At 46.3% G+C, this 71,751-nt stretch overlaps 3 protein-coding genes across 3 annotated transcripts; 1 reads left to right on the plus strand and 2 right to left on the minus strand.

The window, feature by feature from the left end:
• Positions 1–332: 332 nt before the first annotated feature.
• On the plus strand, positions 333–30,553 carry HLF (HLF transcription factor, PAR bZIP family member; the record flags this gene model as incomplete). The annotated part of the gene is given in 6 exon segments (XM_079544368.1): positions 333–366; positions 369–520; positions 522–645; positions 1,594–1,929; positions 26,406–26,626; positions 30,338–30,553. Coding segments are annotated over 6 exon segments (1,083 nt in total).
• A 10,996-nt stretch (positions 30,554–41,549) lies between these two features.
• On the minus strand, positions 41,550–51,786 carry MMD (monocyte to macrophage differentiation associated; the record flags this gene model as incomplete). Its single annotated transcript, XM_079544174.1, has 7 exons — positions 41,550–41,747; positions 42,069–42,138; positions 42,847–42,948; positions 43,345–43,419; positions 44,168–44,328; positions 49,016–49,097; positions 51,758–51,786. The coding sequence occupies 7 exons, from the start codon at positions 51,784–51,786 to the stop codon at positions 41,550–41,552; spliced, it is 717 nt and encodes a 238-aa protein (XP_079400300.1).
• A 13,723-nt stretch (positions 51,787–65,509) lies between these two features.
• SMIM36 (small integral membrane protein 36) lies at positions 65,510–65,839 on the minus strand (the record flags this gene model as incomplete). The annotated part of the gene is made up of 1 exon (XM_079544182.1): positions 65,510–65,839. One exon carries the CDS (start codon positions 65,837–65,839, stop codon positions 65,510–65,512), a length of 330 nt encoding a protein of 109 aa, XP_079400308.1.
• Between the last annotated feature and the right edge of the window lie 5,912 nt (positions 65,840–71,751).

The raw sequence follows: 71,751 nt of genomic DNA on the forward strand, positions 1-71,751 counted from the left end.
CCCGGCCCGGCCGGAGGGACCCGCATCATCTCGGGCACGGCCGAGGGCTCCCGCGGGACCACGCGATCACGCGCAGCGCGCTGCCTCCCGGCTACCATGGAAACGGCGCCGGGCCCGGGGCAGCGCGAAGAGCGCGACGCATGGGCAGCACCCGCCGCCCCGCCCTGCCCCGCCGCACCGCGGGCAACGGCCGCCGCGCGTGCCGCTGAGGGGGCGCGGCTGTGGCGACACCGCCCCGGGGCGGGGCCGAGGGTCGGGGCCGCCCGCCTCAACCCCCCCCGCCAATGGCGGGGCTGCGCCGTTCGTGACGTCAGCAGCGGCAGCGCCTGCACATGGGCGCGCGGCCGGGGCGCGCGGCGCACAGCGGGAGCGGCGGTGCCGGAGGAGCTGCGCGGCGGAGGCGCTTCTCCCGCTCCCTCTGCCCGGCGGCCTGCAGCCGTCCCTCGGCCCGGCCCCGCAACTCCCGTTTCGCCGCGGCACCGCCGGAGGAAGGCTGAAGGAGCCGCTGCCGCGCAGCTCGCCCCGAGGGAAAGCCCACCATGTCGCGGCCGCTCCCGCTGAACCCCACCTTCCTACCTCCCACCTACGGGGTGCTGAAATCCCTGCTGGAAAACCCGCTCAAGCTGCCGCTCGCTCACGAAGACGGTGAGGCCCCCTGGGCCGCCGCGGTCCCGCGCTCCCCCCGCCGCCCCTCCGCGCCCCTCGCAGCGCGCCCCGAAATGGCGGCTCGGCGCCGCTGCCGTCCCCGCGCGGTTCGGTACCGGGACGGCTTCGGTGCGGCGCCGGACGCTGCCGCCCCGACCCAGCGCTCGTCCGCCGCCGCGGAGAGCTGCGAGTCCCGGTTCGGCTGCGAGCCTCTCAGCACCGCGGGAGCAGAGAGCCGTGAGGAGCCGGAGGTCCCGCAGAGCCGCGGGCCGTGCGGTGCGGGCACGGCGCTGCTGGCCGCGTCCCTTCGGGGTCTCCCAAATGTCTGAGGGAAATGGGGTGTTTCCCTACAGCTCTTCGTTGTAGGGACGGGTAGGAAACATCGCTTGAAGTTTTTGTTTTTGTTTTTGCTTTGATTCTACCCTTGAACGTCAACACAAGGCCAGTTAGACTTTGCTGCTCTGAGTTAGAAACTTTAAAGCATAAGTAGTGTTATTTCTTCAAATGATACATTTTGTAATTTGCTGCTGAGTATGAGGCCACCTTAAAGCAAACAAAACAGTTATTAAATTCAAGAACTGCAAGAGTGGGACCTTAATTTTTTAAATGTGACCTTATAACAACCCCTTCAGGTTTAGGTCAAGACCGTTCCTTTCCAGCAGGATACAGCAGTATCTCCCAGCTTGCTGTTACTCACATGCTGGCTTCAAATCCAAGCATGCATTGGGATCCTTAACTAAAAGGAGCAGAAAAAAACAAGCGTGGCTACATCCAGTAAAGATGCTCGGTTGTCACGACCCTTCCATGCTGCGCTTAACAGAGTGAATCAAGGGAACTGATTTTATAAAGCTAATACTCATTTCCCCTGCAACTTCGGCTTTAAGAAATAAGGAGTGGTAATATTTTAATTACTCAGCTCTTACATCATTGTTATCTGTTTTGTTTAAGCATTCGGTAAAGAAAAAGACAAAGAGAAGAAGTTAGAGGATGACAGCACCAGTACCACAGTCCCTCAGTCTGCTTTCTTGGGCCCGACATTATGGGACAAGACGCTGCCATATGATGGAGACACTTTCCAGTTGGAATACATGGACCTGGAAGAGTTCCTCTCAGAAAATGGCATTCCACCCAGCCCAAACCAGCACGAGCATAGCCCACACCAGCCAGGTCTGCAGCAAGCTACCTCAGCATCCCCTTCTGTCATGGACCTCAGCAGCAGGGCTTCTACTTCAGTCCACCCAGGCATGGTGTCGCAGAACTGCATGCAGAGCCCGGTCAGACCAGGTAAATCAGCCCTCAGAGCTTCCTCTGGATTATGGCGTGAGCCTCCCTCCCCGCTGTACATCACTGCTTTGCACTGTATGCTTGACAGGCAGTTTAGAGAGGGCTGATGTGATTCGTGGCATTTGTATTCAGAAAAGGAAAGTACCTCTAGGTATTGTTAAGCTGCTCCGTAGGGATTTTTGCTTAACTTATGTCAGGAAGCTGCAAGAATTCCAAGAGAACTTTCCTGTTGTCTTTTCTTCTTTGGTAGCCTGCTAATAGCAGATGAAAAACACATGAACAAAATAGTAACATGTGTATGCCATGATGTGAAATGAACAGGGAGAAGGACCATTATTTTTCTTACCTGTATTTGAGTTGTAGCCTTGGTAATTATTTTTTAAGATAATCCTTGGACCATGCTTCCTGTTCTAAGCTTTGGCTGCGATATTATTCCTTATTGAGCATAGCAAAATTTGCCATAGCTGGTGCAACAAACTAAATCTTGTAATTGCATTGTAACCTTTCTTAAAGTAGCATAGGCTGAGTGCAGCTCTGTCCAGAGTTAATGTGTTACACCTATGGTTACTTTTAGTTGGAGGCAAAAAAGAAATTGACAGGGAGCCGATTTCTGATCCTAACAGGTTTCAAACCTGCTTGGTGTCAGTGAAACTCTTCTATCTGTTTATTAATGCTTCAAACAGTCCCTTTAGAGACACCAGTGCACATCTAGAGTAACTGCTCTGGCTTGATACCAGCAAGGCTGAGATCATGGCCTGCAGAATAGTGTCAACTTTAAAGTTCGGAAAACATGGAGCTTTGCTTTTTTTTTTTTTTTTTTTTTTTTTTCCCCCTGAAAAAGAAGCCCAAGGCTGGCTTATTGTGCCCTTCTGCTCTCACAAGGCTTGCTGGAGCAAAGCGTGCTCTTGGGAGCAGGAAACCGCTCCTCTCCACTCCACTTGATCGCTTGCCACGCTCAGCGTGCGAAGTCATTGTCAGAGTCATCTGATAAGGAGGCAAAATAAATAAATAGAAGGACAACAGTTGTAAAACAGGATGAAGTAGAAAAGTCTTAAAAGTCTACAATGTACCTTTTTCATTAAAAAGAAGTAAAGCACCCCCAGAGCAGCCCAAACCTGTCAGCAGAGCCTTTGGCCCTAAGTCGTGTGCGTGTTGAGTCATGGATTTTGTTTGCTCACTGTTTGTGGATCTTACTTCATTTCTGTCTTTCAGTTTCAAGGCATTTCTTAGTTAACCAGTAACTTGTGAGCGCTTCCAATGTTAAAATATATCTGGAGTTGGCAGGAGTGGAATATAAAACAAAATCTTCTCCCAAGCGAGTCTTTAAAAATAGTGCGGGTATGCTACCCCATTTTCTGTCACTTGTGCATTAAAAGCAGACAGTCTGTCCTTGTTCTTCTCAGGGGAGCCCAGTTATGGGCCAGGCTTTTAATGATCACCTGTCAGAATTTATTTGTGATCAGCTGCCTGCACGGCTTATTTTCATCTCATTGATTTTCGGATTTTTCCCTGAGCTGTTTGCAGCTTGGGGTTACTAACTTCTCTCACTAGAAACTGTGTGCTCGTTTATTGTTGTAAAAGAAGTCAGGTCTCTTGGGGCAGGAGAAAGCTTCTGAACTTGAAGGTATTTTTTTCCCCATGCCATGTTGTCTTAAGAGTAATACAGGTTTTTTTATTAAAGTTTTTTTTTTTTTTTAAGGGTAAGCTCATTCATTTTCTTAACAATAACATTTTTTCCCCAATTGCGGATAGGTACTGTGACAACCGTAGTGGTGTTAGTTGTCCAGTTGTTGGAATATTTTTGTGTTGTCATGGAGAAAGTCCAATCAATAATCTGTTTTAAGGTAAGATAGTATTTATTAAAAAAAAAAAAATCAGTAAAATAAAAGTGTCCATTTAAGGTTGTCATGAAAGTGCCGGGGTAAATTTGCTGCTTTGAAATATGAAAGTTTGTCTGAATGTAAATGTCAAAATCATTGCACTGGAACTTCTTGGTTAAAGAAAGTCCTATAGGACTTTTAAAAACTATTTTTATAAACTTACATGAATCGAGGTTTCTTTTTCAATTGATGTCAACTACTGTTTCCCTGTGCATAGCTGTTTTAATTTGTACTACTGGAAAGAAAGCACCAACAGAGTCTAAAATAGTTTCAATAAAATTAATTTCTCATGGTATTACTTGCTATCACCTAAAAAATTCAGTTTTCTTCATTTCTTAAGCAATTTTGTACTTTGGGTTTTGTTTTAATTAATATTATAATGTAAACCTGTGTGAGCTGGGGCTGAAGGAGGATCAAATTCTGTGCTTCTCACATCCCTGCTTTACACGACACCGGGGCAGTTAGCATCAGCATATCGCATGCGGCTGGCTACAAATCTTACTGTGCACACAGTGTGTATGTGGAGGCTGTGTTTGGGAGTCTGGAACACCAGATGTGGTTTATGTGTCTCTATGGTGTATCTCAGACATAGAGATCTGCAGAAAACTGGCTTAAGGTTTAATTTTGTGTGTGTGTTGAAATACACGGCTTATCTGAGTGGCATCATTGGCTTCTGCTGATATGCATTGTATAGTATCTCTGGAAGAGATCTGGGAATTTGCCCTGGCTTTCAGTGAGAAGTGTGCTTGGGCCCACCAGAGCTGGGCTGACTATGTCTGTAAACGTGACATTACAGAATCCTCAGGGAGAGAGGAAAACAAGCAAAGAAACTAAAATGGAACAACAAATTCCTTATAAATAGAACAGACGTTTTTATTTCCAACTTCTTGGGTTGTCTGATTGTTAGAGAAATGTACTGTCTCACCAGTTTTTTATGAATTATAGTAAAGGTTAAAGTAAACACCTACGTTGCCATCAAATCTTGTTTTGGGAATCTCCGTGTAGGAAAAACTGGTTTGCTTTTGAATAGGAGGGATGCAGGATAGTGTTTTTTGTAGGATTGGAGTAAAATGCATCTCTTGTTCACAGTATCTTTTATTAATAAGCAGTATTGTGATTTATTTTAGTATTACAAACCATCATCCTTTGAAACATATGTTTTTTTCTGTACTGAGTGCTGATTAGTTGGTAGAAAACTAAGCTCCTTAGAAAAAGAGTGCTTGATAAAGATAGCTTTATTAAGTGTCCCTCCACTTAACTGTGCAGTCCCTTAAGGAAGCTGGGAGTGCTCAGCTGTTTGTACATAAAAGGAGGATCAGATTTTGCAGTTAATTGGTCAGTGGTTGCTTTTATCTGCCTGTTCTCTCCGTGTTGCCTTTACTTGGCTGAACTGGGGAGCAATGTAAAGGGTTTGGCTTTGGAAACATTGGGTAAGTTGGAGGGCTGCTCTATTTAGAAAATACTTTGAGATTTAGATGTCAAGTTTGCTTGCCACCAAAGCTTTGGATATGGGGCTGTGCCACAGAAGGTACAAGCACACTGACATCCCATGCATTATTACAGCCCAGCTCCCTGTGGCAGACAGGGCCTTGGAAAGCGTACAAAGCCCTCCCTGTCATTGCATTTCCATGAGGGTGGTTTTTGCTCTGTGATGCTTGGATTGCTGGATGCCCTGGTCCTACTTGAGCAGGATACCCTGAAGATAAAGGGGGAAAAAAAAAAATAGAAAATCAAGCTTTGTAATCTGTTGCAGATATATAATGTCATCTGTGAATTGTTGCTTTCAGTAACAAAATAAGTGGAGAGTCAGGAGAGCACTGATCAGAAAGCTGAAAACCGTTTCTATTTGAATTGTGCTCTCCCAACTCCCCTCCTGTAAGATTTTAATTCAATGCCATATTGTATGTGCTCCGTGGGGAGATGTCATCTAGAGCACGTTATCCATTACTTTTCGCTCGTTGCATAGATACAGAGTTGTAATGATTGACAGTGGGCAGGACTGGGTGGGTTTGGGTGTTCTCTTCACTCCCCTTTGAGCTGGGCGTACCCTCTGGCTGGGGATGGCTGCCTCTGCTGCATCCAGCCTCCAGCTGCATGCTGGGAATGCCCTGGTGAGGGGGCAGCCCACAGAAGGGTGTGTGTGCAGCACTCCCTGCATTGTAGTCCTCCTTCCCATGTGTTTCTTAACGTGACCTCCCCTTCTAGCCGGCCTCTGCAGCGCCGAGGGCAGTGCTTCCAGCAGACGGCTTGGATGAGGAATCCTCTCCGAACCTTTAATCTTTGTTTACAAGCAGGTGTTACATGAGTCAAAACCTGAGCCCCCCTTTTTCAGAAGCAAAGGATTCCACCTCCGGCACCGAGAAGTGCTGGGAATTTCCTGACCCTTGCCATCCCACGTGATAACATGGGAATGACCGGCCAGGCAGGCTGGTACCAGAGCTGCTCTTCACATTGCCTCTCACGTGAGGCTCTGAATGGCTGCTGCCTGCGTGACCATGTGCTCAGGCACGTGGCAGTCCCCTGTGCAGCCTGTTCAGCACAGCTTTTGTTGGAGCAGCAGGCATGCGTGCGTGGCTGTGTGCTCCTGCCGCTACCGAAACCGCAGCCGGGCGGAAAAGCGCGGCTCTGTGGACTGCAGCAGCAAGGAGGGTGCAGCGTGCAGGCAAGCCTCACAAACTGCTTTCTGGATCAAAGGAAGATGCAAAATATATTCGGGCAAATATTAAAAATAGCCTGTCATATGATAACAGGGGAAAAAGTGCTGAACGAACAAGCCTTGTTAATGCTAGAAGCAAGAACACTGAGTCTCTGTCAGAAGATCTAATTTTAATATTTGCTGCCAAAATTTGATTATTGGTTAAATAATTGCTCAGCTACATGAAAGAACTTGAAGTTTCTTAGGAGTTCAAACAGTAAACAGCAAGAAAGACCTTGGGTTTTTTACTGCTTTTTTAGAAAATACCTGGCCTGCCTCTAAGTTTCTTGTATGGATCAGCACTTTCTGCACCAACAGAGCCACTTATGTGAGCCAGGGCTAACTCAGATTAGGAACAGGATACACTGAGGGGCCAGTGGGTGCTTTTTCCCCTGAGGAAGGTATTCGAAGGCTGCCTGGGAGTCAAACTTATTGCAATACTGTTGTCTTTCTTATAGGCCTGCTTCCCATCCCAGAAAGGTTGCCTAGTGCAGAGAGTTGGTTTTGAAGAAGAGAGCACACCCTGTAGTCCTTCACAGAACAGTATCTTGTAGTTAAAAGAGACAAGGCGCCATCAGGAGCTGTATATGAAGAAGACATTGATATTATCTGATTAGATGAAACTACTGGGGTACTTAACTTGCTGCAATCTCTCCGTGCTTATGTGAGAGATTGGCAATGGTGGGAGCTAACTGTGACCAGATTCTGCCAATTGATCTCAGTGATGAGTGCTTTACTCCTCATACAGTTAGTGATTTGTTGACTGCCGTCCCTCATCAGCTCCTAGGTGGAGCAGCAGAATGTCACCATCCATTCAACTGTCGTTTATCTTTGTGCATTTTTTTCCTCTGGGAGGAGGGGGGTAGCTGGTTTCAGTGTACCCGTGGAGTTTTCTCAGACTGAAAGGACATATTTGTCATCAGTAAAGAGTACTTTAGAGTGTTAGGAAATCAGAAGCTTGGCATCTTGCTTTACATGCTAACGTAATTGTTAGTTTTCTATCTTGAAGGCTCACTTTCATAAAATATTGCAATACTTTGTCTGAATTCCACAAAAGATGTTGAGAGTCAGGAAAGTGTATTTCAACTAAGTTTTATATTAAGGAAGAGGCTGTGGTTTGATCTATTCCATGTGAAGTAGATGGGGAGGGGGGGAGGAACAAATATTTACTTAAACCTCAAATACAATAGTAATTAGTGGAGCAAGTTATACATGAAGATTAAATATGGAAAACAAACGTTGAGATGCACATCAGTGTCAAAATAAATACATGATGAACAGATTCTGCAGCTTTTATGGCTTTTTTTTTTCCCCCATGAGCTAACAGTGTTGAAGAAACTAGCAAATAGCATTAAAGAAGCTTTCTGTCGGAAAGTTGAACTTGGTCCTGGGAGCTTCAGACGTAATGTGGGTGCTGCAGTGTTTCATTGTGGTTTTTTTCTGCTTGGGCTGGAGCCGGGCAGCTTTGTGCAGCTGAGGTGCCATCCATCATGTTTGATAGGAATACTAGTTACTGTTCAACTTCTCACATTTTCTGACACGCATGAAGGTGTTGTATGGCTACACTTCTACGTTCTGTTCTCTGGTTGAATTGAATCTTGCCAGGGCTGAAATTGGCCTAGGCTTTCACTTGCTTAGCTTCTGTGATGTGGCATCCTTTGGTTTAAAGGTTCTCTGTTTGATTTTGAGAGAAGCAGCTTTTGCTCTTTATCTTATTGCTAGCATTCTCTTGTTCATATTATTTGCTGTTTAATTAAAACAGACATTGAGAATTCTGACACTCTGCTCATATGCTTATGTTCTGGTGCGTGGACCCAGGCAGGAGGAAGGAAAAAAATCCAGATTGCATGAGGATCCTAGAAACTCAGGTAGTCATTAAGTGAAGGACAAATCTGGGTTATCACTGCACAGGTACCTATAGATCAGTGCATTAGCAGGCAGGTACTACAAGCAGATGCCAGAGAGACCTACAGCTGTAGCTCATCTGCAGTGAAGTGTTAGCTATTCAGGTGTATAAGCAGAGAGGCAAAAGGGCACTTTTTGGCAGAGATTGGTGAAGGATGAAGAATGGTTTAGAAAAGTTCTTCCAATTAGCCTTAGGGAACTCAGCTTGCTATAAATTCTTTGTCCTGGAACGTGGCAGTGGACAATAGGTCAAAGATTAAGTAATTCATTACAGAGCTGGTTGGTACTCCTGAATGTAATAAACGAATGAACAGGGCTTTCCATCCATAGCAAGATCCATTACTTTGGGTGGCAATGATTGGACCTTAGTTTTGTTTTTGAACTGCTTGCGAGGTTCCCCACTCTCTTAGTCCTTGTATGCAGACATGTTAGAGGTGACCTGCTAAGTGCAGTAATTGTGATGAAGGAGAACAAATTAAAAGTGGTCTAACTGTAACTGCTTATAACTTGAGATTCTAAGGAGACAAGGAAAGAAACTGTAGATTGCATTTTAGAAAACTGAAAGAATAATAATGTGAAACTTCTAAAAGCAGAATACTTCTGCAGAGTTCTGTTTTCTGGGGCATCCAGTGCTTAAACACAAGTTAATGAAACAGTAGTACTAAACCTTCTTGTGGAAGCCTGCTTTACACAAGGCTGCAGAATATGGAGCAGACTCTGCGTGAGAGGGACTGCGCTGAAATGAAGGAGGTGATTTCAAACAGTTCAGGCACTTTCACAAAGTCACCGTTGCAAGATTTGGAAGCTAGTCTTACTTCAGCAAGGAGTCTGTTTCAAAAACAGCTGGGTGCTTAGCTTCTAAAGCTTAGTAAGTGGAAACCAGGCACTTGAGAGTAAATCCTGTTCCTCATTAAAACGGAGAGGGTTAAACTGACTTAATTTGAAGGACCCTGCAGCAATCAGACATACCACTGTTCCCTTTTGTGCTGCATAGTGGAGATACAGATGTTACTGACGTCTGCGATCCCTGCAGCTGTGGCCTCATTACAGTGTGGGACAGTCGGTCATTTTATGTATGTAAATCTTGCAGCTCTGTTGCTTACAGCCATAGATGGATGGGGTTTCTTATTTTTGCCTATTCTGCTGTGAAAGTGAATCTTATCCATTCATCCTAGGTGTGCGTGGCCTCTTGCATGTTCCTGGTCATAGTTCTTGAGTAATTGTCTGTTTTTAACCAAATGTGGCAAGAGAGTGGGAATTTGCAAAGAATAATTACATTGCTAAAATTTCTTGAAAGTAGATGGCTGGATAGGATAGGAATATGTTAGTGAGCAGGGGAGCTGTGGGGATGTAAATGTGCATTTTCTGTATCAGAGAATTTACATAAGACCTTTAAAGAGCTTGATGTGCTTGAAATTCTTCTGTGAAAGCTGACACCTTTATGGATACCATGAGGTGTTGATTCACTTTGAGAAACCAATCTGCAAGAAGCTGGGTTTTATTTACTGGGAAGGGGTGCAGTTGTCCCAAATGTCTTTCCACCATTATTCTTCCTTTAAAATCCTCATCTCCTTGAGTCTTGCCGTTACATGACTCTAAGGTTTCATTTAACAATAGAAATTAGAAAACCAGCCATTGGGTTTGTGGACAGAACCCTGAGAGCGCTAAAGCAGGTAATGGAATGATTTTGATCCTCTCTAAGGTTGAACAACTTTACCTAAAACCTGAACCTTTGTGCAACCTTGCTATATCCTATGCACCCCAGCTCCGCTGCCCAGCTTGAAGCTCCCTTGCGGTCAGCCAAGTTTAAATTTGAGGCCTGTTATCTCGTTGCAGTTATTGCAGTATCACACGTGGGCAGATGTCCAAGTGACCCTGTCTGTGTGTCTTGCCATTCATTCTTTGCAGCGTGTTTCTGCACAAAGTTCCCTTCTATGGCTTGTGCTTATCAGTGTAACTTTCCAGCAGGGTTGGAGGCAGAGGTGGGTTAGGAGTGAGTGAGAAACATGGGATGGTGAGAGTGGGCTAAAGATGTTCAGGGATCAAAGAGAAAAGTAGGTCGTGGCAGGGTATGTGTGCTCAAGGAGGAAAGGGGGAGCGGGAGCGAGGGGAAGGCTTGTTTTCCTATTGGCTTTTCAAAGTTGTGCAATGTAAGAATTGGATTAACCTGATATGACTTTGTTTTTCTGCCAGATTAGATATGTTGAGTTTCTTGGCATTGTGAATTGTACAGTACATTGTGTGCTGTAAATATGGGTGTGTCGGGATAAAGCTGTAATGACACAACATGCTTGCAGTATAATACAGCACTGCTGGGTGGACTCTCCTGCTCCCTTAGCACCCCGTTCCCTCTACCCTGAGTGCACACACTTGCTGGGGCATTCAGACATCTGTTAGAACAGAGTTCAGCTCTCTGCTTCCAGCCCAGCATCGGGATGGTTCAGTCCCTTTTTGGCATGGTAGCGCTTATCTAAGTCCTGAAACTCCATTTTGTCTGGCACTGGCATCACAAAGTGGTACATGCTGTATGAAGTGACTTTCAAAATAATTCTTTTTTAAAGCTGCATGAAAAAGACGCTAAATCGTTTCATCTTGCTTTCTCCAGATTAAGTTGAAGCTTAAAATATAAAGAAATGGTAACATATCTCAGTAGTGTAAGTCAAAGACGTTGCCTTGAGCTTAGCTTTGGATGAGTAAAAATTCAGATACAGATCTGAAATAACTGCAAGCACTGAGCTTCCTGCTCAGTTGTTTTCATTGTTTTGGATGCATTAAGTAAAATTTTCACAGCTGTGTGTATTTGCTCAATTATTTTCTTGTCTTCCTTACTTTGTGAGACAATTTAATTTGCTGTATCCATTTTCTGTGCTGAGCTATCCCCACGGAGGAGCCCCATTCCCTTTGTTTACCACAGGTTGAGGGGTGGGTGGGGTGATGGATGGCTTCCAGCTCAGGCAGTGAGCAGATAGCTAAGGATGGGTGATCAGAGTTGGAGCCCAGTCAGCTGGTGAGCATCGCTTTGGAGACTGGGAAGGACTGGACTTTGGGGGGTGAAGCTGAGGATACCTTAGGGTACCTTCGTTTCATTCCTACTCCCCCATTTCCAGCCTTCCTCAGGGCTGCAGGTCACAGAGGCTGGTGGGTGGCTCCCACTGCATAAGGGCCTGCCCTTTGTGTCAGCAGGAGTGCAGTGAAAAAGGAGAGATTAATTCCCCCCTGTAGTCCAGTCTGTTTTCTTTGGAGAGAAGAGCATAAATATAAAATATGGATTGAAGTCAGAACCCGAAGTTTTTGCCATGTCACTTAACTGCACTGTTAAAATGCCTTACTCTAATTCACATAGGGGAAAAAATGGCGTGTGCTGATGTAGGTTTTCCTGAGGTGGTATTAGGCTGTTCCTTATGGTGGTTGAGTCATTTGTTAATAGTAGTACAAATTGAGTAAACGGGAACCGAAGATAGACCTGAACACCTGCCTGACTTAGCTGTATCCCTAACTGGGGGAATTAGCAATGAGTGCAACATGTTTCAAGTTACCCCACATACCCACCTTTTAAGAAGGTTGAACCACAGGCCTGCAGTTAGTTACAGGTGTTGGACAGCTGTGGTTTGGGTGTCTGTGAAACACCTTAGCTTAGCTGGTGCTTCAACAGTGAGAAAATCAGAGGCCAGCGTTCGGAGACATGACATCCATCCATCCAAAATCACATGGCTGCTGCAGGGCAGCTGATCTCCGTGCGACTGGACTTAGTGCCAGATTTAGGCAACGCTTTTCTTATCTGCTTCAACATGGTTGAAGTCACCGTTGAACGTCCTGGTAGTCTTTAGAAGCGAAGCTGTTTTGAACATGTGAAAAGAAATCATTAGCCAAATAGAGGGAAGGAGCTGGAGGTATAATTGTCAGCTTGTGTGCATCTCTGATTTCAGCAGCTGCTGCACGTGTTTAGGTTATCAATTTATTTCTGTTAGAAAGTAAACAAATCTCACTTTTCTTATGTACCCTCACGAGTGCTTCATCTAAGCTGCTGTTATCTGCAGCAGGGATGAACTTCTGAGGTCTTGTGCATGGAGGCTTTTCTTTCTGCTTCCACATGCTACGTGCTCTCAAGAGTCACGTGCACCCCTGATGCTGGCCAGGGATGCTGTTGATCTCTTCCAGAGTCAGTTATTTGAAAACATTATTATCACTACTATCAAAATACACTAGCTTATCACTGGGAGAACTCTTAGCCCGTTATACCCTGTATGGTTTGGGGTTTGATTTCCTTGGCCAAATTTTATCTCTATTTCATGAATGTTCCTTTATGGTCAGTGCTATTCCCTGGTAGCTGTTTAAGTACTGTCAGCAAAATCTGAGCCTTTGGGTTATGTCCTACCATCACACGCACAGCTTTCCTTTACTGAGAGGCCTAAGTACCTCTGACTCTCCTGAATATGGGATTTGAAGTTGTTCAAGACTTCACTCTTGAGAGCTCTCACGAGAAGCTCTCATAATCCTTTACCATGAAGAATTTACTGTTTTCTTCACAGTCAGCTCCTTTCAGGGGCTACATGCCCAAGAAGCTGGTGATATTTATCTCCCATGCAGCCTGTGTGCATGCACAGTGCTCAGCATCTCTGCAGGATGTGCTGTGCCCCAGGAGCCCAGTTAACGCCTGCATCAAGGACAGCTCTGCAGACACGTGTTGAAGCAAATCCTTGAGTGATTCTTCTGCTGCCCTTCAGTTTATAGCCCATGGCTTGTTGTTTCCCACTTTCTCACGTTTTCCCAAAGCTGCTGGTGTGTACTGTACAGTCTGAAGATCACATTTACCCAACACAAGGAAATCAGCTTGGCCTGACTGGCTTCTTCATCACGTGGCTGAGAATGTGTTCACTCTGTTCTGCCAGACTATGGCTAGCTGAGCAAAATACAGTGAAGCTCTGGGCTCCTGGCCAAGCTTTTATTTCACTTTGGAGCTTACAGCCACATATTTGCTGTTTGGCAGGACATCCACTGGGGTATATTTGGATAGTAATCTAGCATTGTTTTGCTGCCTTTTTCTTTTTTCTATTTTTTTAATGCACAAGTAGTATAATCCCAGCGCTCACTTTGGCTGCTCTGTGCACCATTTCTCAGTGTGCACCGTTATGTACGTGCACTCAAACTTGTAGTCGTGACCTTTGGTAAATACAAGTCAAAGCAATTAACTTTCTTTTATTGAAAAATTCTGGATGTCCTCCTCTTTGCCCCCCGTGTGCCGATAACAGAGCTGTGTTGTTACTCTTTCCAAGATCAAAAGCTTCACTAGGGTTTGATTGAAGTCCAGCTATGGAAGGAAGCAGCTTTGCTGGAGCTCTGAAAATAGCTAATTGTTAAAATAATAAAGTCTGTCCTTGTGTGTCTTTGTAATCTTTAAAACTATGTTTTGGGGGAAGAGGGTGGTTTTAAAGTGAAAAGATTAGCAAAGATCTTGGAAATAGAAGTGTGCTTTCAGAAGAACGAGTATCCTGCTCTGGATGTCGTACTTCAGTTCTGTTCTCTACCCCAAGCTTGCCTTTCTCTGATTCTGTTTGCATGCAGCCTGGCTCTGGAAGGAAAATAAAGCTGGATTTGATTTTTTTAACAGTATGGAAGGCTCCGAGTTTGGGGGATATAAAGGTTTTGTGATGCAAACTCATTTGTTTCTCTGAAACAAAAATGGGCTTTTCAAAATACAGCACGTTTAGGGAAGTTGGCTCTGGGTTTGAAACCCCAGTATTTCTGATGGCACCGTTGAATGAAAAAATGGTACAAAAACATAAGGCTTAGGAAAGGGGTGCAAACAGCATCACCAGCAGCAACGTTGGAGGAGCAATCCCAGCTTTACAAAGGGACATCTCTTGAAGGTGTGGGTTTTTAGTTGGTTTGTTTCGTGTAGGCAGAACTCGGACTGTGAGTCTGGTTTTGCAGTTACTGTGAGCAGATGCACACAAGCAAAAACTTACGTGCGTTTCCCCAGATCTGCGCGTTGTTCTATGAAACATCTATTTACAGATGTCTTCTCACAGGGCCTCCTGCATCCTGAGAGAGAAGAGCTGGCAGGAAGGACCCCGGACATGAGGCTCAGCTGCTGTTGGCCTGCAGCACTCCAGGCAGGGGAGATTGCTTCGTGGGGTCAGAACCCAGCTCGTGTAAATAGCCATTTATCAGTGTCAGTGTTCAGTTAATTGAAACATCAGGATGAATAAACAGGAGTCAAGATGACAGTACGGAGGGTGCTAAGTGAATCTTTTCCAGTATTTTGCGCTGATTGCTATGGATGCTGCTTGGGTGATAGCATATTCAAGACTTAATGGAGTTCTGAACTTAAAGCAAGATATTACTAGGGTTTCTCTATTTCTTTTTTAACGCTATGTGCATAGCTACACATCTTATATAGGACAGTTTAAATCCCTGTGTGAAAATCAACCCTCTTGTACTTTCTCTTTAGACAGCTGGACTCAAAAACACTAATTACTTGAGTAGAATCTTTGCATTATACATAAATGTGTTGAGTATTAAGCTCAGAGGATTGTACAGATCCAGTGAAGCTCTTTAGTTTGTCATATGAACCTTTAGGACTGGAATTTTCTTAGCTCCTGGAACTGTTATTTGTTAGAATCTTGGTTTTTCGCTCTCTCCATTTTATTTAGTCTTTATTCATTTTCCTGAACGTTTTTGAAATCATCTGTTAATTCTGTCCGTAAGATAGTTTTATGTCCATAGAATATCTTGCTTAACATAGTTCAGTTCTGTGCTCTTACTGGGCTTGACTGGGTCCTCAGGGTGCAAACTGCTTCATTGCCTTCTGAAAATCTTAGTTGTGAAAAAGCAGCCTCAGCCAGGGGTGCCTTGTCGGTCAGCTTAAAGCTGTTTATACAGCAGCAGCTTTAGCCCGCTCAGAAGCAGCCTTGCCTGATCTCTAGGAGCTGCTGAAACTCATCAAGCAGGTTCCTGCTCACCAATCAGGCAGTTAAGCAGAAAGAGGAAAGGTATTTCTCCTGCGTGTTGTTTTTTTTTTTTTCCTCTTTGCAGAGTTTAACCCATTCTTCTCCAGACTTCAGATGCTGTGGACATTCGTAACACTGAAATAATAGCAAGGAGAGCCAGAAGAGGGTTAAGAAAGGGGTCTCTGATCCTGCAAGGACTGAGCTGTGTCAGCGTATGTCCCTCATGCAGAGACATGCAGTTTCCTGTACAAATCCAGAGTGCTGCCATTCTTAGCTGGAGTCCCACCTAGCACTCATCAGCTGGCTTTTTGTCTTGTATTTTAATGAAATCTTCACTTTTACTCCCAGTCCCAAACTCAATAATGAGTGTTCATCACTGCCAGGACAAATCTGGGGGTTCCCAAACTCTCCTACTGTGTCTTGATTGGAAGACTTAAATTGCTTGCTTACATAATAAATGGTAGAGATAACACAACATACAAAGAAGCTCTTTCTAGAGAGATTTTAAATATGTGCTCAGGTGATATCAGACAGCGTGGTTGTCCACATCTGACCTTCTCTTAAACTGCTCGTTAAGATGGAATGTGCACCTGACAGTTTTAATGGCTGTCAGTGCTGTGTGTGTCTGTGATGAGTTCAGAGAGATTGTCAAGTAACAGTGCAGTTGTCAAACAAATAATTTTACTTGTGATTGCTGGAAATAGTAAATGGGTGGGTGGAATATGGTGAAGAAATATACTTAATTGTAGTAGGGAATGGGAGGATTAAGTGACTTTCATGACTGCTATAACAAAGAATAATTTGGTGAAGATTCCTCCTCCTTCCTTCCTATTGCCCGTCTGACGAATTGGCTTCACAAGCAGCAACATCTCTGGGGGTTCTCTGGCTGATTGAGCCCTTCTTCCAGGAAATGAAATTTCTCTGGTTCACATTGTTTTCAAAAAGCTTGTTAGTAATACATGTTGGAGAATAATACATCTCTGCCAAATCTGTTTGAAGTTGCCCAGCAGTTGAAAAAGCTGGGAGGAGGCCCCACAGGCATGCACAGCCCAATCACACAGAACTCATCTCTGTTAGGAAATTGAGCTGAAGAATAGTTGTCAAGTACCAGGGTGCTGAAATGCAGCTTGTGGAGTGACTGACAGACCTGCAGACCGTCTGATGTCTTAACAGTGTGCGTAGCCTTAGCCAGGGTCGCAGGGCACTGCTCCTGCCCACTGCATTGAGTACCCAGAGACCTCATCCAGGCAGTGAAATGGAGGCAGGTGAGGCTGGACAAAGTTCTGGTGTTACTGAGCTGGGTGCCACCTCGTGCCCAGTGTGTTCTGCATTGGGTAAAAATAGGGCCTCTGCTTCCATAGGCGCTTCTGCCAGGCCACAGGTTAAGCAGTTGATGTATGCAGGGTGAACCACATACTGTGTGCAGTGGCTGGGAAGTGCTGGGTGTGAGTGGTGTGGAATGTACATACGTAAATGGACCTGGGCATGAGGAGGCAAGGTGTTTCCACCTGTGAGTGGATTAGTTACTTCTGGTGTAGTGCACAAGGATGCAGTTTGCTTCTGCAGGAAGAATGTGTTAAAGGAGGCCCGAAGCACCTTAATTGTGAGACCTGCTCTTGAATTATTTCCAAACCTCTGGAGCACCATAGATCTCATCAGTGCTGGTTTCTTTTTCCCTTCTGGGTAAAGAACAAATAAAAACTTTACAGGCTTTCTGCGTTTTAGAAGTATTATTTATATGGTGCAACTCTGTTTTCTGTTGTTTTTTATATCCAAAATAGAGAAGGCTTTAGAATAGAAGAAGAACTGCATATCTGAATTTAAGATAAAATAAGATGATCTCCCTGACAGAGTCAGTAGAAATGATGTGATATGACAGTTGCTGTAGCAACACCACCTACTTCATGAAAATCAGAGTTAACAGGAGTGTAAAAGGTAAAGCCCACATAATTTTCCAAGCCTGTGAATCGCTGCTGCCCTCAGCTTGCGGTGCCTTCCAACTCTCCAGTGTTTCTCTTTTCACTTGGGCACAGATGTACCTTCTGCATGGCCGACCCCAGATTCAGCAGTGCTGTGTGGTGGAGCCCGCAGCAGCTTTGCATGTGCATGACCCACTGTGAACAGAGGAGCAGAACATGTGGGATCGAGACCCCTCCAAAAATCCTCTGGGAAGGTTTAGACAACAAAGTACTATAAGGCCTATGCTGTACTGCGGCTATTCCAGGTACAGAATACAACCACCATGTTAAAAGGGTGCCGGATCATCCAGCTGTGGGAGTCAGCTAACAGGAAAGCAGTGTTACACTTACTGCAAACTGTAAGAATTGTCAGGACTGAAGGTGCCACAGATGAGTGTGTTGTCCCTTCCCTCCCTCTCATATAATCCTGAAATAACAATGTTGCACAGCAGTGACACCATGCCTGTGGGAGCAGAACTCATCTTCTTTTGATCAGTGTGGCACAGAGCTGCTCATTTGGCTGTTGCCAAGTGCCCAGCGCAGCACACAGAGGGCTTTGTTTGCTAGCAGGCAGAGAATTGTACAAAATTTACTGTATTTGAAGGGGGTAGAAGTATCTCTGTTAAAGAAATGCTTCGGTGCCAAGACATTGTTTGAAAGTTGGTCGGTACGTCTGGATTGGCAACTAATTCTGTAATTTGCAGCTATGGCTGCTGCAAGAAAAATACTGTATTAAAAATAAGTTTACTGTAATTAAGGTTACCATTGGCTTACAATTCTCTTAATGAAAATTTTCAGAAAACAGAATCCAGTTTGCTTACGTGTATTTCAAAAATGTCGACACATTTGTAAAGCTCCCATGAAATGTGGACTGTTAAGTGATTTGCCAATTCTTGTTGTCTTCAAGTTTACATTCAAACAATTTGATATTTTTATGAATGCCTGGCTGTGTGTGATTGCAAAAAGTAAAACCCTAATTACTTGTGAGTTGGATCAAAATTGAATTGGGTATTTGATGTGCTACAGAAATGTGCAGCAGCTACAAAGAAATACAGCCTCACCAGTAACGTCTGTATGCAACAGTCTGTTCTGGAATTTTCCCTAAGCCTCGGTTGCATTCTCTTCCTCCTCTGACCCATTTTCAGACTACGTGATGACTGATGCATTCGTATACTTTATAATGGAAGTCAGATCTCTGTCATCCTGTTCTGGTACCCAAGAAGAAGACATTCACACCACCTTTGCTTTCTTTGTCTGTGCCTAGTGAGAATGACATTAGTATGTAAAAGCAAACGAGGCTCCTGTGCAAACCAAATACAGGCTTTTGCTGTTTTGAAATTTTGCTGTTCTTTTTTTCCAGCTTCGTTACAGGGTCCTAAAATTAAGTTGGAGAGAAAAGAAAATGCATTAAGTCTTACTTAAAAGGTTAGGGAAAAACAACTTGTCCTCATTCTGACATCTCTGCTTCTTAAATTGTGATTATAAAGATAACTCTCTGTAAAGCTTTAATTTAGTTTTGCCACCTAAAGAGCGTGCTTTGTTTTAGTGAACGAGAAATGTAAATAAAACCAAAAGCCAATGAACAGCTAGAGCAAATTTGTATTGTGTACAGAACAGGTCAAAAGAGAAGGTGAGATTTGCAAGCCGCTGTAACTCTGCCCGGTGACCCCTTTTTTGGAAGGGATACATTCAGCCAGGGGCTGATAGCATCTGTTGTCTGTCTCTCAGGCCTGGCATTGCCTGCCAATGGGAGGAAATGTACCTGGTTCACGTGGCTTCTCCATGCCACTGCAAATCTCACTCAGCTGTGTTTTGATAACACGCCCAAGCAAGATCAGCTTGGGTACTAGAACTGGGTAACAGATACATGACTCATGAGTGGCATATGCTGCTGGGATTACATGGTGGCTTTGCAAGACCTGTTTACTGACTGGGAGCGTGCTGTCCTGGATGTTCATTAGCCAAATAGATAGAGCAATATGAGAAGAACTTGCTCTGGATATTTGCAGAAGACGTTGGCAGTGACATGGATGCACAACTTGTCATTCTGAAAGTGGTATTCTACTTAAGGGGAATTTATGGATGCCATATGAGGCTGATGCCTAAAGCAGGGACTCAGTTAAAGTCTACTGTTGGTGGACTGGTTGATTAAAGCTGGGTCTAAGGAAGGAAAAATGGACCGCTGTCTCCTTCAGAACAGGTTGACAGTTCTGATGCTTTTCTGGAAGGTTCTCTATCAGAAACAAATTGTAGTTTCTCAGGAACATTGCTGTATGTGAATAATGTGCCAAAGGATGTCGTGAAGCTCCAACATACCAGAGGACAGCAGCATCTTGAAGTGAAATGTGCTTCTAAGCCAAAATGAAATACCTGTATGAGCGTGCTTTCATGCACCTTCTCTTCCAGCTCTGCCCCCTCTAAATGTCATCTTGGCCTGTCTGTGTAGGAAAAGCAGAGCCCTACAAAAAATCAGAAAGTCATTTTAGAGGCTTTTCAGGGATTTGAAAAGGGGAATCCCTGTGCATTGTCCCAGGATCAAGGTAAATCCCTTATTCTCTGTGTGTAGCAGCTGTGCAAGGGAGTTGTTGAGAATGGAAACAGTGGTTTTTGGCATCCTGCAGTCTGGCTGTAGGGGCAGGTTTAGGAAGGAATAAAAATCTGATTTCCTGGGAGCTGTCAGCAATGGGGCCTCACGGAACAAAGTGCTGTCTTCACACAGGTTAAAGAGTATCAGTCTTAGAGAGTAGCAGAGTTGTAAGTCCAGTGGGCATCGTGGAAAATTTCACGTGGTGATGCCTCAGTTACTTATTTATCCCTTTTGAAGGTCACTGGAGGCATATAGTGCATTGTGTGCACACTGTGCTAACCGCGTGCAGGACTTGCAAATTCAAGCCCTCAAAAGCCTGCAGACACTGAAACAAAGGCCACATGTGCAGCTCCAGATAGTGCAGCCCCATCCTTTCTCTGCTCTGAGATACAGGCTTTAATTACATTATATCCTCTTCTTTTTATCCTTTCCCTTTTGAATGCAGAGGTCAGACCAGCTCTGTGTTGAATCAGAGCTGTATCAGGAAGGAAGCGGTTGTCTGTAGGATCTTGGATCTTGACCTCATTTGCTGCAGATGTGAGAGGACACGAGGAACTAAGAAGGAGAAGTCTGGCTGCAAAGAGAACGATTATGTCTGGAGAAACTGGGTTTTCTTACTTTCCTTGCCATACGGTTCAGTAGAACTCTGAACAAGTTCAGTGGCATGAACAGAGAGAACACTGAAAAGACAACATGGATTTTCTCATGTGCCCCCCATCTGGCATGCAGGCTGGCATTGAGCAGCACTGCAGTTTGCAGCACTCCTGCACTGGCACTGAGCACGAGGCAGAGCTGCACGGAGCTGGGGCTGTGGGCTGTGAGCACAGAGCTCTCCTGCTCCCTTCCTCTCTTCCAGGACAGAGCACTAGGCAGCGAAAAGTTGGCCAGAAATTTGTAGCAGGTTCAAAACAAAGTATTTTTGCTGAAACTTCTTCAGGAAGCAGTGGAACCATTCTGGCAGAAACAGAAATTGGCACATTCAAATCCAAACAGAATGGCTGAAATCTGGCAAAGGCCTGAGAAACTGAAGACAGCATCCTCTATTGGGAAGTGTCAGGCAGTCTTAGTAAGACTACCAGTCCTGCCTGTAATAATACTGCAGAGGCCCAGAGCGGGAGGCACGCAGTGCTGAGAGGGGAAATGACAATTCCTTCATAATTAAATGCTCAAGATTCATAAACAGTGCTGGTATCTTTGAAAAGTACATGTTTTAAAAACTTCTTAACTCTTAGTGTGGGTTAGGAGCAGTGCATGTGTTGTTGCATTGGATTATGATGATTTTTGTTCTGGAGGAAAGGTTTGCAGTTGTTCCACGTTCTGCAGAATTTAGGCTGTGGAGGAGAAGAAATAGAAGAATATCTGTGCTGGGTTGGAGCAGTGGTCGAAATACATTTGTCTGTTGCTTTAGAAGAAAATAAAGCTCCTATGAGAATTGCTTACATAAATGCACCCAAGGGTGACCTGCATCCTTCACCCCAGGCAGAGTGGCTGGGGTTGAGGCAGCATGGCTGGTTCTTCTCTACCTGTTAGTGCAGATGATGGTCTTAGTAGCCATGCAGATGTTTCAGGGGCAGAAAGTCACTGAAATCAGATAGGAAAATAAAATGTAGCTTGTGATGTTTTAACTGAGGAACTCTGTGACCTGTGGATAAATGTTAGCCTCCAGAATACTATTCTTACTTTGCTATCTGGTTGGTTCTTTTGTCTGTCTTGCTTCCTGAGCTCTGCCTTGTGCTGTGCATTGAGTGACTTTGCCTAGAGGCAGAAAGAGTTAATGCAGAAATAGACAGCAGATCAGTCTGGGACAGTCTGTGATTTGGAGTGAGAGAAGTATCCCAAAAAGCTGGCCTGCCTCCAGCAGGATAAAAGGGTTGGAAATGGTACCAGCAGAGCAGTGGGGTTCTCCGGAGCAGCTCTGGGTGAGGATTAGGTGTCAATGCACTTCCACACTACATCATAACACTGACATACCCAAGGTGCCTTTAGTTTATATAAAGAAAAGTGATTTGCAAACACCTGTTTTTCTCTTTGGGCTGTTCATAAATTGAATGAGAAACTCCTCTTTTTTCTCCTTCCACGATTGCATGTGTAAAAAATAAGGGAAAATATTTTTCTTAGAACATCTTCCCTTTCTTTCCTCTTCTCAGCTGCTGTTTTCCAGCCAGCTGCAGAACTGATGAGAAGTGTGGAAGGGCTGTGAGAAGGGAGATTTTTCTGAAAATCAGGCACATTTCTATGGGGCTTGAATGATTCAAAATTGAGTTCTACATAATTCATCAGGGATCTCCTGCAATACGAGTAATAAGTCTGTCAAGTAGTGGTACAGTTGAAGAGGTTATTTCCATCTTAGCTCTCCTAGACACAGCTGGAGGCAGGATGTTTAAAGAGGGGGAAATTACGAGTCAGGATTAAATGACCAAACTCCCCACAACACCTCCATGTTTTGGTTTTATAGGTGTACAAAAGCACTGTTGTGTATGAAGGTATATAAAATAGCTACTGTACTTTTGAATTGTGTATTTTAATTATTGCAAGCAATTAAAAGCTGCTCTTTTCTTACCGGCTGCTCAGTGACCTAAATGACATGAGTGAATGGCTTCGGTCCATTTCTCTTTGAACAAGGAGCTGCACTGAAAATATTACCATTACGTTCAGCTTCCTCGCTGGCAGTCTCTGCTGGGAGGAGAAGGACTGAAAGGGTTAGAACAGCCAACTTTCTTTCAAGTCCTTCCTTCTGGAAAATTTTCTGCTATTGCTAATAGGAGCCAGAGCAACACCAAGAGCATTAGCGAAGGCAAACTGCTGGGGCAGCCGTAGCTGCTGGGGTTGCCAAAACCTGCTGACTTCTCTGCCGGGATCCACCTGGAGCTGTGTCTGTCCTGGCAGACAGTGCTGCTGGAGTGCGGCTCTGCGAGCGGGAAAGCTTCCAGACAAAAGGCCAGTGTTGACATAGTTGTGGTCTCTCCAGGCCACGGTTGAGACACATCACTGGGGTGGTATGAGGGGAAGTTTCCATTAACCATTGTTCCCAGCTTGCTTCCACCACCGCTGTGGAGTTCTGCAGCTGGATTTCCAAAAGAGCTCAGTGCTCAAGAGCTCTCGTTTCAGCAGCTTAAATGGAGGGACTAAGATCTTTCCAAAACACTTGGCAATCATCAGCCCCCATTGATAACAAAGCTAAGCACACTGAATAGCCCAGCCACTTCACTGTTGTGAAAATGTGGCTGCTTTTGTGAGTACGGAGTGTTTAAATAATACAGAGGCTGGCAGTGAAGGCATCTGGCTGCTGATGCTGAGCAGCAGAGGCTTTACCTTCACCTGGCCTTGCGGCTGGCACTGGAAGCTTCCTCCTTGGCTGATTCCTTGCGCATCGCGGCCCTCTGACCGGCCCTCTCTCGGGATGTTGTGACAGCTGTGAAGCTTGCTGATGTGAGGATTAGTCGGCTGCTAGGCACATGACGTTCAGATTGCTGTTCTTATTTGACCTACCTCTGATTGCGAGGAATTTAGTGCATAAAAATAACACCCTGAACAAATTTGGCAGAAGGATGCACAGCTAAAGTGCCATGAATACAGGGGGAGAGGAGGTTGAAAAGCAGTGTAACATGAGGCCACATACAGTACTTCTGCACTAACAGCAGTGCCAAGTCCAGCACAGCCCACGCTGTCGTCTTAGGTTACGACGAGTTCCAGCACCACGTAGATGCAGTGGCCATTAGCCAGTAAACTAACGAAGACAGGTTCCTGGCTTGCATTATTGGCAAAACTTGATAGAATAAATACAAAGATACAGAGTGCCAGGAGTTGCCTAACGTAAAACATTGGACAAGGAAATACTGGTTTTTCTGCCTCATCCACCCTCGTTAACTCTGTTGTGCTCAGTGGAGTTCCTGATCATCTGCAGAGCACACCAGAGCAGAGAGCAAACACAGACTGACAGAGGTGTGCAGGTGGTTGGGAGCCTGCGAATCTCTTCCAGCATAATAGTCTTCAGACTCCTAGGTAATAATGCTTAGCTGTGCACATAGTTTTTTCAGGTTCTGCATTAGTGAAAGCAGTCACCTTTACTGAGCCTCGCCTTGAAGGTCCTTGAGGACCTTTAGTACGGGGAGCTTGGACTGGGCAAAGCAAAGTTCGAGCAGGTGGGTAAGAAGGCAGGATTGTGGTTACTGCACATTCCTCTCCCGGATTACTTAGAAGTGCAGTGCTCTTTGTTTTAGTGGTTTGTTGTTTTTTTCACTGGGCAAGACACAATACCTCAATATCCCATGTTGAAAAAGAGCTTTTACGCCCTTTCCTTCTTTAGAGAGATCTTGTAAAATTTCACTTACAAACCTCATGTAATTGTGTCATATGGCATATTGTAGATAAATGATGTCAGCTGATAGTCTGTACCTAGAACTTTAGCAATACTGCAATACCTGTGCTTCTGTTGAGGGCAATTAGAAAGCTGGGGCAAATTTCACAGTCTGCGTGACTTTTAGAAATACCCTGCATGCTCACTGAAAATGTTATGAGGTATTCAGAAATAGTGGCTTGCTTCATTTTTGTCTGCATTACTGAAGTTGCAGGCTTTGTACCTGTGTGTTTCTCCGTATTGGTCTGCATTAAGGAATATCTGGTTGCTCTGATACAAGTATGCTAACATCAAAGGAAGCTTTCCTGCATTTAATCCTTTAAATAAGCCTGCTTCTGCCGGCCCATGTATCTGGAATGAGATTAGCTATCCATTTAAAGCAAGGTACAAAAATGTCTTGGTTTACTGAGCCTTCTGGGCTGGCTTTAAAACAGTTAATAGTTTGGATTTCCCCACCACCCCCTTTGAAGACAGTTAGCTTAAACACCTATTAACCAATGTTGTCCCCAGGTCTGACCAAAAAGCCTTTCTGCCAAAGCTGCCCACAAGCGGAGTCCCACTGCCCGCGTCCTGCTACCTGTGACCCTGGGGTTGGTCTGCACCTGCACAGCAGGCCGAGGAGGGCTGATCACCATCCCATGGCTGCCCGGCCCTGAGCACACGGAGCTGCTGGGCTCCGTGAGGAAGGCTGCCAGGAAGCCCGGCGCTCAGCACCGAGGCCTTGGCAGCAGCAGCCATGTTGTGCAGCACGGGAGGAAGCGCGGCGTTGGCGCAGCGCGAGCAGATGAATTCTTTCCTCTTGCTCTCTCATACAGATATATATATATTAATCAAATAACTTTGATCCTCCTTTTTTCTTCTCCCAGGCCCTTACTAACCTTTCCTGGAAGCTGATTTTATCAGTGCTATTTTAAAATGGGAGTTACAAAAGACAGGCTCCCTGTCAGTAAGCCCTGGTTTGCACAATGCAATCCCCCGGTGAATTTTCTGCGCAGTTCCAATATTGTTGCTGCAATCTGTTAGATTAAAATAAAACTGTATTGTTAACAGTGACCTTGATTTGGAATTAGAAATGACACTTCATGTTTACCATTTTACGCTGTCAATATTACAGATGCAGGCACGAATAGGGAAATATTATACAGTCACAGGATGTTTGTGTGGATATTATGAAAGCCACCATCTCTCTAAAGTCAAAGTGAATTCAACTAATAGCCAAAATTATAAAGGAATATCTACTTCAATCACAAGTTCTTCTGAAGTCAGTGAGGCTGGTACTTCTGAGGCATGTGAAAACTCCTGAAAATTCTGCCCATGGGGAAAGGCAGCTGACCTTAGGATCCTATTTTTGGAACCTTTGGTTGAGATTTTAAATTGGAGTTGTAGTGGGAATGCTGCCTGTACTGGGCTTGTCACACTGGAGTCTTGAAGGCTATACTGAAGGTTAAAAAAAGAGAAGTAGATGTGATAATAGTTCTTTTCTTGCAGTAGACTCCTTTTATATAGTTCTTATAAAAGAGCAATAAACAGTGTACATAAGAGTTCTTCCGTTTTTGCAGAGCATCACTGTAGCCTGCTATGTTGCTGGTTTCCTTCACCGTCTTTAAAACGTTTCCAGTAAGATTTCTGAGAGAACAGTTAGCACCTCCTTAGCAGAGAGCTGTGGCACAGCTTGACAGTACACTTTGATGAGATTTTTTTCCTATCGCAACTAATACACCTTCAGATTCTAGAAATCTTTGTGTGAGAATAAGAGGAAAGATTGCAGTGCAATGGATAAATCAGACCTAAATGACAGCACTTACGATTTGTTCCCGAGGCTGTGATCGTAAGGCACAGGTTGGAGCGGTAAGCCCTCTGCCTGCACTTGAGAGCAGCTCTGCTGGGTTCGTTGATCCTAAATGGGCACATAAGATTAGCAACTAGAATTAGGAATCAGTTTTGAAAAGAACGGCATGAGCATGTCGGGACCTGAATGTGCACCCTGCAGATGGGCAATCCAATATTTGAGCAGAGTTGCTACCAAACTTACAGTGAAAGCTTAAAGAATTATTGGTATTTACAGAGCCTTTAAAATCCATGCTCAGTGATATTATTTACATAGTTTCTTTTAACATAGCTGAATTCTTCCTTTATTTTTGTAGGTCAAATCTTGCCAACGAACCGAAACACACCAAGTCCTATTGATCCAGAGACCATCCAAGTTCCCGTTGGCTACGAACCTGACCCCGCAGATCTTGCTCTTTCCAGTATTCCTGGCCAGGAGATGTTTGACCCTCGTAAGCGCAAATTCTCTGAAGAAGAGCTGAAACCACAGCCAATGATTAAGAAAGCTCGCAAAGTCTTCATTCCAGATGATCTGAAGGTAAATTGGAACTGGTGACCAGTTTGTTCCTACACAGACCCTAAGACAGTAGTTCTCTCAGATACGCATTAGGAGCATGAATCTGTTTGCTCATGTAGTGTAAATCTGCCAAACAAAAAATGACATTTTTTATAGAATAAAACTGTCAGTGGTTCTGAGGAAGATTGAGGGGAGGATGTCCCTTGTGTGTTAATCAACAGTTGAAATTCGTATCAATATTAATTTCCTTTGTATGCCAGAAACTTCCTGCGTGACCTTGGACAGGCTTAATTTGTCCCATATTTCCCACTTACAAAACAGCCTGATCATGTTTCCTTTTCCTCCACCCTGTCTGGCTCATTGGCATAGTCTGCAAAGTCTTCAAGGAAGAATCCCTCACTCACAGAGCGTGTCTGTGGAGACAGAATAAAATATGTTTTGTCTTGTTGGGAAGTTTCTTTAGCTCTGTGTTTTAACAACAAATGGGAACACCACACTAAATTCTATTAATTTAAGTGAAAGAATATAAAACTGTTTAAGGAAAGTCAAAGAAAATAATTCTGCCAGTAAGTGCATTTTAGTACAATATTTAAAACATAATACAATAACAGCACAGTATTTAAAAAGAGGAAGCACACTTGTTTATGTCTCTCACCATTTCTGAGATGTGAAGAGCAAAAACTCCTCAGAAGAGAGCTGAACAAATTGACCAGCTGATTCAGTTTATCAAATAACTGTGAAAATTGTCATTATTTTCAAAGTTCCGTTCCCAGCATGTGATTGCCGAAAGGACCTTTTTATCAGAAGTAGTCAATGCAGAGTTTCATCCTGCTGTTGCTCCCTGAGATACTGATTGAAAGCCTGTTGGAAGAGGGAATCTTTGGCGGTGTGTGCAAAGAGGCTGTGGTGCCACGTGTGTAAACCACAGTGATAGATTTAGGGAAAGAAGCTGATGCTGTTTGCTATTTTTATCCCTAAGGATAACGTTGTGCAAGCTAAAAGCAAAGAAAGCACAGTCCTGGTGGTGTTCAGGTGGTAATGTTGCTATCACTTTGTAATGTCCTCTGTTTTCATTCAGAAAGGTTTCTCTGTACCATGCCATTATTTTTTCAGGCAAATTTTACTATTTTTGATGCTCTGTTGGCATTGCAGTGTACTGTGAGGTCTACCTAAGTAGAGAAGTTCAGTACAGAAATGGCTACATGGATGTAAGGAGAGGGAAATTTGTGTTGTACATCATTTTGTGGTATCTCCCAGGTATCCTTGCTAGCCAAAGTTAGCTTTTGCCAAAAATGCCTCATAACAGAGGCAGAAAATGTCACTGCCTTGCACACAGCAGTGGAGCACGTAAGTTTTCAGTCTAAGGCTAGAAATACAGGGTCTCATTTCCCTGAGATAACCACACCAGATGCCCTTGACTCATTTCAGAATGCTTGACCCAAGTGCTGCTTCTGCCTGGCATGTGGAATGGCTGTTGAGTTCTCGGGGAGGGTAAGCAGATTAGACCAGTCAATCGTCTCTGGTTGCATGTGATTTTGAAATGCCAGCCTTACCTCTTTTGGGCCTGGATTAAGGGATTTGCCGCAGCAATTTGTTAAAATAAAGATGGATGAAGCCTAGGTGGCACACTAATAAATTGCTTAAAGCTGATTTTTTTTTTGAGTGGAATGAGATGGGAAATTATAAACAAGATTTGGGTCATAGCTTTTTGCTGCATGCTTGTTTTTAAGAGGATTTGGGGGGGGGGTCCTGTCTCAATGTAGGTAAAAAGCAATTTAGAGATACACTGGCTCCAAATCATCATTACTGGACACCTGGCTCAGCTAAAATAGTGCAAAGCAGTTGTAGAGTGCTTCTAGCTGTCATTTTGCTCTTGCTTTGCCTTGTGCAAGCAGCGGCATAAGATGCAGAGCAGCTGCATTAGTCTTGGCAGGTTTCCTGCAGAGAGACAGAGGAGTGGGTGGTGTTTCCCTGCTTGGTAGGGACAGATGGCTCTTAGATCTCACCCAGGAGATGGGGCTGTGCTTCCATGCTTGGTAGAACAGGAGAGCTGCACTCAGATCGTAAGAAAATGTAAGCGTATAAAAATGGAAGGATGGTGCTGGGAAGGGAAGTTGGAGCTGTATGGCTCAACCAGGCAGTCTGAAGGCTGAATAGCTGTGTCACTTTTTCTTCAGGGGTCTGAATTTCACTTTTCTTAAGAGATTCTGCCCACTTTGCGTTTAGTGAATTGTTCGTGAGCTTAATTAACTTTCATACCAACAATGATGCTACTTAGAAGAGTGGAGAAATCAGATGAAATTAAGTATAAAGTTAGAGCTGAAGGAAATCTCCTAGAGCCGAGTCTTTTGGGGCAGTGCTTTGGGAACGTGCTGACTTGTGAAACTTTGGAGGTGAGCGAACCTATTTCTGGCAAATGCTTTATTCTTCACTGTTAGAGTCCATTGCATGAATCTCTTTGTGGATGGTACCAAAGCAGCCATCCTTGTTTTGCCATTCCTGAGTTGGCTGTGAAGCTGTGCCAAGAAAACTTCTTCTAGTGACTTCCTGTTCTGGTGTGCAAACACGAACCCTTTGGGGTGCTGTAGTGAAAGCTCTGAACAGAGCGAAGAGCCAAGCAGCAGAGGATGTGATGGCTCCAAAAGAGAGCCCCAGGTGTGGGGTGACAAAGAGGAGCAGGGCCATGCAGGAATTAATCCGTACTGCTTGAGCAACCACTTGGGAGTCATGGCACACATAGGTGGATGTGCTAAGTAGGTCAGCATAGCTGTGAGATGGGTCGGACCAGAGTATCGCGTTGGTTTTCCTTGGAGGAATTCATTCTCAGGAGGATGAGAGGCTTTGTGAATGTTGTTGTGAAAACATTTTGGCAGAAATACCGGCAGAGCTCTGTGCTCACAGGGCTGTGCCTGCAGGTCTGTAACTTCTGTCCCTGCCTTGTCAGGGCTCAGTGGGACATTGAATCAGAGTATCACAGAATCACGGAATCACAGAATGGCCCAGGTTGGAAGGGACTTGAAGGATCATGAATCTCCAACCCCCTGCCACATGCAGGGCCACCAACCTCCCCATTTAATACCAACCCAGGCTGCCCAGGGCCCCATTCAACCCAGCCTTGAGCTCCTCTAGGGATGCACACGGCATCCACAGCCTCTCTGGGCAGCTGTTCCAGCACCTCACCACTCTCATAGTGAAGAACTTCCCCCTGACATCCAACCTCAATCTTCCCTCCCTCAACTTCAAACCGTTTCCCCTCATCCTGCTGTTATCTCCCCTTTCCAAGAGCTGACTCCCCTCCTGTTTGTAGGCTCCCTTTAGGTACTGCAGGCTGCAATGAGGTCACCCTGCAGCCTTCTTTTCTCCAGGTTGAACAAGCCCAGCTCCCTTGCCCTGTCTTCGTAGGGAGGTGCTCCAGCCCCCTGATCATCTTTGTGGCTCCTCTGGACCCTCTCCAACAGCTCCGTCTGTGTTGTACTGGGGGCTCCAGACCTGGACACAGCACTGCAGACGGGTCTCACAAGAGCAGAGCAGAGGGGGACGATCACCTCCCTGTCCCTGCTGGCCACCCCTCTGCTGATGGAGCCCAGGATCCCATTTCCTTTCCGAGCTTCGAGAGCAGAGTAGGCAAACTCACAACAAAGCCGGTGGGGCTGCACAGGGAGCACATCACACTGACCGCTCCCTGCGGGACGTCTAACGGCTCGTTTGTGTCTCCCTGTGTTCACTGAGCAGGACGACAAGTACTGGGCGAGGCGCAGAAAGAACAACATGGCTGCCAAGCGGTCGCGGGACGCGCGCCGGCTGAAGGAGAACCAGATCGCCATCCGGGCCTCCTTCCTGGAGAAGGAGAACTCGGCGCTCCGGCAGGAGGTGGCCGACCTGAGGAAAGAGCTGGGCAAGTGCAAGAACGTGCTGGCCAAGTACGAGGCGCGGCACGGCCCCCTGTAAGGGCGCGGGGAGGGGAGGGGAGTGGGGTATTTTTTCTTTTTTCTTTTTTTTTTTTTGTTTTGTTTTTGTTTCGGTTGCGGGTTGGCATTTGAATAGATGGACAATGTGTTTCCTGTTTGATAGCACCACGCCCAAACCAACCTTTCTGTCTTCAGCACTTTACCAGAAGCAGAAACAAAACTGACTTCACGTTATTTTCTTTTCGTTTGCGTGTGCGGCGCATCTGTGTGCGCGTGTGTTCACACCTCCGGGTGTGTGCATGTGTGCATGTGTGCGTGTGCGTGTGTGTGTGTGTGTGTGTGTGTGCACGCATCTCAGCACTTCCCATTTTTACAAAGCCCTCTTCGAAGGGTGCCACATTTTTACCTGGACTGTTGAGAACCGCCATAGTAAGCTTTTTATTACGTTGTTTTTTTTTCTCAGTGCTGCTTCGGATTAGGGTTTGTATGTTCTTGTAACCGGTTCCATCCTCCTGACTCACTTGGAAAGATCCCAGTATAAATTATATTAAAAAAAAAAAAAAAAAAAAAAAAAGGAAAAAAAAAAGAAAAAAGAAAAAAAAAGTAGGGCTCAGTTTTTCGAGAGTAACAAGCTGTCGTTTAAGTACGTCTAATCAGAAAAGTTAACATGCTAATAAAGTGCACAAATAATAATTTAGTACTACACTGCAGAAATATTAATTTATAGATTGCTTTTGTTGTATTTTAAGTTCTGGTGATAATTGTCTTCAGATTTAAAGTGCTGTTAGACTGAGTTAGCTCTACTCATTATAGACCCCATAATGGCTTCTCTGTAGCTATTAAGGTTCCTTTTATTTCCACGGACCCCAGGTAGGTAGGAGTACTATTGATAGACCACAGAGTGTGTACTTTGCACTGTCTGTACCTGAAGCAATAATCCTATTGTACGCTAGCGCATGCTGCCTGGATGTTCCTAGTGGACGTAGGATGGTTTCCCTTCCCAACAGGAGTTTTAATGTCTGTAACAAAAAAGAAAAAAGAGACGTTCATGTGAGCATGCTAATTGTATCCCTGCTATAGGGAGCGCATGTATAAGAAGCAGGATAATTACCTGAAATGACAAAGTTAATAGCATCAAATCAGATCCGGCATTGGAATCAGAGGGGCTTTTCTGTTTTCAGTTAGTTATGCATTTCTTCGAGCTCCATTTTGTGATTAAAAATTAAATAACCTGAATTCAGTTGTTTTTTTCCCATGTTGTGTAATATATTTTCTGTGGATTATATCTTGCTGTTATAAAAATCACTTTGATTCAGTTAGAAGAAGTCACTGGTTTGCAAAGCCCATTTCTCCTAGTGGTTGTTGTTTTGAGTGTGACATGAACTGATGGTTCTGAATTCTGTTGTTTTAAACTCTCTCTTTGCTTTTGAACACTTATGTTCGAATCTAAAGTGGACTTCTGAGAAATGAATGTAAGAGACACTGGTGTATCTCAGAGGGGGATGGTGTTGTCATATACTGTGGTTAATCCAATCAATCTAAGTGTTTACTATAGACCAAAAGAACAGATATTATAAAATGTATAAAGTTTATACAGAATAATTATAGTATGTTTGTTTTGTACAGTATTTTTCAAGTACAAATACTGACAGTGTATTTTGAAAGACATATATTATATATAACAAAGAGAAAAAGCTATTCCATGTTTAAAATATATAGCAAAGATATATATTCTCCATTATTGTACAGAAAGGAAATGCTTAGGAGGTTGTTGGTTGGTTTCAGTTTTTGTTTTGTGAACCTCTCGTGTTTTAAGCCTACCACTGGCACACTGGCATGTTCTGTGCTTTAAATTAAGTTGTTCTGGAAGTAGTGTGGCTTTCCAGGCTGTTCGGTATTACTGAAGAAGAGAGACTTGCTTATTTTCCATTGGAAACACGTGACAGATCTGTTTCATAGGGACAAAGCACAATATGGATTTTAGGCAACTATTGATTGGACAGTGCAATTTCTAAAGGCAAAAAACAGCATGCAAACCCCAGACTCACTCACTTCTAATCTGCTGCTGCTGCTCGAATCTGTTTCCAGGTGACCTTTTTTCTGATGAATAGCTCAGTTCATGTGTACGGTTGTACGTAGTGCACATGGTCATTCACATGTGAGTAAAATACGGTGCTACATGTCCTGCTCACTGTTTCCTGAGTGTTTTTGGCATTGTTTTCAAATAAAAAGGTCGTTCATTCCATTAAACAATGATTCAGGAGATGCCTACAAAGGACCCGACATTTTGTCCAGCATTACAGACATCCGTGCACACTGACGTTTTCCCAGTTCTCGATCTCAGACCCAGCATGTCCCTCACCGCGCAGTACTCGCCCGTGGACCTTGAACTCAGTGAGCTCAACTTTCTTCCATGTGCTGCAGCAAAGCTTGGAGTGCAGTCAGTTCTTTTCTAGAGCTCAGTGTAAGGCACTGAATGCACAAATGGAGAAGCAGGAGGCAGCGGCCAGCGCAGCTGAGCCTTCATCATCTGCTCTGTGCTCTGGGAAGCAGAAGTTTGCTTTCCCTTTGGCGCTGCGTGGCGGTGGTGGAGCTCCCCAAGCAGCCACTGCCACGGATGCATCTTTAGCAGCTGCGCAGCAATTGGCAGCAGTTTGTCATCAGCATCACTGTGAGCATTCTTGGAGTGGTGCCTGAAAAGCAGAAATGGTGGAAATGAAATCAGCTGATGTGGAAATGGTGAGAGCCATTGGTACGCTGCATTGTGACCACAGAGTGCTCCTTAAAGGAGCCCGAGGGCTTTGGGTGCTCCCTGTACGACACCCTCTCAGAGCTCAGGACTCGTGGCCAAAAACCTGGCAGTGACAACAGGTTTTCCAACCAGGCTGTTTCCCCAGCGTGGCATAAACCAAGAGGAAATTCAGCTCATGTTCAGCTCCGCGGCTCAGTTCAGCTGGAGTCATCACAGCTCTGATGGCTGTGAAGCAGCTTGCAGGCATAAGAAACTCTCATTTTATAAAAATAGAAATATATGTATTTGCAGAATAAATACCAGCATGTCTAAATAATTCACTGACCTCTACTAAAAACGTAAGCATCAGTAAAATGCTTAATTTCTATTTCTTTACCTCCGGATCTTAGAAGCGAATTCTTTCTTTTTGAGAAGGAATATCCTCAACAAACAAATGGAATCTGAGACGTATTTGTGAACATGAGCACCTTGGGGAGCTGCTTTGGAAGGTGCGTGGCAGAGGGCAGGGGAGTCCTTTTCTTTCTTTCCAATGGTGCTTTGGGGTCACTGGATCTGACACCATGGCAGCACTGTCTGACTTGAACTCACAGAAGCAAAGTGCCCCTGGCAGCACTGGGGCTCCGTGTGCGCTGTGCTGCCTGCAGCACCAAAGGCTCCTGGCCATGGATCATCTTGCCTCTGTGGGTTTGTAATAACCCCAATTATTGCTTAAAAGCTATTTTTGCATGTGACTTACAATAGGGATGTGCAGTTTTATTTTTATTGAGTTTTTTTTTTTTTTCTATGTCAAGAAGGAAATATATGTATGTATTAAAACAAGTGATCAACCATTGTATTTCTGGCAACACCACGAGACAGCATCTGTTTAAACACAAGTTTAATAAGATCAAATTAACTGTACAACAAGAAATGGATTGCATCCTGTATGCTGTTCAGCCCAAATCTTATTTTATTTTTGTCTGTTATTCTCAATGTTTAATAAACTTTTAAATTTGTCTTCTCTCAGCTGCGTGCTTCTCTGTCGGTGCTGGGAGGGCTCTGCTCCCGCTGTTCCCGCACACGCTGCTCTCCAGCAGAGGATTACTGATGTATTATAGACACACAGCACAGGTGATGGGGCCAAATAGAATGTATCCATGTTTTATGCATCCGTATTTTCCAGCCCATCTAAATACACACACATATAAGCATATGTATACCCGAAGCGTGCATGCTGTGCACACACGTACACACATGTACACACATGTACACACATGTACACACACACACGTACACACACACACACGTACACACACACGTACACACACACGTACACACGTACACACACGTACACACACACACACACGTACACACATGTACACACACACACACACGTACACACACGTACACACATGTACACACACACACACACGTACACACACACGTACACACACACGTACACACACGTACACACACACACACACGTACACACACGTACACACATGTACACACACACACACGTACACACACGTACACACATGTACACACACACACACGTACACACACACGTACACACACACGTACACACACGTACACACACACACACGTACACACACGTACACACATGTACACACACACACACGTACACACACATGTACACACACACACACGTACACACACACGTACACACATGTACACACACACACGTACACACACATGTACACACACACACACGTACACACACACACACACGTACACACACGTACACACATGTACACACACACACACGTACACACACACACACACGTACACACACGTACACACATGTACACACACACACACGTACACACACATGTACACACACACACACGTACACACACGTACACACACACGTACACACGTACACACACGTACACACACGTACACACACACACACACGTACACACACGCACTACGGATAAGCGCTGACGCAGCGCGGTGCTTCCCGCGGCGCTACTGCCCCCTGGCGGCCAGCGGAGGCGCAGCCGCTCTCGCACCAGAGACAGAGAGACGGCCGCTAGGGGGCGCTGCCGCCGGCGGTTCCTCGGGGAAGGCGCTGCGCTGCTCAGCTCGGTGCGGAGCGGCGCTGCCGCAAGGAGTCAGGCCGTTGAAAAGCTTTGCGGTGGTGTTTGAAACAAAGAAGCAGCGCTCACTGACACGGCCGAGTGTGACTTTGGGCTTTTGCTGCGTGTTTACATTTCATTCCTCCCTGTGATCGTAAAGAAAACGAGGCCGCGCTTGAGAGAAACGGGAGGGAGCAGAACGCGGAGCTGCGGATCATCGGCAGCCACCGAGAGCACAGCCAGAGCTGCCGCCATCTGTGCGTGCCCAGCGGGGCTGGTGATGTCCCAGTAGGGACGGCGATGTCCCAGTAGGGACGGCGATGTCCCAGCGGAGCTGGCCGCATCCCTCATGCCGGATCCCGCCGACACAAGGGGTCACACGCGAGCCGTGCTCACTCCTGAGCTCTGGATTCAACAGCAAATGCATCCCCAGCAGCTTTGCCATGAGGGAAATGGATGAGTAACCGACCCCAGCTGTTACACGCGCCCTGGCTGCAGCCCATCCTAAGGGAATCTTCACTTCTTTTCCAGGGGGAGCTGCTAGGATTGATGTTTTGTTCCTGGCTGGAATAGTGTTGCACAGCTCGGTGAGGGGGGGAGCCTCCCAAAGCTGCAGCCCAAGAAGTGTGTGGGCAGAGGATACCCTTTATTTTCCCTCTGCTTGCTCGTTTTTATCACGCACAGTTTGTTTTGGGGTACTTGAACTGTTGCAAAGTTCCTGAAGGCAGCACAGGTGATGTGACACAAAATGTGTTGATGTGGAGCGCCTGCAGCAACAGGCAGAGCTGCGGGCCAGGAGGAGGAGGAGGAGGAGGAGGAGGAGGAGGAGGACTGCAGCAGGACTGCAGGAGGCAGCGTGCGAGGTATAGAAAATGTGATGTGAAAAAAGATGAAGGAATTGAGTTTAAGTCTAGGGGAGAATAAAGAAAGGGGAGGAGTGACTGTCTGCACACATGTGAAACCTTGCTCTAAGGGCTTTTCTCTGAGCACGCTGCAGACAGGACAGGGAGTAACGGGCTTAAATTATAGCAAAGATGATGAATACAGCTTAAATAGCAGAAAAAAAAACAAGTTTAGGAAGACAGAGGGTGAAATACAGAAATAAACTGCCTGGGAGGATTGTGAAATCCCTGTTGTTAGAGGCTGTTTGGAACAGGTTGGACAAGCCCATCAGGAGTGACAGGCAGAGTTCATCCCGCCTGCAGGCAGAGGATGGGATAAAAATATCTGAGTCCCTTCAAGCTTTATTTTCTGCGATGTAGCAGAAGGCTGATTAAGCTGCTCAGCAACACCATCAGCTTCAAGACAAAGGGCATTTTTGTTCAGTCAAACATTCATGGGTGCAGGCATGCATTTAATAAAAAATCTGTATTCCCTTCCTAAACTCATCTTTAGCTTCGTGGGTGTATGCTTTTTAATTTCAGAGGATGGCTGAGCCCCCTGAGCAATAACATTCAGTCCTTTCCTGTGTGCCATGCTACTGAGTTGTGGCTGCTTGAAGCCCAATGTACCACAGATTCTCTAAGTTCACTGGGCAATGTGGGTTGGGTTTCATCACTGGTGTTAATCACTGGTGAAGTCGCTCACTAATTACCAGTGCTCTCCCTCCAAGCAGCCCATGGGCTGGGCTGGGCATCCTGTCAGGGATGAGGCTCAGTTGGTGGCTGGCAGTGCCAAGGGAGCTGCGTGCTGTGCCCATCACTGCCTGCACACCAAACCTCTGCATCACACCTGGGCTGAACAGGACACAGAGAGCAAGAAGAGTTCTGCACAGCTGAGGCCACTAAGTCAGCAGGTCCCTGCTAATGGCTTTTCACATACATGAAAACGCGAGGGAGATTTTTCAAAGGCACCTAAAGGATTTGGGAGCACAAAGCCACTGCCAGCATGGCTCATGCTGCTAAGCAACAAAGGCGTCTGCATATATCCTTCTGAGAGCACCCAGCCTCGTTAGAGGCAATGATGTAACTTCTGTTATAAAACTGGTGTTGGCTGCACTGCCAGCTTTTTACAAGAGGGTTCTGGATCCCCAACTCCTCAGTAATAACCAGCACCCTCGTTGTACAGAGGGACATGGCTGTTGCCCGTACTGCACGCCATATCGGCTCACCTGCTGTGACACAAACCATCACTCAGTTCAGCACCAAAACACCGTTTTGCTGCATCATACTATGAAAATCAGAATTCAGAAAATTCCTACTTTTGGGCTGTGTAGTGGAAATGCTGAGTCACAGCTTGAAGCAGTGATGGAGCACCTGGTGGGAAGGCAGGGCCAACCGAGGGGAGCTCAGGTGCATGCAATGAACCTGGCTGACTGGAAGGGATGGAGCCAGGATCCTCCCCTTCCCAGCCCTCATTTAAGGGTTGGTATGGAAGCGAGAGCATCTCATCTGGTGATCCTTGTGTACCTGAGGCCCCCTGAAGGTAAGCAGCTTTTTTCCTTTATTTCTGCACACACAGCTTCTGTGTTTGAGCATATGTTCACCTGCTGCAGCTTAGGACTGTGTTTTTCTGCTGTCATTTGCTGTGCTTTCTGTCACATTACAGCGTTATGGGCTGCTTTGCATGGAGGTAGTGAGACCAGCATACTGCATTAGTCCAGAGTATGCACAGCATGGATGTTTTAAGGGGCTTCACTTGATCTTGATGCTGAATTTTTGATGCTTGGCTGACGCTGAGTAACCTGGGAGCATTTGGCCCTGGGCGTGGAGCTGCTGCTGCACCACAGGCACTGCAATTGGGCTGCACCCGTCCTAATGAATTAAAAGCATCCAAATGCTTGCAAGTAGCCACGAGTGAACATTACAGGTACTTCATGTGCATTCCCTTTTCAGACCATGACAGCACTCAGTGAATTCAGTCAGAGACATTCTGAAAAGGGAAAGCAAACTTTTCTTCTAGTAAGAAAAGAATGACAGCAAACAGCCTCTGGCTGCTAAGAACAACTGTCCATGCCACGAAGCAATCAACTCGCTTAACTTCCCAGGAAATGCACGGAGCAGACAGCATCTGGCTGCTCTTCCTGGTCATTCTTCTGCTAACTATTTTTAATCTTATGACACCTATTGACAGCAAAAGCAATTAACAGGCAGAGGCTAACATCCTGCATGCCCTTAAAAAATAGCAAAGCATGGAGAAAGGACTTAGTCAAGCACATGATGTGAACGTGACAGCCTTGGCCTCCCAAGAAATCGTGTGGCTAAATGAAGAATTGTGTAGGTGACTCAGAGGAAAGGTCCTGGGTGCAATTTAAGCAAAAGGTTTAAGAGAAAAGCCTCTCCGGGGAGCTTAGCGCCTTCTGCTCCAGTTGTTCATTATTCTCCTGCCCCATGTATCTCAGTTAGGAGCAGCACAGCAATGCTATTACACCTGTGTGATTTACAAATCAAATATCAGCACTGTAGTTCTGTTCCTAGCTGTGAGAGTTGTGCAGGAAACCAGGAACACACCAGGTATGCACAGTAGTCAGGCGCTGCTCCCCAGGGATGTGCTGCAGTGGGGGCTTCTCTGGAAAGACCCACAAACACCAACGCTTCAATCACTGCTGCGTTTCGACGCGGTCTACTTGCTGCAGATCCTAAACCCTGGAGGCATGGAAGTAGAGGAGCTGTTAAGACATTTTTAAAGACGTTTGCTTCCAGAAGAAACTGCTCTGTTACTGCAGAAGCGTTAGTAGAAAGAGCACCATTGCTACCTCTGGGAGCCCAGGGGAGGGGTGGGGACTGGGACACAGAGGCTGATTGACACAACGCTGGTTTGTAGGCAACTGTATTTTTAGTTCAGCTTGTCTGTGATTTATCCTTATAGGTGTAGCAATGCGTAAGAGGAAGGTTACGTTTCAGGGTAGCTTACTTGAACAAAGCCCCCGTGGCTGAGAAAGTTAATCTAGAACAGCAAAGCTGAAGTAGTAAGGTCCCAACATGGATCAAAACATGAAAATGAAGTCTTTTGCTGCCCTGACATCAAATGGGATCCTCTGGATTGTAATCCTACTGTTCTCAGTTGTAAGAGCTGAGTGAGAACACAGGTTTCAGAGAAAAACCTCTGTGAAGGGGTCAGTACATTGCAGCCCTGATCTCCTGTGCAAGGACTGGCAACAGCCTCAGCCCCTGCTGTGCCTGCACAAATGGTGGGGGCAAGAAATACAAGAATACAAGGGTTTCCAAATTGCACAAAATATTTATTGTTAGTTTAGTACATTCAATATCATATTGACTAGATTACAGTAATTCAAAATATTTTTGGCGAATTGAAATCTTTAAAAACCATTTCAAACACTCCAAAAAGCAATGCCATGAAAAATTAAATCAAATGTATTCAAGCCATAGTTTCACTTTAGACTACAGGAAACCTTTACGTGTGTTTTAGTGGTTTTAACAGTACTGCGTTTAAACAAAAGGTTTGAAATCACCAAGTGGAAAATTCCTAAAGTAGACACAATGTTAAAAAAACTGAGGCATCCCAATGTGTGAGTACTGCAGATTACCTGCCCCGCTGCCCTGCTCGTAGCCATGGGGCAGCTGCTCAGCCTGCTGCAGTGCTGCTCCGCTCGCCTGCTAACACTGCACAACTCTTCAGTGCCTTGAAGCTGAAGTTTGTCCCTCTCACAAATTCTGTTTACAGAAGAATCTACCTTAAAATGTGCAACCCCCCCCGGCAAATGTAGCTGCAGTATTAAGTGGTACCTTGAAAAACGCCTCTGCCTTGCTGCTCATCAGTGGCAGATAGATAGGCAATGTTCAGAACGAAATCTGAAAAAGGCAACACGTTTTGGTTTTGTTTTCAAATACTGACATGAAAAACTGAGTAAATTAGAAAAAGGATCAAGTCAATCTTAATATAAGACATTCATTATATAGTGGGACAGAGAACAATTATCAGATAAACACTATTACAATGACTCTTCTACATCTGGCCATTTAATGCACGTTCTACAGTCATGACTTTCTACCACATTTTATTTTCCTGTACAGAAGGACAGAAATACAAGTAAATACCAGTTCTATTCTGTGTTTTAAATCCCAGAATGACAAGTGACACTGCATCAAGTTCTTTCACCTTTCCTTCCTAGAAGGCTGTGCTGAGGAGAGCCATCAGCCACGGACTCCCCCTGCTCGGCCACTGCTGTCTGCTGCTCTGACCTGCATTTCCTCACACATCAGCCACAGCCCTAGGGAAAGCTGCTGGGAACTGACTTTGTCAGCCAGTTTAGAATCCCTTTGAAAAACTGGAGCCTTGATATTCCAGCACCAATGTACATGCTCTGGGGAAATTACCAACTTTGTTTTGCAGGGAGGCGTATTAGTTGACTGCCCTCATTAACGCTGCTGCTCTCTGATAAGCTGGCTTCCTCACACTGCTGCCCTATTTATTGCACAGCACCGAGGCAGACTGGCAATCCTGAAGAACTAGTTAATGCCAATTTCTTCCAACACGCTTCATTTCCATCACAGATAAAGCCAAATTAAGGTGCTGTTTAAGTGGTATTATAGATAAGCACAACAATAGCACATTAAAACTCAGCAGAAGAGCATTTATGCGTTAGTTTGTAAAAGTGGTTATAATTACACCTATGTTCCAACCCTTGGAAGAGGTACCACGTTTGCCTGTCAGTACAGTATGTGGAATGTAACCATTTCTTGCAAGGTTTTGCAATATGAGTAACTGCATAGATGAAGCTGCTTGTTTCCAGCTCAATAAATGTACTTCTAAAGTTTACAAAAGCCCCCGAAAGTTTCTATAAAAGTCACATCATATCAAGATGATAGGTGGTAAAAGGAGATCGTTCACCTGTGTTTGTGTTCAACAAATGCTAGTGGAAAGGTGACAGAAACCGATTTCAAATCAAGAGCTCTGTTTTCACTATTGCACTGACTTCATTGGAATCGTTCATTTAGAAAAATTCACGTTGTTAAAAAATCACAAAGGTAAACTAGAATACAAAATTTCTTTGTAAACATCAGGTAGCCAGTTCTGCTCACATGGAATGGACTCTGAGTACTGCAGCACAGCACCTCTGTCAGTTACAGCATCGCCATCTGAAGGGCAATTCCAGGACACGCGCACAGCAGTTCACAGTAATCGTGTTCACAGAACTACCACAGTCAGTGCAGTTTCTCTGGGCGATTTCCCCCCATTCCTCAAGTCAATAATACTGTCACAAGGCCCCGTGCAGCTCTTCCCCCCGCCCCGACGCGCGCGGATCACAAGTGACGAATGTCTGCAGGACTCCTGTAGAGGTACTTCCAGATAGCGTAGTAATGGACCGCGGCCGCCGTGGCCACGAAGACGTGCCAGATGGCGTGGGCAAAAGGAATGACGCCGTCGCTCTTGAAGAACACCACGCCCAGGCAGTAGATCGCGCCTCCCCACGCCACCTCCGCCAGTCCTTCCGTGTTGCTCTGCCAATGAAGGACGCGTTAGGGATGGAAAGGAGGCAAGGAACGTTTTCTACACGACACGGGTGTCCTCATCAAGTCTGGACCCCCAGCTGCTCTTATCTGAACTCTGCAGCCCGCATTCAGCAAAGAGAGGCAGCGCTTCGCTGAATGGAAGCTATAAATCCATGACACAGTTGGCTGTTTGGTTCTCCTGCAGAGAACATTTATAATTATGGTAGACTAAAATTCAGATTTTCTCAGAAGCAGCAGAGCTGCACCAGAACTCAGACTAGTCATAAAAGGGAAGCCTGTGTTTGTAACGTCAATATTCGCATTCCTTACCATGGACGTCACTACCAGAGCAGGCGAAAATCCCATGGCCAAATAGAAGAAGAGTTCAACGATCTTATACCTAAAAATGGAACAGAAGTGACTCATTTCAGGTGATGTACAGGAATATGACCCTTTATTTCAACACTAAAGAAAATGTATTCAATCTCACGTTAGCATGAGGCCATTAAACTTTTCAAAAAGCTTTCTGCCCATTTTATTCTAAAAATAAAGCCAATATTTATCTCTGCATGCAGAGATCCACTAAATACTGCCTAGACGCATTCATTCCCGCTAAATGCTAGTGAGAATAAAACATTCTGTAAACTCATATCCTTATTTGAGAAGAAACTCAGTAGCTCTTCATCAAAACAAAGAACAGTTGGTCTTGTCCACTGAAAATAGAAGCAATGAAATTAGGCTCCAGAACTGCAACCGATGAAGGCACATTTCAGCAGGAATTCCTCCTCCTCCTCCTCCGCCCAGTGTTACGTTGCAGTACAACCTGTACAGCACTTCATCCTTCTTACCTCACCCCTTCTCACTCCTGCTCTCTTGCAACAAAGCTAAGACTTCAATCTGGATACCTGCCTCCCCCCCTTTAAGAGAAGACAGTAAAATAGCCTGAAGACACAGAGCATCTTTGAACAAGATGCAACTTTGCACTGTTCTCATCACTTATCTCTGCCATCTTGAAGGTCTTTCTTCAACGTGTGAAAGGCCAGACCCAATGCTCAGAAAGCAGAACAAAAGCCTCAGTTTAAAGTTAAATGCAAATAAGAATTCTTACTTTTCATGGTAGAGAAATACATAAACAGTGCCCCCAGCAGCCATCAGCCAGATAAACCAACGCATGTGAGATGCTAGAGGTCCAAGCTCACGAAGATTTAACCTGGAAGCACAAAGATTTCAACAGACAGGTTTAGTGAATGAATGGAGCACTCACAAGAATACTGGGGCTTAATATAAATAAATATCCAGAACTACAGCTTAGACATGATGGGGAGAAGACTGTGGGCACGCATAAAGAGGCAAAAGCGTATTTCTGTTGATGTGAGGAAAGCACCAAGAGGGATATGGGAACACACAAACAACTCTGCTTTTTTTTCTAATTACTTTCTGTTGAGCAAATCCCACAACATCACGACGTGTGATTTTACAATGCAGAACATGGTCATGGTCAGATGCAGCTATGGAAACTCCCTACAGCAACTGGAAAGTTGCAAGGATAAAAGTGTTTACATGGAGTGCTTCAGTGTTAGAGGTTTCTTCCCCCCAGACTTCTTACCACGGTGCATACGATGCTGCAATGAAGACGTAGATCATCATCCTGTCACACATGTGAAAGCAGTGCTCCATTGTCCTGGTGAGGGAGAGAACAAGTCAGCAAGGAGATCAGAGTATCACTGGTTTTTCCTGACACGTCTTAGAATTCAGGGGAAATACATTTAAAATCATTTGGAACACCGTCCACTTTGCTTCAACCTCACAAGGCCATAAGCAAGACACATTTCTCTCCCTTTCCCTACCTCACCATACGTTGTACTCACAAGGAGGCAGAAAGCTGTCACATCAGACCTGCTTTATCCAGAAATGGTTATCCAGTGATTGTGAGTTAAACCCAATTCATGACCCAGAACTACATAGGTGTCATTAAAAAAAAACCCATCACATTTTAGTTTTGCTGTTGCTGCCTTTCTTCCAAGGCTGCTAGTCATGTATCCCATTTTCATTCTCTTAGCAAGCTCTGCATTACTCCAGGTACATGAAATAACATAGTCCCAAATAGTGTTCTCGTGTCTGAGGTGGGATTACATCCACCACACACATAGGTTTTGTTCTTCCCACTCAACTACTAGATTAAGAGCCACAAGGGCTTCATAAATCAACATCAAAACACAGCAGACATACATCTGTTTGTACGTGAGCTTGGTTCATGTTTCTTTCAGCAGAATCAAGGGTTTGTTGTTTGTTGCTCTTTTTTACGATTATGTGATTAAGTACAAGATACCACTCTGACCTTAGGCTGTAAAATTCCTAGCTTTTGGCCACAGTGTTAAAACCTCACAGAACCTGAGGGTCAAACATCTATACAAGAGCTACAGCCATACCTCAAGTGACTCTTTTTCCAAGAAACGATGTGAAACACTGTGGAGACAATGAAGAGCGCACAGAGCCCCATGCCATAGATCCATGCTGTTATTTTTTCCCATCGATCGTCGGAAAGTCGGTGGAGAAGGGCACTGCCCACAATTGCAGGAACGATGAGGAACTAAAACAAAAACCAAAAAAAGGCCATTAACTCTACTCACAGCAAATGTAGCTACCACCCACTGAACTGCAATAGCAGGGCAGAATGCTGCAGCACACCACAGAGGAACACGCACGCACATCTGACGGCAGCCTCCCAGCTGGAAGGAGTTTTCCATTTAGTTGTACATCAGCACGCAGGGGTCGAGATCTGACAGTGTCTCAGACAATGAAGTCATACCTGCTTGTGACAAATGCACTCTTACATGGGATTAGAATATGCTACTTGCTCCTCTCGGAATGATCAACTTTCATATTCACATTTTGCTTCTTATTCCTAAAAAGGTTTTGATCTTACCCTAAGCTGTGCTCCAAAGCACCTCTTGTGCATAGAGGCTGAGCACAGGACAGACCAAAAGAAACTAAAATAGCAAATGAGTAAAAAAACAAATATTTTAACATATGCAGGTAAACAGGTGGCAACAGAATTAACAAAGGCTTTGCAGAACTTGGGCTTTAGATACCAAATAAATCAGCTGCAGACTGAGAGCCATAGAATGGTTTGGATGGGAAGGAACCTTTAAGATCATCCAGTCCCAACCCCCTGCTACAGGTAGGGACACCTCCCACCAGACCAGGTTGTTCACAGTCCCATCAGCCTGGCCTTGAACCCTTCCAGGGATGCTTCCATTCACAACTCCACTGGACAACCCGTTCCAGCGTCTCACCACCCCACAGTAAATAATTTCTTCCTATTATCTGGTCTAAATTTACCCTCTTCCAGTTTGAAGACTATTTCCCTTCTCCTGTTGCTACACACCCCACAGAAAGTCCCTCCCAGCTTTCTTGTAGGCCCCTCCAGGCACTGGAATGCTGCTGTAAGGTCCCCCGGAGCCTTCTCTTCTCCAGGCTGAAGAGCCCCATCTCCCTCAGCCGGTCCTCATAAGGGAGGTGCTCCAGCCCTCTATCTTTGTGGCTCTCCTCTGGACCTGCTCCCATACCTTCCTTGGCACAGTACTCAAGTGGGGACTTCTTTTGTAAAGATGCTTAATGCACAAACATGAAATTATGTTGCAGTGTATCCCAACCTGTTTTTCTTGCCACATCCCTGCTCAAGCTGCTTTAACTCTGTTTCTCCAGCACAGTGTGGAAATGCATTTAAAACTCCACTTCTTTTCCAGGTCAAGTTCTACCATCTCCCTTTGTCTCAATCAGAAAGAAAACACCAAGAGCCAAAGAGGATTTAAAGGAAGGAACCTGCTGACTCAGACATTTCTACCTGTCGCCTTTTACTATGAAGGAAAATCTTTGGCAGCCCTCCTGTTAAAAATTCTGCATCAGTTCCTTTTCAGACAGTTCACAGGTTAAATTCTTCATTGCTTAGCAGGCTAAACAAAGTCAGGAAGCAGCAATGTTTAAACAAATATGGCAATTCTGCTTTGCATTACAGGTTTGTTAGTTTAGAGTGCAAAGTTCTGGTCTAGCCAGTACTGTCTGTCCTTTATCTACCTGCAGACAAAAAATGGAGACTCTCACCACAGCTACAGCTCAGAAGATGAAAAGTGCACTGAATCAATCTGCAAAGCAGACGGTTAATCCAGAAAAAAAAAGAGCTAAAAAAGACAAAACGTTACTTTTTCCTATGGATTTTGAAGCATACTGACTTCATTAACATTTTATTCTCTTCTTTTTCACAAAGCTTACTACATTTAAGCTGAAAGCTACACAGTCATACAATTGAGAAGTGTGGCATTCTGGCATCTGCAGCATTTGGACCAGAGGTGAAAATACTTTGAGTTTTGCAATGAGTCTGTGGAAGCTGACCTCATGCACTCTAAGGCCAAAAATAGTCTTCCAGCCTGGCTTCTCATTTGTCACAACCCATAAATTTCCATATACATATCCTGGACTGCTCTCCAATTTTAAAAAGGTTAAAGCATTTCACTCCTCAGGAGATTAGTTGCCCCTGTTTTCCACATATGGCATACGATTTAAAGTGTGGCTAAAGCCCTTAAGAACAGCAGGGAACTGATTAGATGTGACAGTTATTTCATTTCATATTTGCAGGAGGCACTTAGATTAAAAACAAAATCTGTTCCAGTCAACTGGACCAAAGTTCTTCAGTTCTCACATCGTCGATGGACTTCATTACATCTAACATCTGTCTCAAGATTGTTTCTAATTACAAGATTGTAATTAGAAAACTCTCCAATGCAAGCACGGTATTTTAATCCTAAGGCAGAAGCAAACGGTCCTTTAAAGGGAGAGAGATTTAACAGAAGAAGTCAAAGCATCAGGACTAACAGAACTCGCACCGTGTGCTGCGTCACTGCAGGGGATGCCATGGCACGTCTCAGCTGCCAACGTTCCCACTAACAAAATTAGCCAAAATCATGACAAGTTTTACTTCTTTCGTCATGAAGTGCAAGTCCTCCACATCAGCATCACAGCAAACTCCTTGCTAACTGCCATCTGTTTGGGGTGCTGAGAATAATGGTGCTTTGGCCAGCATTTTATCTGTGTTCTTTTCTTGTATCTGCAGACGATCTTTCCCATGGAATGGCTTAAAAAAAAAAAACCTTAAAATTACTTTTATATGTAATATTCATACCAAAATTAAGTTATTTTCTTTGCATACGAGGCCACGTAGGTCACAGTCAGTGACATGCTCAAGCCACTGTGGCAAAGCACGGTATTACTGCTGCTCTCTCACTTGCCTTTCATTGAGAGGGAAACGTTAACAGCATAAAGATGACCCCAACATTCTTAGGGATGGAAGCAGACAGAAAGAGCAGTAAGCAGTCAAAACAGTTAGGAAAAAAGAAACAATCACGTGACGCTTAGAAGCAACTTGAGAAATCGCGCCCATTTCAGTCTTCCTGCTCCAGAAGTGTAGCCCTAAACCAAGCTCAACATCCCTCTACTCATGGATTTTCTCCTCCCAAACAAGGAGACAAGCATCATGGAATGAAAAGCCTTCTGACACATTGGATTTTTCACTGTGCAGAGAATAGAGAAACTGCTATTAACTATCAAACACAGCCAAGGCATTTTCATCACGAGAGCACTCTGACATTTTGAAGCCCCCTCCTTCCATGCACCAATGGCCTGGACAACACTCCAAGCCTCATTTTTGAGATACTTACACTTTTTTTCTCCCCCCAGCACACACTGCAGAAATTGAGCCTAACTTATTTTAAGAACAGCTCCTCCTTTTAAGGCAATGGAAAAGTTTTGAGCAACATAAAGAAAGCTGTGCTTAAGCTCAAAGGTCTGAATACAACAGTGTCTTTTATCTAATAAACCTTACACTAGAGTATCCTAGAAAGTTTCAGCATGAATGAGCAACCCAGCAACCCCTCCCCAACGCTTCAACTTTGCTTACCTTACATCTCAAATGCTTATTGCTCTTGCTTCTCTCACACACCGCTTCCTTCCTGTTCTTCTAAACACAGTGCTGTCTTTTCTGTCTCTACATTCAACTGCTTAGCTGCCCTTCCTGTCTCCTAGTGACTAAAGACAGGTCAATGCTTTGTTTAAACTTAAAAAATATTCCAGACATTTTAAATAGCTTTTCTAGTAGGAAATGTGAAGCTGCCTTATCACGCTACACAAAGTTAGCTTCATTACTGTATCCCAAAGCTGTACGTAGGACCCTGTATTCCCATTTACTAATTGATGTTTTCCAAGCAGCTGCCTAAACAGACTACCACGTGTTGAAGTAGAAAACCAGAAGTGATACGTACCTGAGGAGTACAGCCATTAAATACAAGTTGGTTACTTTCTGAATTAAGAGTAAAATTTTGAAAGACCTACAGAGAACCATTACTAAACACTGGTACAGATATATTATATCAGTGTCTAATTAAAAACCATTGTAGGCTAGCAGCAATTGCTCAACTACTTGACCTTCTGACATTCAGCAAAACAATCTGTAACAGATCTGAAAAATAAAGCATGCCCCCTAGCTCTTTCCATATAACGCACTGTGCTTTCCCAGTTTAGATTCCTATTTCAAGGCTTTACATTTAAAAGCTATTTACTGCATACAATTTCATTTACAGAGCAACAATCCCCTTGTTATACTCCGTTTTCTCGAAAGTGGATGTTAACATATCCCCAAGTTACAAACAGTTTGTGGTATGCTGTAGCATACAGCCTGGCTGTTCAGAAAATAATTAGACAAATTCACCACAAACAGCAGCAAACCACAAAATACTGATAGGACATCTTGGCTGTAACCTGCTGCTGTCAGGCAGGAATATCACATGTCTGTTTTTCAGCTAGATAAAGCCTAGAATTGCTGAGGAATACAGCAACTTCTGCCAGGTATCTTCAAATCCAACTTCTTGGTCAGGATTTGTACAAGGATTAGGAGCTTAACCACATATTTGTGCTCGCTAACAGAATGTTGCTACATTTCTCTAGGCAAATAAGCACATATTTACATAATGCTGTACATGAGACAAGCTTCAGTTAGCTCTTCTACATGCAAACCAAAGTAATTCTGTTCTTACCAGCAACAGTGACTGCTGGCAAACAGCTAGACGGCTGGTGATCCCATTTACTGGGCTGTTATGGCTGAAGCTTGTGTAACAAAACCAGAGAGACTGCAAAAATGCACCCACTTGGGCTAAGGTAAGCATTTATCCACACAGCACAAATGTACTGAAACCCCAGGTGAGAAAGGAAAAAGGAAACGCACTTACAGCATGTGTGTAGCAGTTAGCAGCATGCTCGTAGCAAGTGGGTTTGTAGCGGCTGTTGGCTGGAGCTGGGTGGTTCATGAACCTGTGGAGTAATTAAGCAGTATTTTTAATAAACCGTCTTTGGAATGTCCATCGTGGAGGATATCTCCAACCCAGCAACAGGGCACGTATCGGTACAGACACGTTTAAGGTAACTGTTACTAAAATTCCACGTTTGCCCAAATACGCTCCCTCACCAGAAATACAGGGTAAAACATTTCTGTGACTGCGCAGGGGATGGCAATCTACAGTCGAGACTGCTCTCATTTCATAGAAGACAATACAGAAGCCATATCTCCCTCTTCAATTGTTCGGTCAAAAGAAGAATTAAGGATTTATTTCCTATACTATGAAAGTATTCCCTTTCATAATAAAGACTTGGATTTTTCTTGAATTGTGGCCTTCATCATCACTGCCAAGGGTCACTCATTTTGAACAGTATTCTTGGCTCTCCAGCAACATTGCAGTTCTGCAGCACCTCAGAATAAACCAACTTGAACCTCTTCTCTATTCCTATAGCAGCAACGGTGCTGCACACAGCACCCCAGCACAGACTGCTGCCACGTGCAAGAGATGCTCTCACTTGTAAGTTCTCATACTGTATTCCAGAGTACTGCAGACTACTGTGAAACTGAGCACTGTCAGTCAGACAGGTATCCAACAGGGCAGGACCAGCTCTACAAACACCCCTGTGTGCTCAGAACTGAGAGCAGCTCTGTTGGCAATTTTTATACACACGGCTTGTGAGGGGAACCACAACCAAACCCCCCCCAGCACAATGCTACTCTGTGCCTCTAAGGGTCACTGGGGGGCTGTGGGAGCCTTGCAGGAGGGAGAGGCCAAAGCCCCCCAAAACACAAAGGAATAAGCTTATCCTCAGCATTAGCTTGATTATTTCTGTTGTTCAACATTTCTGTGTATTACCATCTGAAAAAGCTATTAATAATTGAAGCAGGCTGCTAATGGGACTTCCTGTTATCCATTAGAGGGCTTTTTAGAATTTTTTTCCTCTTCATTTATATTCATTGAGGAGAAAAGGTGATGGATCCTTTTCACAGCAGGGCCTGGTATAAGGGAAGGTTTTAGGATGGTGAACAAACGTTTTTGAAAAGTCTCTTATTAGGATCTGGAATTCATGCAAATTAAGACAGCTATTAGCAGCAGAAGAGGACAAAGGCATTAACAAAGCTATCTGTTCCCTATCATCTACACAAAGGGCCTTTTTCACCCTTGTTTGTGCCCTGGCAAGAAATATTCCTTTATCTATGTGGTAAATTCATCCTGGCAAAACAAACACCAGATTTCAGACATGCTTCACACGTGCACCTTTAATTACAAGTAATTCCAAACAGCTTCCTTAAATAAAACAGAAACAATCAGTCTTGACCATCTCATTTAAAACAATAAGGTTACTGTTGTGACTATTGAACAGAAAGCTCTACTAGACTCCCACAACCACTGAGATCCACCTGCTGATGGAATTACCCTTTGATGGATGAAGCAAAGAAGGCAGCAGAAAAAACAACCAGCAAATACCGATCTAGTCTCAAAGATCTAATTTTGTTTTTTGTCTTGTCAGGAAGCACACTTCCTTTACTCGGCTCAAAAGGGCTCACACTTCCTTCTAGCAGCTGCAAACCACGTTGTCCCTTGTTATATCATTTTTCCTTGTGCTCTCCAGCAGCAGGAAGGGCCAGTCAGACCTCCTAAGCCACACATAGCAGCACACCCCCAGAAACGGCAGCAAGGCGGGCAGAACTCCGCGCAGACAGCAGCAGCACGCATTCAGTGGGCGAATAAATTTAGACAGCAAAGCGATCTGCTGCGCTGCCGCGGCTCTGTGCTTTCGAGAGGAAAAAACACCACCAGCGGGTCAAGACAGGTCGGCGCTGTGTTTCAACGATATCCACGTAGGTTTGACGAGAAAGAAACAGCTTGTTCTTTCTCATCAACAGGCTGATGATTATTCTTTTTAAAGCAAAGCGGCAGGTATCTCCTCTTTGTGAATCCGGCCCATTCAGCTCCAAGCACAGGCACTCCCCGTAGCCGCTGCCTACCCGCGCTTGGTACCTGCCCGCACCATCCCCTCCACGGCTCAACAACCGAGCCGCAGACGTAACTCGCATCAACGCAGAAACAGATGCTTCTCCGGAAGCGTCAATGCAATCACACCCGCGTAAGGCTAAGAATCCGCTGCAATCAGCTCAGCTCTAAGAGCCGCGGCCGGCTGTGAAGGCGGCGCATCCCGGCGGCGCAGCGCAGCACAAAGGCGCGGACACGCGGCTTCGCCAGCCTCGCGCGGTCCGAGCACGCTCTCGCCTCCCTCTCCCCCCCGTTCCCTTTCAGTTTTATTTCCCTTTTAACGCTCACACCTCGGCTTCCCGAGCGAGCCGGGATGGGCGAGCAGCGCAGCCCCGCAGCGGAGCGTTTACCTGCGGGGAGAAACCCGGCGGACAGCGGCTCTTCGCTCCGAAACGAAGGCAGCTCCGCATCCCGAGGCGGGGAAGCCGAGAGCCACAGGTCGGGGCACCGCGGCACACGGGCGGATGCGTGACCCTTCACCCACCGAGAGGGGAAAACGCACCGCCGCCAAAGCAACCGCCGCCCGGCCGGGCCACGCCGATGGACGGAGCCGCGCTGCCCCGGGACGGACACCGTAACGCGGGGACGGAAGGAAGAGAAGGGGAACGGGGGATCCCTCACCTCCGGAACCGCTCCTGGAGCCGCCGCATGGGTCCGGGCCGCCCGCTGGGCGGGGGGTCGGGACGGGAGGCTGCGGGCGGCTCCTGAGGCGGCGAGGGCCGGAGTCCGGGCCCTCATTGGCGTGCGGGCCGCCGCGGCGCGGAGCGACGGCCAAAGCCGTCCGTCGGAGAGGAGCGAGAGCCGGGCGGCCCGCCGGCCGCTTTAACCGCTCTCCGAGCTCCCCGCAGCCCGCCCGGCCCGCGCCTCGGCCCGCCCCCGGCGCCCGGCCCGCCCCCAGCGCCGAGCCCGGCTGAGGCGGGACCGTGGCGGGGGGACATGGCGGCCCGTGGCGGGGCGGAGCCGTGCAGAGCCGCGCCTCAGGCGCTGCGCGGTCTACGATTCACCCGAAGAAGCCGGAGGCTGAGGGATCGCGATGCGAACGGGCCGATCTGTTGAAGTGCGGAAACGCGAAGGGCCCCGCCGCGAGGGTAGCGGGAGCTGCCGCTCCGCCGGGGCTGCCGTGGTTGCAGCGCTGCCGATATCCGGCTGCTCAGTTCCAACCCCCGGCTGCACGCCGCTGAGGATCCGTATCTGCTCCCAGTTGTCCGAGCAAGGGTTATGTTGTGTAAATGAAGAAACCCAGAAACGGTGTTGAGAACGTCTCCATAAGTGTTCCATTGCCTATACCACTGTGGGACAAATCGGGGCGTCAGTGAGGAGAATATGAAGTTCTGTTCGAGATTGTGTTGTAATTTAAGATCTTGTTTATAATGGGATTCAAACAGCTCCAGCCCTCAACAACAGCAACAGTGCAGGCACAGCAAAGCAAACCACCATTAGGCAAATGAACCGTCCAGCACCGCACTGTTCGTAGGATGGAGGCTGATGGGACCTGCAGGAGTGTTACCCCCAGCTGAGCTGCCACCTCTGCCTGCCAGGAGGAATTAGCACCGTCACTTGGCTGGCGTTCAAACTAAATCCAATCTCCTACGGCCGTGGGTCCCTTTTACTAAATCTTCCTCCACATCCTGAGCGAGCAAGCAGTGAAGTGGTAACAGCTTTGTAAACTGCCCCCACGAGGCAAAGAGCTTGTTAATAAGGAATTTGACTTGTTTTCTCATTGAGCAAAAGGAATTTAGTTCTTATCAGTGTGTGAGATATTTTTACAGGATGAATAAGACAATCCCTATTTGATACCTAATAGAAGGAGTTTGCATAGCAAATCTGTTCTAATGGCAGTTCTTGACAGTCTCAGAAGTGAAGTCAATGACTACAGGAGCTGTGTGGTTTGCCCTTATTATTTCTAGGTCAGATTTTACCCATACAGAAGCTCCTGCAGAGCCTTTTCGGAACTATCTACTGTCTAGGGACAGAGGAGTTCATTCTCCTGGATGTTTAAGCCAGCGCTTTTATGAGCATTAAATTGGCAGCATGTGTCATTACTGAATCAGAACTTGGGCAGCTTTCATAGGATTATGCAAATTGGGACACAAACGTGGGGTCTGAAGCTACAAAAGTTGCAGTTTTCATTCTATTACAAGAATGTCTTGGGTTGCACAAATCTATCAAGCCAACAGATGAGACTTGCTGGAAGTTTGCTTTTAGCCAGCCAAGGTGAAATTTTAAGAGCCACATGAGATGTCAGTGGTGAATTGGATTCTGTCAGGAAGTTTCACTAAACATCTCACACAAGAGCTGAGTTTCTTCCAGCCATTTAGCGCAGATAATTTGTTTATATATCAGCCTGCATAACACGTAGTCTCTTGATTTGTTGAACAGATAACAGACAAGCATAAATCTGTGCTACCAAATGGATCTACCAGCGATATTGCTAAGTAATGTTCCCAGGTACGTACTTACTTTTCGGAGCTGCTGGTGGTGACGGGCTCTGTTGGAGCAGCAGAGAGGCACACTGTGGCTTGAGAAGTTCTGAGTCGATGTAACACAGCAAGGCCAGCAGCACGGGGCATTAAGGAGGCATGGGAAACGAGTCTGACAGGTGAAACTCCTTGAAACTCCTTTCCACTCCCAGCCTACGCACTTCTGGCAAGGGAAGAGAAAAATATCTTTTGCTTTGTTCTTACTTTGTAACAAATCTGAGAATCTGGACTTCCTCTCTTGGGAGTCTTAGTGCTAATGGAGGAGGGTGGTGGTTTCCCTGAGGTTTGATTTAGAAGCTTTAAAGATAAAGCTCCTTCCCTTTCTCAAGTTTAGAGAATAAACTCTGAAAGAATGGTGGTTGTCACTGACTGCTTCATACATGGTCATAGTAGAAATGCACAAAGACCTTCTTGGCTGGTAAAACCTAATTTACTGACATAATTCTGGAAGAAAATCCTATTCTTCAAGTTTCTAGTACAAAAATTGGTTTTGCAGTAACACAACCTGTAGGACCAGGACAACAACAGGGCCCAAGTGAGCCCAAGGCAAACCTCGGTGTGCTGCCCTTGGCCTGTGCTCAGGCACACCCCCATAGTGCTGCAAAGCAACTCTCATTCCCCAGGGGGACTTGGCATGTGTGGGAACACGTGGTTGCAGAACACCCTGTGCTGGGGCTCAGCGTGGTGCAGCCTCCTTGGGCCAAGGCTCCTGCACAGCACATGAACATCTCTCTTTTTTTCTTGCTGCAGACTGGCACAGATTGCTGCCTTTCCTGACAATCTTTGTGAAGGAGAAGAATCTTGTACTGAAATGCATGTCAATGGTCTTGTGAAACAAGCACCTCTCCCTCCCTCAGCCTTCCCCCAGCCTAATTAATAAGGTCATCCTGCTGAAGGCAGCTTATAAATAGCTTTCCAAACACTAATGGAATTAGTTCTGCCCTGGACAACATCTCCAGGGTGACACTGGTGTCTAGGAGGGACTGCCTCCTTGGCACACGGTAGAAATAATGTTGAAGCAGAAACATTTACCTGATGTCACAGCCTTCTTGCTGCCAGCATTAAACCTGAAATGAGATTACAGAGTTACTTAGTAATATCAGAGAAGATTTATCACCAGTAAAACAAGTGATATTAGAGGGTTGTGCCTTGCAGTAGGTTAGGTTATGCTAGATAATGAAAATCTACTGAAGGTTTCTTTCTGTCAGTATTTGTGATAAAAGGGTATTTTTCATGGCTACAAACACTCAAGATTTTGCAGGGATCTATGTTGGGAAATAACACAAAGTGCTACAGGTTGGTAGGAATCTTTAATATGAGGTCAATCAGTAGGAAATGAGTAGGGTAGCTATAAAGTCTCAGAAGAGAGAAATGTCTTACAATTACTCAGTTACTTAAATAATTTGTTGAGCCATTGAATCCAATGACTGAATGATTTAAAAATTTTGGAATTTTCTATTAAAAAAAAACCACACAATGAAATATGTAACAGAAAATATAAACTTACACCAAAATACAGAGAGAAAACGTGTCAGTCGTTCTCTGATGTAGGGACTTCAAACTGTGAGAGTTAAGCTTCTAAACAAGGTACAGACATCATTATGAAGTTAAAATTTCGTCATCTATTTGACTAATGAAGTTCAATTGTATCTTTGGGAAAATAATTGAGGAACTGTTACTTTGCAGTCATTTGGCCTGTGCCTCAGATGACAGTCCTGCCATGCGCTGCATTTGAAGACAGGCCTGTTTTAGGTAGTAAAATCACACAGATTTCAAAATACAGGCCTAAAAAAATAAAGGTCAAATCTGATATTAATCTACCTTTTCCAAGAACATAAATGGCTTTAAAAATTATATCACATGACGTCCTTGATTGTAAAAGCACAGTCTCTCATATTCTAGTTGTTGAGACTATTTATAAAACAGATTTTTTTTCCTTATTGTGATTAGCAAAGGTGGTTTCATTTGGATTCTTGATGTACCTCCTGTGTACTTCAACCAGCAACGTTTTCTAGCAGGACTAAGGTAAGAAAACTTTCTGTTGGAGTGAAACATTCCCCCTTACAGATGTGACAGACATAGATGGAGAAGCCACAAGGAGATGCTCTGTGTGACTGAAACGAGATTACAGCGACAGGGAAGGAGGGGAGGCCTGGCCCTGCCGCAGCCACGCACAGCTCTGAGTCATCAGCTGATGATGGCAAAGAACTTGGATTTCGTGAAGAAACATCCTGCTTTCAAATATTGATTCTGTAGTGTTTCCTTTGTGAAGCATTAGTCACAGAGTCCCAGAATTCAGGGCCTGTTTAGAAATAACAAATATCTGTTTGTTTTGGCTTTTAGTAATTGGACTGAAGAGGAGATGATCAGGGATGTTAACCTTTTCTTTTTTTAAAGCAAAGCATTATGCATGCAGAACAAATGACTTCTCTTTTATATTTTATACATATACCCATTTCTGGTGTCTCAGAAGTAAATGGATAGCATTCACACTAACACCAAATCCAGAATAAAACTGACCTACCTTTCAGTCCTTTTCCTCAGGCAAAGCTCTGTCTGTAATCAATGTTCATGGAATTTAGGTGCAAAAACATTTATTCTCCTTCTTTCTTCCCACCATTGCATTTTTCCCTGCAGATGTGCCTGCCATCCATCATGACTCTCAATATCTCATTTTTGACATCACAATCAATGAAGTGAAATAAGCTGTTACTTAATGGGCCTGACATAAAATCCATTTAAGTTAAAGGAAAGACTCTCATTGTTTCCTATCAGCTCTAGGTCAAGCCTAAAGAGAGCAGAGGGAGTGGAATTTACCCTGTCATTCGTCATCTGAGAGGAAATGGTTTCCATATCCCATTTGGACCACTTAGAGATTTTAAACATATTTAGAGAAAGAAAACAAATTGACTTCTTGTCAGTGGATAAATGGTTGAAACTTCACTCCAACAGGATATTCTCTCATTTTCAGATTTTTAAGATTAGTTTGCCTGAACTCTGTGATTTTTTTTTCTCAGTATTTTAGAAAAACCAAACACAGGAGTGAAAGCCATGATGAACAGAAGCCAGCTCTCCCGACCAGGTGTCCAAATGCCCAGCGCAGCCATGAAGCAGTAGCTCAGGAGCCTGCAGCCTCTGCCATAACTGCTGGAAGGCTCAAAGGAAGAAGCCCAGGAGGTGGGATGATGTTGGGTACCTGATGGCTAGTGGGCAAGCAGCCACCCAGAAGGGCACAGCATGCCTCGGGCTGTTTTTCAAGACTGCACATTCCTATTCTCCATATTCCAAGGTCTCATAGCAACACGATCAAGGAGAAGATAATTTAGCTTAAGAAAAATCAAGAAATAACAGACAATGCTCCTGCTGAAGAGCTGAAATGGAGGTAACTGCGCACACACAGCACAGCTTTCAGAAACTTTTCCTTCTAAGCAAAGTGAAGAGAGGCAAACCTTGCCAGAGCTTACCTTGTTCTGCTGCACTTGACGTACAACTTTTTCTTATCTGCAGCTTGTAAACATAAAATTGCAAGGCCACATTTTTGGGAACGGAATGCAAAGCCTTGGAGGAAGGCCACACAGCAAAACATGTTTTCTCCATACTTCCCCAGCAGCCAGGCTGCAGCACTGGCAGGTCATAGCCTGGGAATTCCCGATCTGCCCTCAGACCATTCCTCCCGGCTGAGGTCACCCCACTCTCTGTCTTTCTATTTGCATTTAGCAGGATCAATTTTATAAATTGCAGGACCAGATACAGCTTTGGCATATGCCTGCAGGGTGTCCCAGCTAACACGGTGGCAGCACAAAATCTCTGCACCTGCAGCAGAAAAGTATCATGCTAAAGCTGCAAAATCAAATACCTTAATATTAGGAAGTACCAGAATCAAAGTCACTCTAACCTGCTCCTTCTGTATATGCCTAATGTGGAACAGCATGTGATACCATCATCAAACTGCAATTTTCCTGCAGGAAAAACGACACACTGGGTAGACTACGTTCTTGTTGGGAGCAGCTATTCGGTATTTCACTTGCTCTTTACTTTTCATTTTGTGGCCTGAGATTTCATCCAAACTGGGAGGTCTCACAAAAAGCCTTCTTGACAATCCCATCTCATCCTGGGAGAGCAGAACAGTCCTAACCTAACGTGGGCACAGGATGTGCTGTTGCTCGGATGCTCATGGCATGCAGATGGGTGCTTGGGATGACTGGGTACAAACACAGCTGTACTCATGGCTGGGGATCTAAAGGTGACCTTTAGGCTCTTGCCTCTACTCAGTGCTACGCAAAGCAAGCTGAACTGCATGTTACACAACCAAGCCAAAAGAGCTAGAGGTCTTTAACAGCAAGAGAATTGGATCAAGGCTTGTGTAACAAGAATGAGACCTTAAAAGGAGATGTTGTTTTAGGTATCCCTGTGCTGCTAAGGAGCAGAGAACAAATATTTGTAGGACAGCCTTCACAAATCCCATTCGCATTACCCTCCCCCAGCAATAACAGGATGCCAAACAACTTTCTGCTAAGTTTTGCTGCAGGTGATGAGCACGCCTGACTTGGAGAGCAGCCACGCACTGAACCCAGCCGTGGCACAGCAGGACCAAGCAGGGAATGACCCACAGCCACTCCATAGCTGCGACTCAACACACCTTCATCCTGGCTGCTCAACTGGGCAGCTTTATGGCCAAACCAGCTTTTCTTGTAAGCTGAAAAGTGAAAAACTAAACCAAACTGCTTAGGGCGTCTGCACCAGTCAGTCTGTACCACCTGCAGCTTGGGCTTGACAGAGGGGAGATGGAAAGCAGCACCTGGGGCACCATGGGCTCTGCCCATTGGCCCTTCAGTCTCTACACCACAGTCCAACCCCCAGTATGAGCTACCAAGGCCCACCACTAAACCACATCCCTCGTGCCATGTCCACACTCCTCAAACACCTCCAGGAATGGGAACTCCACCACCTCCCCAGCAGCCCAGCTATCTGCCCAGATCAGCACAGAGCCACCCAGAGCTCTGCGGAACCAGGCTCCCTGCTCACAGTGCATCAGGCTGCAAAAAAGAGCATGCCACAGCATGGGCTACAGTGTGTCTGCACCAACTGAGCACTTTTGCATGCAGAAACAAGGTCCCAGCTTGGAGAGAACAATGGAATGGCAGCCATCCCTCCTTGGATGCTCACATGGATGAGGACAGAGGCTGCCCTTTCCTGCCCTCAGGGGCACAGCACAGAGCTGTGGCTGCACAGCCCTGCCAGCTCAGCCCAGCCCTGACCTCACACAGCCCCATGGCTGCAGCTCCAAGGCCAGCCCTGAGCCGCAGCTTTGTCCTCTGCCAGAAGGGTTTGTTGTGACGGCAGGTGAATTAATTAATGGGCCTCACCTCCCTGGCTGTGAAGTCCCTGGGGAGATGAGGCATGTGTCATTTTTACTGCGCCACAGCCAGGTGAGCGTAACGCAATATTTCCACTCAGGGATGACAGTGCTGCTACCTGACTGCACAAAACACAGCTGCTTTCCTCACTTAGTGGTGGCAAAGCTGACATCCATTAACCATCCCGCTTTGAGAACCATACTCCTCAGAGCCTGGCAGCTGCAGCAGGCTGACGCCAGGCATGGCCAAGGCAACTGCCATCATTTTCCTTGTGCTGGGACCTCAGGAAGCACCAAAGGAGCAAGCTCTGTTTATACTTTGTTCGCTTCACCATCTATTGTTGCTAATAAAATCTGCAAATAAATTTACAGAGCCAGCCCGTTTTGTATCTCTATTTGCTGTTGATAGAATAAATTGTCTTTCCTACAGATTTTCAATTATATCTCGGCTTATATTATGTGCTGCCCAACATCAGCACAAGAAGAAAATGTTTGCCATTACAACCCTTTGCAAACATGGTTCTCTTCCAATCTTCCTGCCTTGCTGCTAAATAAATGTGTACACAAGATAGTGTGCGTGTTACTACAAAAGACCATTATTTACACAACGTCCAAAGCTGTACAAACTCCAGTGTATAGTTCAGGCTGTATTTTCTAAATCACAGAGCCCACACAGCCATGCTCACACCACCTCCAGAGCCTGAACTCCCACTCAAGGAGGACCCCAGCCCTGCTCCTCCTCTGAGCCTCAGCAACCTGAGCTCCTGCACCTCTGCACTGCCTTGACATCCCAGTCACTGCATCACTCGCATAGAAGGAGCCTGGTTTGAAAACCTGAGGCTGCTTCTTGCTTTGCAGCCAGGCAGCAGCATCTTTTTGGCCATATGAGCACGTTGTCAGTTCCTGGAAGCCTTGCAGGGATGTATGTGTATGTGCACTGATAGGTGGCCCACGGTCTAGATTTAACTGCAGAAGTGATAGAGAGAGGAGCAAAGGCTAGGGCGATTTACAACAGCTGGAGATCTGGTCTGAATGCTGCAGTGTACCTCATGTACAGCACACGTGGCTGTGCATCATACAGCAGAGGCTGGGCCAAGAGGCAGCTCGGCTGCAGAAGGCACAACATCAGAAGAGCACAAGCCCGGTCAGGTAAGAGCTTTGCACCTAAAACGTGTCCTGACACACTCTCCAGAGGAGGTGAGGTATTTTTGAAGCTATTTTTCTTCCAACTCCCCAGTTCTCTGAGCTCATTAAAATGAAGGCACTAATTTCCAGGAGGGGCCAAGAGGGAAAGGTCAAGGAAGGACTTCTTCATGTCAGTTCTCAAATTCCAGCGAGAAGAACGGCGGAGTTTCATTAAGCCTCTGTCAAACTACAAATTACTGCACTGTAGAAAGAAAGTAGGGCTGCTATTACCTTACATGCAAAGGGCAATGGCACAGACCTGATGACTTACAGCTTGCGTACAAGCCTGCCTCCTGCCACGCGTAGGTCACTGTGCAGGCTGCCAGCAGCAGGAGCTCAGCTGGGCAGGGCACAGCCCCGGCCCTGTGTCACACATCCCCTTTGCACCAGGGCTGACAGCCACGCAGCCTCGTGCTGAGGGCACGGAACCACCAGAGAACAAAGCGCTTGCCAAGAACTGAAATCTTCAACAAACAAAGCAGCTGCTTTTGTTACTGCACCAAGCCACAAGTAATGCAAGAACGCCTTGGGAAGGCACTGCCATCTCTGCTAAAGGGGACATCGGCCTCTCAGGGGGCTCAAGTTAAAGGCTGCTGCTTGCCATTTCATATTCTGTTTCCTGAACAGATGTCAGAAGAAGAGGGATTAGACAAATCCCAATTGAAACAAATACTTAATTTTGTTCATTCCCTTAGCTTTTGAAAAACACTGCCTGGTCCAACCTTGCACCTAATAAGTGGGAAAAACAACTGCTTGAGACTCTGAAGCAGAACACAAAGCGAGTGCTGCCTCAGGGTGCTCCTACCCTTCACTGCCTTCCCTGCTCAGCAAAGCTGCTCTCAAACCCACAGGTGGCTCTGAAGACCCAAAAACTGTCTTTTAACAATTTGCTAGCTGGAGCAATTAGCAGTCATGTTGTACAAGGAGCAACACAGAGCATGAAAACCAGCACGAGGGGATATGTTGGACCTGAAACCAGGGCTCAAACGTGGGGCTCTGGATTCCAGAACGTGCTTTTTTGGAGGACAGTGCTCAGGATGGCAATTGCTTCATACAGCAGTCAGGACATCTGCCCTTGTCACGTGAGCTTCTGGGAAGATGAAAGAAGACAATCCCAAGGAGGGGGGGAAGGATGGAAATCAAGCTAGAGGGACTTCAGAGTTACATTCAAGATACCATGACACTGAGTTAAAATAGAAACACCTGCAATCTTTATATAACAACCTGTAATTATGTGCTCATACAACACTGAGAATGTAGGTATATACCTGCATTATATCAACTAAAATGGGTACAACAGCCAAAGAAGCTGGTGAAGTTGCTTTTCTTTTCCATACTATCTTTTATTTGGAGATATGTATTACAACTGTTTCAAGATTTTAAATCCATGGTAAAACATCACAGCATTTTCTGACTTCCCTTCAAATGCAGGGCTGCTGAAGGTCATCCTTAGTGCTGACCACCCCATTTTATTACTTTCTGCCATTTTAAAGAATTTATTTGTTACAACAGTGTTAGAGCACTGGAACACTTGGAAGAGCCTGTGCTGCTTTGTGTGCAGAGCTCTGCTCACCCTGGGTGCTGCCAGATTAAGCCCAATGTGTCCCTTTGAACTCAGAGCTTATCTGAACCCCCACTGCCCTCTGTTGGGTTATTCTGCACACCCAAGCTGGATACAACCAGGCTGGTGGGGCTTTATCTGCTAAGACAGCAAAGCTGCGCCCTGCAGGTGTAGAGCCAATCTGTCAGGGTAGTGCCGAAATAGGGGATGAAAAATTTGGCCAGCTGCAAGACAATGCTCCCAGCACTGAGCAGGACACCCACTGGGCAGCACTGAGTAGAGCTGGGCCTGGTCTACCACGGGTAAGAACAAGAATTTGCAAAGCATACGGACACAGAGCTGCGCTGAGGGCACAGCTTGGCTTTCATCATTTTCCTGCATCCTTTCCATCCAGCAAGCACTTCTGGCCTCCTGCACCGAAAATCAGCAGCCATCTGGCCTCCCCAGTTCCTGCCTCCTCACAGGCAGCTGTTCTACTTCAGCAATACAGGAAGCTGAGGCCCTATGCCAAGACTGCTCTGCTCCTGAGGGATGCACACCCAGGCAGGAATGCTTCAGTCCCTCTGATGCTGCCACCTGTTTTTGCCCTCAGCAAACTGCTGTCCACCATCCCAGATGTGATGCACCCGGCTGGGGGATGCTTCCTCCCAATGCAAACCAACATTTAGGATCAAGTAGGCAGTGAAATAGAACAATGTCTTCACCTTCAGCATAAGGAGCAGGCAAAGCATTTTCATTTGGCAAAACAGGGAGAGTTGAGCCCAGCAGTAATAAAACCTTGCGCCCTCCTAACAACATTTAACTTCTACCCAAAGAAGCAGCTGGACCTCTGTAATGCTGAGAACAAAAAATCCCAAGAAAAAGGAACCCCAGGGACGGGTTATGTTGCAAAGCTGGTGAGACAAAGTTAGCTAGAGAGAAAGGAAAAGGATCCCTTTGTCCCTCCAGCATGCTACGCATAACAGCAGATGTGCACGTGCCCTCTCAGGCCACCGACCTTGCTCAGACAGCCACACAAACAGGCTCAGCAGTGCTGAGCTGTGTCCTCAGCGCTGGCTGGAAGCTCCACTCCGAGCAGCTCCCTGACCCCACTGCACAGAGCTGTTGAGCTGCGGTCCTGCCCAGCAGCGCACCGCCAGCACGGTTTGTAAAGACACGGCCCAAGGACGTGGTGTTAACACTTCCCAATTATTTTCTGTGTGCCAGAACAAGTTAAGGTAGCAGCCTCTGTCCCGGCTTTCAATTTCCTGGCTTTCCCCCGTCTGCGTCACAACAGAACTCTTCCCAGCCAGCCTCTTCCTCAGCTGTTCAGAGTCAGTGCTGGGAGCACGGCCAGCTCTGCTTCCCAAAACAAACACCCGACCTCCTGATGCCAGACATTTGCCTTCTATTCAATACCCCAGGGACCAAACACTTGGCTTTACAAGAGCTGCCCCGATTTTCTATTCTGCAGAGGTATATAAATAAAAATGCAGCTTTTACAGAGCTCTGTCTGCACCGGAGAAGACTTGATGGCATGTCCCTACAAGCTGCCTCTCGCCATCAGCTGTAAACAGAGCCTCAACAGAGCCTGAGGTTTTCTGCCAGTTTAGCACACATTGTTTCAGCAAGCAAAATAAGGCTTATTGTCAAATTACTTTTTTTCTGGTGTAATCACATCTGCATTGGAGCAGATGCTAAGCCTGTATTCCTTGCTCAGACCAAACTCAACAACAGTGTGGTGTGTTTGTGGGGTAAGGAAGAGCTGACCCACGATCCTTCAGTACTGAAGGAGTGTGAAATGTGGGTTCTTTAGGAGCATAGCTGTGTCTGTGTGCTCCAGAACGGATACTTAATCAGACTAATTCATAATTAACAATATCTCCATACCACTGCCCACGGAAGGATCTAAAGTTCCTTCATAAATATTAATTAACTCAACCTGACACCCCAGCTGTGTAACAGTTACTGCTGACATTCACAGATGGGGAAACTGGGGCAGGGTTTGTGCACACAGAGCACCCACAGTGTGGGGAGCAGCAGTGGGCAGTGGGTTCTGGTGCTGCCAGGCATGGATCTGCCCCTGGAGACCTCCTCCAGGCTGGGGGCTGCCTCCTGGGAAGGTTAATGCCAAACAGCTTGTTCTAAGAAAAGGGAGCTAACAAGCAGTGTCTCCAAGGAGACCAGCATGCAAGGCAGAAAGGGGAGCTGCAATGGGAAGCTGGGGATGGCAGCAGCTCTGATTTTCCCATTTTTGTATTCCTAGTATGCTTTTCCTTGGTAACATTGGATGATTTTCCACGATGAATGGCAGGGTGATTTACAGGCAGTCCATTCGGCTTCCTAACCCAGCATTGCAAGGAGCGACTCGCTGCCATAGCCGTACCCTCCCTGCTGCCCCAGGAGCCCAGCGCCTTCATCCTGAGCAGCTCCTCGCAGGCATTGTGGCGTGCAGCCTCAAAGCAGCCCTAACCCCCACCTGTACACGCTTCCCCACTCGTGCCCTTTGCAGCAGGACAAAGGTAGCTTGGGGAGCCTGGCCCTGTGCAGAGCACAGCCACTGGGCCGGAGCAGGAGCACAGCTGAGTGCTTTGCCATGCAGAAAGCACAAAGGCAGCTTGTGGGATCGGCTTTGCAGTTTGTAATGCAGAAGCAGCCATACATACCTTTAGAAGGGTGCTATAGCCAGCTGAAGAAGAGCCTTTCCAAGCTCAGCCTGTAGGTGCCCATCTGCCCACCATAACCCTGCTCCAGATACAAGCCAAGTGCGGCATCAGAGACCTCCACTCACAGTGATCACTTGCAATTCCCCATTGCACCCAAGCGCTCTTGCTGCTTCAAGTACACCAATGCTGTTCTGCTATAGCTTTAAGAAACCCATTCCAGCCCCTGCCATTGGAATGGCAAAGTCCTGATGCACCTTAGTGCCTCATCTGGAAAGGGATTTTGCCAACTACACATAAAAACTATCAGGAGGGAAATGTCATTTGTTGCTTTGAGCTCAGCGTTGCAGGGCAGAGTCCACCAACCCTGTCACAAGCAGTAAGTCCCCTTAGCATCAACACTGCTCCTGAAGCAGCTCCCCTGCTCACAGGTCCTTTTCTCCCCACCTGATGCTTCATCAAGAAAACATAACCATGCCAAAATCAGCAGTTTTGCCACTGACATCCAGGGAGCCAAAAATTTTGGTTTGGTGCACACCAGAGATTTGCAGAGAAAATTATGAGTCTGGAAGATTCCTGCTATCTGAAGTATTTATTAATATAGCCTTGCAAATCTCTGTGTCTGCAGAATTACACAAGCACACAGTGTCAGATACTGCATTATTTCCATGACCTTTGACAGAGAACTGTGGACCTTTCTACCCTCATTGTGGCATCTCAACCAACAAAGAAAACAGCCACGAGCACACAGTCACAGAATCACAGGGATCCCTTATCACTGAGAAGGCTCAATCGCTGCCAAGTTTTGCCAAAAGCAGCTGGAAGTTGCAGTTAATTGCACTTTTTCGGTGCTGAACAAACAGGACAAGGTATTCAGCATTGTTGTTTCAGCACAGTGTGTGGCACAGCATCACACCACCAACCCCCAGTTTGTCACCTGCACGGCTGGGGTGCAGCACAGCTCCCAGCCCCGTGCAAACTGTGCCGGCTGCACAGAGCTCTGCTCAGTAACACAGTAACTCAAGCCATCTGTCTGACCCCATAACAAATAAATCGGCATCTCAGCTTACCTCATGAACTCGTTATCCTTTTGCAAACGGAGAGTAAACAGAGGTGCCGAGGCAGGCCGGTCGGCAGAGCACGAGGCCCTCACACCACAGTAGTCCTTTTCCCCTGCAGGTCGGGGGAGGTTTCGTAGGCAGAGACGAGCCCCTTTGCCCAGCGGGTGCCCGGGGTGCCCTGCTGCATCACCACCAGCCGGATGGGGGGCTGGCTGCTGGCCGGGACCTCGGGAGCATACTCCTTGCTGGGATCCTTTCCCCTGCAGTCGTAGAGCACACAGGAGATCAGGAAAACCAGGAGCAAAATCACGTAGCTAGCTACCAGAATGATGAGATTCAAGGTAACAGGGTCAATCTCCAAATAAAACTCCATTTGATCCCATACTATGGAGTGCAAACCCGGACAGTGAAGTTTCATATGCACGAGTGAGTGACCGCTAACTGATCAGAATAGATGTATTGGCTTTGCGGTAAAAATACATTAATCCTCAGGTCTCCTGTAGCAGTGGATTTCCCCGAACTGGATGATTAAAGCAGCTCAGTTTAATAACTTAAGCTCCTTCGTTTAATGCCACGTTGCCTACGGCGGCAGAAGCTAAATTTGAACGCTATATTGACAGCAAAACATCTCCATTATTCAGGGACTCTTTCCACAGGTGGGCACCAAACTGGGTCTCCTCAAAGGCCGTTTTGTAGGACACCCCTAAAGGTGGGTTTGGGCTCCAGATGTGCTCACTGTGGCCGTGGGCTGGATAAAGCCACACTATTCACTGCTAAACAAATACAGAGATAAATGAGGGGAAAAGCCACTTGCAAGGTAACTGCTCTAAGTCTAACTGCTCTAAGTCTAATCCCGATTCTGATTCTAACAACTTTTTGCCCTGCCCTGTGCTACGGAAGCCCAATCCCTCCTCCACAACACAGCGCACAGCAACAGGAAGGCCACGGGGAAGGGCAGCAGGCGATGCTGCTGAGCACCCAGACCCCACGTCAGCACGCTCACCTCTTCCACACAGAACCCGAAGGTTTTGATCAGCATTACAGCACAGGAGGGCTTTAGGAAGGGATTAGGCTGTCACCGTCTTAGCGCTGCTGGAGCTGTGGAAAAGGGCTTTACATGTCAGCCGGAATCAGATCTGGGGCGTCTAAGCTGCGAGTAAGAAATATGTCATGGGGCCACGCGGCTGCCGCAGCCCCGGACACAGCAGCTCCATAGCCTGCCCCACAGCCCTGCTAGTTCTGTGCAGATCTGCATCCAGAAGAAATAAGCACAAACCAGGCACTGCAGGAGACACGCTTCGAGAGGAGCCTACGTGGTGAGGATGAGCACTTGGTGACACCGAGTAGCACCAGTGCAACTTCACACTCCGTGGAAAAGCAGAGGTTATCACAAAAACAGCAAAGAACTCTGAGATCAGATACGAACATGTTACGCTTCGGAAAAAGGAGCCCATGGGACACCACGAGCACTTTGGCTGGCAGAGCCCGCAGCGCAGCCCCCCAAGGACGGTGGCGCCGCGGTGAGGGCCGGGCAGGCGGCGCTGCCTCGTGCTGTGCGCAGCGCTCGTCGGTGCGCCTCAGAAGCGCCGCTCAGTGTGGAGCCGTCAGCGCCGGGATGATTGGCTTAACCGCAGTGTCATTGCTAAAAATAGACCCCGGAAAATAAATCTCCTCAATCCTGAAGGCAGCGGGGAGCGGGGCTGACGGCAGCCCCAGCTAGTTTCGAGCGGAACGACAGACGGGCCGAGATGGGGTACCGGGATGGAGGGACCCCCTGCATCCCAGCGGCCGGGCACACGGACAGCCGAAGCGTGCAGGCCCCGAGCTGCTCGCACCCACCGGCTCCTCACGCGGGCGGCCACGCCTTCAGGAGCTGCGAGAGCTGAGGGCGGCGGGGAAAGAAGCACAACGCGCTGGGAAGTCAAACCCGGCAAATCCGGGAGCCCAAACCGCGGAGCAAAGCCCCGACGGGCGCTCCGCTGCGCGCAGTACCTCCAGACGGCCGCACGTGGGCGCTGCTACCCCCCCGCTGAGCCCCGGAGCGGCGTCGTTGCCGCTGCCGCCAGGGGGCGGCGCACCGCGCGGAGCGAGCGCTGAGAGCCCGGGCACGGCGCGCTGTCGGCCCACAGCCGCTGGGTTTCGCTACGCTCTCTCAGGAAGCGTTTAAGTAGCGCGTTTGAGCCATTCCCCGCTTTGTGCACGCGATTTCCAAATCTATTTCATCTCTACAGCTTTAGAAAACGGTCACTATCGTGCTCCTTTTGGAGTAGAGGAGTAGAAATTCAAGGAGAAAGATAGGAAGGAAAAACACACCGTAGCTACTATGCACAGAACGACTCCATCATGTGGGCTGTGCTCTCCTCCGGAGACACCAAAGTCTCCACATTGCCAGCCAAACGCTCTGCTTTCGGACTCCCATCTGGCCAGGCACAGCCTGAGCACCACTGGTAGAAGCCAGAAACTCAAAACAAGGATTTCAGTCTTACCGTGCTAAGTATTGCTCAGAGCTACTGCCTGCATTTCCTCAGCTCCATCCCCAAAAGCTTCACTACCACCAAAACCAACTTCCAACCACCCTACACTCACTAGGCCGTCAGGCTGACTTCAATCTAATTTCCTTCACATGCAAATCGACTTAGCAGAGAGGTCTGAACTGGAGGGGGTTGGATCTCAGCAGCACGATCCGCCGGGAGGTGGCAGATGCAGCCCAGCAATCCACCACCGCCCAGCCCCCGTCAGCCCCCCTCCTGCTGCCAGGCTCTGCTGACATCAGCCCTGCTCTGCTTGATGCTGCGTGAAACAAATCCCACCCTGTGCACTGCTCCCCCTTTGCGCCATACCCTTCAGCCAAAAACTCACTTCCCTCACGTCCCCAGCACTGCTCCGTGTGCTTAGAAGGATGGTCCAGAGATGGATTTCAGGGCACGGTGTTCAGCTCCAAAATGTATGTTCAGCTGAATTGGGGCTGTTGGCTGTGCTGCCAGAGCAGAAGGCTCCAACTCTCAGCAGTGCTGTGCACCACTTGCCTTTGGGGAAAGTGCTGCTGAGCAGTCCCCAGCTGGTCTGGGGCAAAACCTACACATCTTTCCATAGGGCGACGTGGGTATTTCCCCCTCTTTTCATGTGCCTCACATAAACCTCCATGGGGCGAGCTGCAAGAAGTACCTCACTATTCCAGGGCCATATTGGAACGATCACGTTACAAATCTGCAGGCAACAAATCACTTTTTGCTTCTGAATTCAATCTGCTTTTTTTTTTTTTATTTGCTTTCAAGGCTCTGCTACCCTGGGACAAGCAGCAACACGTAGCTGATTTCCAAAGGAACCAGAGGACTTCTACCAGCTGGGAATTGGTAGTGGTTTGCAGGCAGGAGTCACTGTGCACAAGTCACTGTGGTCACAAGCAGCCCCTGCTGAAGCTGCTCTGCAAAATCAGTGCAAGCTGTGCCTCCTGACCACTGCCTTGCAGAATGCAGGTGGGCGAGGAAGAGAACAGCTGAGTGATGAGAAGAGGAAAGGTTCTCTAAAAAAAACTTGGTAAAATCTTTCTAAGCAGGTCTTGCAGAGCTCTGTGTGATGCATCCAGTGTGCAACCAGAGAAAACCATGAGGTTTACTAAAGCAGCTCTCCTCCTTTGCTTTGATTTTTTTCAGTCCTGCTGGCATCTCTGCAAATCATGTGTTGAGGGCAGCGAAAAATAGGAATCTGCCTGAATTTCTCTCTTTCAGGAACACAGGTCTCCCTCAGTACCAGTCAGACACCTGGGTAACCAGGCCGCCGTTCACAGCTGCTCTTTCCATCTTTCTCATTGTTTGCAGGAACAATGAAGAGTCTGAAGACTGAGAGGGTCGAACTGACAAAAAAAAAAAAAAAAAAAGAGACCCAAGTGGCAAGCTCTAAGTGCTCTTTGTGAAACCCAAATAAATGGAGAAATAAATCAAGCTTAGACAACAGGAAATTGAAAAGTTGCATCAATGGAAGGACAGGAGCTAGTACGTCAATCATTTGGCTGGAGATACTGTGCTACAAACAGATTTTTATCACTTACAGCTCTCTATTCAAATAATTACGTCCTAGATTTCTTCTGTAGAAGTACAGAGAGTACAATTTTGCCAAGTAACCTCTGGGAACAAATACAAAAATTAGAGCAAGACTGGCTTTGCTGTCCCTGATTTCATGTTAGCAGAGTTTTATGGGGTGAGTTTAATTTAGGAAAAGAGAAGAGGGTTATGCACAGCCCTGTGTCAAGGCTTCAGTACTTGTTAGATGCCCACAGCTATGCACGTGCTGACACGTTCTGCTGAGCAGAGATGGCCTCCATGGACTGTGCCACCCCACCACGTTCAAAACTCATCAGCATCATCTCTCCTTCCCTGCAAACCTCTCCGAATGACTTCCCGTGACATGCGAGCACGACGGCGGCCCGCTGCTACCTGAACACCCCACAATCCCGTCACCCACCTCAAAGCCAGCACAGGGTCAGCCCAAAGGGACACAGCCATGGGAACCCGGCTGCTGCCAGCCGCCCTCAGCAGATAACAGCCCTGGCGGACAAAGCCTTCGCCTTCCTCTTGAGATGTAAGATATGGGGATACAAACAGCAATAAATAACCAGTGTCAGCCCGATCTGAATCCCGTTCCCCTGCCTCGCCCACTTCCACTCCATTTACCATCAGGATATTTTTTTCCTCTCTCTGCTTCTTCCACACCCATGTTTTTATTTTGTATTGCCTCGATAATAAAGCGGGATAAAAGCGGTCCAAAGCAAGTGGCCTTTCCATCTTCAGCAACGAGGGAACCACGTCCCCTGCGTTGGGAGGTCTGGGCCTCTGGTCTCCTTCTAGCCTTTCTCCCAACCCTTGGGCTCTCCCTCTTGCTCAGACCATCGATATATGGCCATCGGTGCTACCACACTGCTTTCTTTCTTGGCACCAGGCATGGTTTTCTGCTGCCCCAGTCACTTTTGCATTGTTTTCTCCCAGACGCTATCTTATCATGGCTGCATTGTTCCTCCTCAGCTTCCTCCATGGTTCCTATCTGTCCTCTGGCTCTCTGTATATCGCATTAGGCTTTGCTTCAGTCAAGTTTTGATGTCATTCATCAGAGCTCATTACTATTATTTCACAACATCCCGGCTTCAGTCTGTTCCTGTCAATGCATGTCAGCTCTCCCACCCAAAAACTCAGCTGAACTCACATCAAACATCTCTTTCCCACTGAGCAAAGAGCCCTGGGCAGAGCTGGAAGTCAGGGTTGTGCGAAGGAGACCATGAAAATGTTCACAAGCACGACAAGAAATGACGGCTTGTCCTGAGCTTCCCCAGCACTGCAGAGCAGAGCACAGCTGTCTGAAACCCCAAAGAAACTCTGGATCCATTTGCGTGAACTTCTGCCCAAGGACAGCTCTGTTTTGAAATCAGGCACTGCTTGGAGTTTTACACAGGATTTGTTTAGAAAACAAAAAACAAGTCTAACGGCCGTAGTTCTGGCTGAGCTTTGCACTGATACCTCACGTTGCTTCTCCCTAAAAATGGCAGCAGTAACACTTCTATACATCAATAGGACAGAAATGATGATAATCCTGCACCTCACCATGGCACTGCCCCGTGCTGAGCAATGCCTCAATAAGCAGAGTGCAGCCAACGGGGGTTTTCATTCTTATTCTGACAGGTCAACCAATTAAAGTATAAAATGAGATTCTTAAGCTTGGCAAACTGTCCTGACCTTGTAAGGATTGGCCTCTTTTTCTTGTTGTTCCAGCAACACGGAGACCCAGTGCTAAACAACACAAAATAAATTAAATATCCAGTTTCAAACAGTTGGTCTGGAAGCACTTCAGTTGATTGCCGTGATTCAAAGGAGAAAAAAAAGAAGTGTTTTCATTTTGAATATTGTAATGCTTTTTAAACAGCACACTGGCTGACCCGTCCTGCATTGTGACCTCCAGAGCCTCACATACACGGCTTCAAAAAGCAGCTTCGTGCTTTGCCTCAGCAAACTGCTGCCTGAGCTTCACAGCAGGGCGAGCTGCTCACACAGCCCAGCCGAAGGACCCCCGGCAGATCCAAGATGCAAACTTCTTCAGGTGCCACAATCCCCACAGCCCAGGCGGCTGCAGCAGCCATCCCCAGTCCTGCTGCTCCACAAAGTGCAGTTTTAGAACAGCAGTGTGTGGACTTGGAAGCCTTGGAACATGAAGTTGAGGTAGATGAGACGCCTGATTTTACCAGGGAGATACAGGTGCTCAGAGGGAAGTTCCACAGGACCTGGCCCTACATGCAGACTCCATAGGACCACCCAGCTACACAGCAAGGAACCCATTTTTCTCATA

Source organism: Tetrao urogallus, assembly GCF_951394365.1.
Source record: "Tetrao urogallus genome assembly, chromosome: 18".
Lineage (NCBI taxonomy): Eukaryota > Metazoa > Chordata > Aves > Galliformes > Phasianidae > Tetrao > Tetrao urogallus.